This window comes from Hemiscyllium ocellatum, chromosome 32, assembly GCF_020745735.1.
Source record: "Hemiscyllium ocellatum isolate sHemOce1 chromosome 32, sHemOce1.pat.X.cur, whole genome shotgun sequence".
Lineage (NCBI taxonomy): Eukaryota > Metazoa > Chordata > Chondrichthyes > Orectolobiformes > Hemiscylliidae > Hemiscyllium > Hemiscyllium ocellatum.
In genome coordinates, this window is record NC_083432.1 from 35,662,784 (window position 1) to 35,723,731 (window position 60,948).

The 60,948-nt window shown below is 42.1% G+C and overlaps 2 protein-coding genes across 3 annotated transcripts; one reads left to right on the top strand and one right to left on the bottom strand.

Annotated features, from left to right (window-relative positions):
• The first annotated feature begins 6,305 nt into the window (after positions 1–6,305).
• Positions 6,306–10,960, top strand: LOC132830768 (glucose-6-phosphatase catalytic subunit 1-like). Its single transcript, XM_060848607.1, has 5 exons — positions 6,306–6,535; positions 8,716–8,825; positions 8,933–9,020; positions 9,412–9,560; positions 10,446–10,960. The coding sequence occupies exons 1-5, from the start codon at positions 6,306–6,308 to the stop codon at positions 10,958–10,960; spliced, it is 1,092 nt and encodes a 363-aa protein (XP_060704590.1).
• A 6,764-nt stretch (positions 10,961–17,724) lies between these two features.
• LOC132830714 (membrane primary amine oxidase-like) lies at positions 17,725–59,331 on the bottom strand. 2 transcript variants are annotated; one of them, XM_060848537.1, is made up of 4 exons: positions 47,466–49,069; positions 32,035–32,323; positions 24,830–24,959; positions 17,725–23,926 (listed from the first exon to the last, which is right to left on the bottom strand). In XM_060848537.1, exons 1-4 carry the CDS (start codon positions 49,033–49,035, stop codon positions 23,660–23,662), a joined length of 2,256 nt encoding a protein of 751 aa, XP_060704520.1. In that variant the 5' UTR covers positions 49,036–49,069; the 3' UTR covers positions 17,725–23,659. The 2 variants fall into 2 exon arrangements, with proteins under 2 accessions (XP_060704520.1, XP_060704521.1); XM_060848538.1 differs by lacking the exon at positions 47,466–49,069 and adding an exon at positions 57,702–59,331 and having other exon boundaries at positions 17,726–23,926.
• Positions 59,332–60,948: the final 1,617 nt, after the last annotated feature.

Genomic DNA, 60,948 nt, shown 5'->3' on the forward strand with positions numbered 1-60,948 from the left:
GGGACCAGAGGCGCAATCAGGACTGACACCTGCTCCGAGGTTAAATCTGGAAAGGCCAAGTTTCTAAAGAAGGACTCCATCATCTTAGTTCTATTCTCACAGTCCTGTGATTTATACAGTTCAAAATAGAACTTTCTAAAGGTTGTATTGACCCTTTTACGATCACTAGTCAGAGTACCAGCACTTTCCCTGATGGACGTAATAGCTTGAGGAGCATTTTCTTTCCTAGCAAGATACACTAGATATCTGCCAGGCTTGTTGCCATATTCATGTAGTCTTTGCTTTGCAAATAATATTTCCCTCTTTGCTGTTTGGGTAAGTGTGTTATTCAAGGCTGTCCTAAGAGTTGTGATCATTTGTAGCTTAGTTATAGAGGGCTTATCAACATACGCTGTCTCAGCTGCCTTCAAGCGAGCCTCAAGCAGGTGCTGTTGTTCCCCTTTGGTCTTTTCTGGGTCATGGAACATGAGATGATCAAAGATCGCGCATTTGCCTTAATGGTCTCCCACATCGTCGACGGGTTACTGGCTGTACCTGAATTGATTTCCAAAAATGTTTTGAGTTCTTGAGAGAAATATTTTATAAATTTGCTATCCATCATTAAAAAGGAATCTATACGCCAATGTGGGGGGCCTGTTCCCATCATCCTTAGTCTTAACTTCCACATATACTGTGGCATGATCAGAAATTGCTATGGTACCTATTTTGCAGGACAATATGGAATTCAAAAGGGTCGAGGGAGCAAAAAACATAACAATTCTAGTATGACACTTGTATGGGTTAGAGTAGAAAGTAAAGTCTCTGCCCTGGGGATGAAGACACCTCCACACATCTACTAGCCCTAGCTCCTTATTCAGATCCGCCAATTGTCTGGATCTATGAGATATACCCATAGTACTATTGGGTATCCTATTTGTCTCTGAGTCCATAATACAATTAAAATCTCCTCCTATAATTGAATGGTGGGTCCCAAAAGCCATCAACTTGGAGAATGCTTCTGTTACAAGTTTGAAGGGGTGTGCCGGGGGACAATAAAGATTCAAAATCCTATACTTCTCTCCATTTATTAAGGCTTTGATCAGTATATACCGTCCAGATTCAGCTTTTATCTGGCTTAAGATTTCAAAAGGAAGATTCTTCCGAATGAGGATGACTTATCCCCTACTTTCTAAAATAAAAGATGAAAAAAAGACCTGGTCATATCCACCCTGTTGTAATTTTAAATGCTCTTTGTCAAGTAGATGTGTATCTTGTAAAAGAGCTATATCAACCTTTACTTTTTAAAGGTTTGATAGTATCTTCTTCCTTTTGATTGGCAAATGACTCCCCTTGACATTCCAGGTGCACCATCTAAGCAAATGGCTAGCCATGATCATCCAGCCAATCCCGAGACTCCCCAGGAGGAAGAACCCCACCCAAAACACCATGAGTAAAGACCAAGAAGAATTCACAAAAGCAACAATTCTTTAAGACATTTACACCAATACAATTAAAAACTAATCCTATGTTAAAAAAAATACAAAACACATTTGAAAGGAGATTTTCCCCCTTGCTCCTAGGGGGCGTAACTACCTATCAATAACCCCACCATAACCTTTCCTAACTAGTGCCCTGCCCTCGACCCAGGCATTATAAAATGGAGTAGACAAATTGAAGTGTTCTATAAAACCAAAGTTAAAAGTGAATGACTCACCACCACCCCACCCCACCTCCCCCCCCCACACCAACACCTAGATGTGTTTAGCAAACATAATACAAAATATGAATATATAAAACTACAAAGTTACAATCCTGACAATTATTAGGAAACTAAGTCAGATGACTGACGAAGAGAACCCTGCTCTAAAAAAAATGATAGGACAAAACAAACTCCCCCCTCCCACATAAATCAAATTAGCTGCACGGCCTGTAAAAAGATAAATCATATGGTGAATAACAAATAAGCCCCCCTCCCTGCGCGCCCTGAAAAGGTAATAAACAAACAAGGGATGGAGAAGAAAAGAAGGGGTAAACCAGGGGGGTGCAAAGCAAAATCGCTATCAATACGATTTGAATCTTACAGTCTATTTAAGAGAGTCCAAAAACTCTTTAGCCTTCTCCGGTGATCCAAGGTTGTATATGTCCCCTTTGTGGCTGAAGCGCAGCGTTGCTGGGTAACGCAAGGAATATTGGATATATAGGTCTCTTAGGTGCTTCTTCACCTCATCGAATGCCCTTCTCTTGTGGACCACGGCTAGAGAAAAATCCTGAAATAACATAATTCTGGAACTCTTTGTGCATCATGGCCTGGGGATCCTTCCCCAGGACTCTGGAGGCTCCAGGAGCACTTGTTTCTATTTATAGGATTGGAGCTGGAACAGAACCGGGCGGGGGCGCTGGTCCGGCCCAGGCCTGCGTATAGCAACCCAGTGGGCCCACTCTACCCGTACCTGGCCTGATCCGGACTCCAATTTTAATATTTCAGGGAGCCATTGCTCCAAAGAAACTGCAAGCTGGCCTTTCTCTTCCCATTCAGGAAGGCCCAGCAACCGAATATGTTTTCGACGGCCCCGATTATCAAGGTCGTTGATGTGCTCTTCCAATGCCCGGACTCACTGTTCGAGTGCCCAGACCCGGCCCATGGCCGATTCGGTAGCAGCTTCTGAGGTCGCGGCCTTTTGCTCCGCCCCCCAACGCGTTGTTCGAGTTTTTCAATTACTCGGTCGTGTTTCTGTAGCACAACCGAGAACGACTCCCCCCTGGTCCTGGACTCTTCGATAAAAGCGTCGATCTTCTCCTGCAGCTTGTTGATCTCGGAGATCAGGCTCGTCTCTGCAGGCAATTCCCCCCGAGGCAGCCACGGACGTCTCCGCTGCTGCTGGAGGGGATGGGGGAGGGGTCCCTGCCTGTTGTGAACTTCAGGAATTTTTGCCCTTAGTCATTTTAAGAACAGCACCAAACTGTTCAAGTTTGATGCAAAATGACTGAGTATGCTGGGCTAAAGCTTTTTTAAATGAATTAAAAGACGTGGTGAAGGTAGGTGCCCCACTTGGCCCGAGTGTTAGGCAGAGCACTACAGACTCAGACTTGCTGGGTTGCCGCCATCTTGAATCTCCCACTGTATACATTAATGATCTATATGAAGGAACTGAGGGCATTCTAGATTTGTTTGCAGATGATGCAAAGGTAGGTAGAGGGACAGATAGCAGAGAGGCTGCAGAAGGATTTGGACAGGTTAGAAGAGTGGGCAAAGAAATGGCAGATGGAGTATAACGTGGCAAATCATGAGGTCATGCACTTTGGTAGGAATATTTGGCATGGACTATTTTTTAAATGGAGAGAAAATTCAGAAGTCTGGAGTGAAGAGAGACTTGGGAGTTCTAGTCCAGGAATCTCTCAAGGTAAACTTGCAGGTTGAGTCAGTAGTTAGGAAAGCAAATGCAAACATGGCATTTATTTTGAGAGGACTTGAATATAAAAGTAGGGATATATTTCTGAGGCTCTGGTCATCCCATGTTTTGGTGTTGTGCGCAGTTTTAGGCCCCATATCTCATGGAGGATGTATCGGCCCTGGAAGTGTTCAGAGGAGGTTCATGAGAATGGTCCCAGGAATAAAAAGCTTAACATATGAGGAACATTTGAGGACTCTGGGTTTATACTCAATGGTGCTTAGGAGGATGAGGGGGTATCTAATTGAAACCTACAGAATACTGATTGGCCTGGACACAGTGGATATTGGGAAGATGTTTCCATTGGTAGGAAAGACTAGGCTCTGAGGGCACAGCCTTAGATTAAAGGGAAGATCTTTTAGAACGGAGATAAGGAGAAACTTCTTCAGTCAGAGAGTGTTGAATTTATGGAGGCCAGGTCATTGAGTATATTTAAGACTGAGATAGATATGTCCTTGATTGTAAAGGGGATCAAGGGTTATGGGGAGAAAGCAGGAGAATGGGGTTGAGAAACTTATCAGCCATGATTGAATGGTGGAACAGACTCAATGGACTGAATGGCCTAATTTCTGCACCTATGTCTTATGGTCTTATGGATCTAATTTTTGCTCTCAAAATTAAACTTACAAGAACTAATAATTATGAGATGGACATTGTTTCCTTTATTTTTGTTATTTTTTTAAAATAATGTAGCATTGCTGGCTAGACCAGCATGGATTGCCCATTTATAGCTGCCCTTGAGAATGTAATGGTGAGCCACCTCCTTGAACCACTTTTAGTCAATTTGATGTTGGTAGACCCATTGTGATATTCAGAAGGTATTCCAGAGTTTTGACCCACCAACAGTGAAGGAACAGTGGTTTAGTTTCAAATCAGGATGTTGTGTGAGTTAGAAGGGAGCTTGCAGTTGATGGATTTCCTATGCATCTGCTGCTCTTCGCCTCTGGGTGGTAAAAGTTGGAGGTTTGGAAGGTGCTGTTGAAGGAACCTTGGCAAGTTTCCATGTCGCATCTTGTAGTTGAACACAATAGTGTCACTATGCAGCGATGCTGGCGGGAGTGATATTTAAGGTGCTGGATGTGGTGCTAGTCAAACAGTCTGGATGATATTGAACTTCTTGAGAATATTTGGAGCTGCACTTATCCAGACAAGTGAGGAGTCTTCCATCACAATTTGGACTTGTAGATGGTGGATAGGCTTCAGGGAAACAGCTAGTGTGTTACTTGCTGTAGAATTCCTAACCTCTGATTTTAATCATAGAATCATAGAATGGAATCATCGAATTCTTACTGTGCGGATAGAGGCCATTCAGCCCATTAGGTCCCATTGATCCTTCAAACAGCATCCCATGTTATTTCTGCAACCCTGCATTTATCACAGCTAAGCCACCTAGCCTGCACATCCCTGGACACGCTGGAGAAATTTACTCAAGCCATTCCATCTAACCTGCACAGCTTTGTCCAAAATATGACATAAGCATCTCTTATTGATGATTTGTGAGGCAAATGCACAATCCAGTGTGGAACTAAGCCCTGCAGAAACAAGGATAGGTCAGTTTGACCATTGGCTTTACACAGCTGATTTCTTGACAGTGCAGAAGAATGTTAATAATAACTGATCTCCCTTGACTATGGAGAAGAACATCTGAGAAGCAGGAAAGTCAATGTTTCAGGCATAAGCCCTTCATCAGGAATTATGTCTGAAACATCGATTCTCCTGCTCCTTGGATGCTGCCTGACCTGCTGTGCTTTTCCAGCAACTCACTTTTTGACTCTGATCTCCAGCATCTGCAGTCCTCAATTTCTCAAATGGCAAAGAACAGTTGGCTAAAGACTGCAATCCTGGTTGCTAGCAAAAAGTGTCAATGGATTGTGAATGAAAATAGGATCAGACTAGGTTGTAATTTCCCCACATTCCAATAGCTCATTGACTGTCACCATCTCGGCTTATGTGCCTTTGTGAGGCTTGTGAAGTAAAGGCAGAGAACATTAGGTAACACAGGAACCATCCTTTGTGTCAGTAGTCTTCGATAGATTTCTCAAAACTTCAAAATCAGAGGATACAGGATCAGAATTAAATTTGAGAATACATAAAACAAAGAGAAAGACTTTGAGTTTATTTGGGATCACTTGAGCACTCTGGGCATTCTAAGGCGTTTTGCAGTGGATGGCATATTTCAAGTTTGGAGTCAATGTAGAAGTTAACAATGACTATTCATTGTGTAAGCTACAGAGAATGGAGATTGATTGAATGTGGAGATTGAAGGGCTTGTGTAAACACCATGGAATGAAACCTTGTTATTGCAGACTGCTGACCACCAAAAAAATCTTTCTTGTTATTGATTTATCTGATTCATGGTTTTTTGAACTCTTATTGTTGATCACTGTAGAGTTACTGCCAAGATCAAAAGAGAAACTACTAACGAAGTTATCCGTTACTTTGCTGAACACAATGTTGGTCTTTCACATTTGCAGTTAAAGCAAAAATGAGGTTTTCATCAATTCAAAGATGAAAAGAAATCCACAATGAAACAATTGCAACGAATTGTTTGATTCGAAGACACAGAAAATTCACAAGTTATTGTCTAATTTCCAAAAGTAGTTGATGAATCAATAAGTCAGATACCAAAGGAATTTTCAGTGTAAATGTCCAAAACATATTTGCATCAACTTAAAATTATGTAATGTCTCTTATTGACTTTGGGTCAATTTTGTGAGGTCAAAGATCACTCCACGCATGTGTGGGTTTCGCAGGTATTTGTATATAACTGGCACGGCAAAGAGAGGTTTGGGCAATAAGTCGAGAAGAGATAAAAGCAAGAACTGAGGAAAATAAGCTTCGTGTTGGACACCTCAACCATCTTTGAACATGGAGAGAATGGATGCCGTGATAGACCTGCTCCACAGCTCCGGGGTAGAGCTGGTGCAGTATCTACAGATGAACTACAGGGACTCCCAGAGCTGGTTCACCTTTATCTCTTTCGCCGCTGACCTGAGAAACACTTTCTTTGTTTTCTTTCCCATCTGGTTCCATCTGTGTGAAGCCGTGGGTGTCAAACTCATCTGGGTGGCCGTCATTGGAGACTGGCTCAACCTCATCTTCAAATGGTAAGTATTTACTACTAACGCAACCAAATGTCTTAGGAAGAATCTTAGGCTTTGACTGTCAAGCGTCTTAGGATGGGTAGGTCTGGGGTGCATTGTGCATGGGATGCACATCTGATGATGCTGACTCACCCAAATATACATGGAATCCCTACAAGCATAAAGAGGCCATTCCACCCATCCAGTCTGCATCAGCCCTCTGAAGAGATCCAACCCAGACCTGCACTTCCCTCCACAATCCCCCCACCCCATCCAGCTCCCGACCCCATCCTATCCCCATATCCCTAGGTGGGGTTATTTACAATGGCTATCCACTTAACCTGCATATCCCTGGATACTACGGGGAATATTTTTATCCTTATAATATTGCCTGTCAACTGTAAGTCAAATTAAAGGTTAAAATACCTATAATTTCTTTCCATGTTGCAGACTTACCCATTGCTGGTTTAGAATTAAGGCTAGATTACCACATCAATTTATTCATGAAACTTTCCATAGCTTCAGTTTGTGTCATTGTCCCATCTTCCTGCCACACAGGGGTCCATTACCAATTAATATACACCAACACCTCATATGATGGTTACCTATTTACTTCTCCTTTTATGCAGATATGTTTAAGTTCCTGGACCCTGATTGGCATAGATTAAAAGGTTTTTGTTATTCTAAGGTGCTGCGTTTTTACTGTAAACTCACAGTTTACAGATGGCAGTGAGGATCTCTGAGACAGAAATAACAATCCCCAGCTACCTACCTCTACATTGGAGCTCATATATAATAATGTGAAGATGCAGCTGTCACACCTCTGTAAGACAGTGCAGTCCAGATGTGCTGACAGTTACAGGTCCATGTGTGAGCGTAAATGGCAATGAATGATGTGAAAAGTCAACAAAAGCCCTTTCAATGCCAACATGCTGGGAGTACAAGTCTGACGAGTTAGCAAAGTTTAATCCTCTAATCAGGTGGGATATTCAAGTTTATGAGATGTTTCAGTCTGGAAAAGGTAGACAGTCCATTTTCACTTGTATTGCTGGGCATTAACAGGACAGAGTAGGCCTCGGGATGGGATCATCCCAATCATGTGGTAGGTTCCATTTTGAAAGGGGCTGCACATGAGATGAAATCTCTGAAGCACTTCCCCATTTCATATTGCAGGCCTCTTTGCAAATTAACATTCTATGATGCTGATTGCTTTCTTCATTTGAAAAAGGACAGAGTGTGTGTATCCTCATCTCTCCTCCTGCCCATCCAACTCTTCAACTCGGCATTGCTTTCTTGAACTGTCCTACCTGTCCATTTTCTTTCCCACCTATCCACTCCACCCTCCTCTCCAATCTGTCACCATTAGCCCTGTCCTCCATCTACCTATCACCTTTCCAATTACCTTGCCCCAGCCCCACACTCACACTCCTATTTTTCTCTCAGCCCCCCTCCCCTCCCACATTCCTGATGAAGGGCTTATGCCCAAATGGCCGACTCTCCTGCTCCTTGGATGCTGCCTGACCTGCTGTGTTTTTCCAGCATCTGTAGTCCTCACTTTCTCCTAGAGCATGTGTTATCCATCACAATAGCAGAGAGAGAGAGGAGAGTTTGATATCAGGAATTAGCTGAAATACTACTCTGTGCCCCACAAAGGTCCCCTTTAAATTGGCCTTTCTTGAGCAGCTTCGTTTCCTGAAGATGCTTTATAGCATTGCATTGAAGAGCACCAACTGAAAGTGTACACATGTGGCTGCACAATATGAAAAGCTCAGTTCTTTACACCAAATTTCCTGTTGATACTCATGCCTGCACTCATCCATGAGGAACAACCCCTTGGACAACGATAAAAGCAAATCCCAGGGTGAGAATGAACTTTAGACATAACATATTCTTTAGTATGGACAGCATCATAGAGTGGTATCTCCTGAAAGAACATTAAATAGATACAGCACAGGAGAGTATTCAGCCCATTGTCTTTTGCTGACCATTTGGAACAGTCACCTAACACTTCTATTCCACTGTTATTTCCCCATTGTCCAACAACTGATTTGTTTCCATCTATGTATATAATTCTCATTGTAAAGTTATTCTTGAATTAAGTTTCACCACCATCTCTCACAGTGCTTCACAGCTTGTAACAATTTGCCCTGTAAAAAGGTATCCATCATCAACTCATATCTGAAAATGTGTCTCCTCTCTTTCAGGATATTATTTGGCCACAGACCTTACTGGTGGGTTCATGAAACGTCCTACTACAGCAACTCATCATTTCCTGTGTTACAGCAATATCCTATAACTTGTGAAACAGGGCCAGGTACGAGAGACAAGCACACTTTCATATTATAGAGAGTGTAGGTCTTAATAAAACAAAGATTGGATTTCTTCCAGTGTTTCTGTTGACCCCAAGCTTGTCTGTTTCAGGAAGCCCATCGGGTCACGCTATGGGGTCAGCTGGGGTTTGGTATGTGATGGTGACAGCATTTCTGACCAGCACACTTCAGAATAAGCAGCATCGCATTCAGAACTGGTGAGTCACACATTATGGATTTGTTGGTTTTATATCAGCAACCTCAGGCTAGGGTTCGAAACAGTTGCTTTCTACTCAAATATAATTAACTGAATATGAACAGGAGCAGAGATCGACACGTATTATTTGGTTTAATCAAAGTCACCTCTGGTAATAAGTGCATGATCCCCCAAGTGGACCCTGTCCTAAACTAAGGATTATCGATCTGGAAATTGGCTGCTGGGATTTAATTGAGGGTCTGGCATTATAAATCACTGGGCCTGATCTTGCATAATGGGTGGGAGTTTCCAAATTCTCACCATTCCTCATCCACCCAAAATTGGATCAAAGTTAAAATCGGACCTCGCGATAATAGTTAAACATTGGGATGAAGTGTTGCTTACACGAAGCCTCTCTTATGTTCCAGGTGTCTCCGTTCAGTGCTGTGGACAATATTCTGGCTGATGCAGCTCTGTGTCTGTGCATCCAGAGTGTTTGTTGCCGCTCACTTCCCACATCAGGTCTGCCTGGGAGTCACTTCAGGTCAGTGGACACATTACACATAGGTCACAGTTAGAATGGATCTTTGATATTTTCAGCTGTCATGGTATTAGAAATTCAGTTTGATGCACTGCATCATAAATAGTGCAAAGAGTACCATGTAGTGTGCAGTCTATAGCTGTGAGCTTCAGTCCCTTTAAATAAAGACACTTCCAAATACTTGCAGTTGGTGATGATAATATTTTCACGATTGGATTTAATGGATATTGCAGGTCCCCTGCTCACTCCTACGCAGGCTTCCTTTGGCTGACTATGAATGTATTTAGGATCCCTGCCAAGGATTACAACACCCAGATCTATCCTTTGCTACCATCTGAAAATGTTTCTGCCGTACACCCACATCCTCCAACAGTCAGCTGTTGTGAGGCATTGCTTTGTTGCCTGCAGTTCACCAGCAGCACTTAAAGTCAAATTTGCCCTTGTCATTCACTCTATTGGGTTTGCTCGCATTTTGGGCTTGAGTTGAATTGCTCAGCCACAGAATGTAACACCCATAAAAGCTGGGGAAAAGAAGTATTAACCCAACATCATTAAAACAGAATGTGACTTGCTCAATCACCACAAAATAATGGCCTTGGTAGGAGATGGTAGTCATGATTTGAATTGGGGTGTACAAAGTTAAAAATCACACAACACCAGGTTATAACATCAGGTGGATGAAGGAGCACCCCTCCGAAAGCTAGTGCTTCCAATTAAACCTGTTGGACCATAACCTGGTTTTGTGTGATTGTTAACTTGGTGAGAGAGTAATATATAAACTCAGCCTGTCTTTCCTTCCGGCTTATTCATAATATTGAGGCTTTGTACTGATTTGAAGAATTTCACTTAATCTTCTCAGTGCTAACTGTTGTAATCTACTGTCTTCAGGGTTGATTGTGGCTGAAGCGTTTGGTCGGACTGATGTAATCTACAATGTGAAGTTTACGCAGTACCTGAAGATCACTCTGTCCTTGTTCTCCTTCGCTCTGGGCTTCTATCTGGTGCTGAAGGTGCTGGGAGTGGACTTGCTGTGGTCAGTGGAGAAAGCCCAGAGATGGTGCGCCCGAGCAGAATGGGTCCACATCGACAGCACTCCCTTCGCTGGTCTGGTCAGGAACATGGGGGCCTTGTTCGGATTGGGATTAGCTCTCAACTCCCCCATTTATGCTGAGAGCTGCAAAGGGAAGAGGAGCCAGCAGTTCAGCTTCAGACTAAGTTGTATAGTGGCTTCATTACTCATCCTGCATCTGTTTGACTCAGTGAAGCCCCCGACCCAGACGGAATTCCTGTTTTACTTTCTGTCTTTCTGTAAGAGTGCTGCTGTACCTCTGGCTGCTGTGGTATTTGTTCCATACTGTGTGTCACAAATTGTAAACCGAGAGGAGAAGAAAAAGCTTCTATAGATTTTGAAAATGAAACATTAACGCAGGCAATAAGTGTGTTGTCATGGGGTCCTTAAAAAAAACTCAATCCATATTTAACTGCTTCATGTACAATGCACAATAAAAGCTGCACAGTTTTCTGCTTAAAACTCATTTTCACTGTATATTTTCCTGCAAGAGGGAGCAGAAAATGATACCAAACAAAATGTTTGCAGTCATGTGTCAATGCCCATATGACAGGTGGAGATGACTGCTGGCTAAAAACAGTGGATAAGATAAACATTTTTTCTAAAATGTCCCTCCTTCCTCTGGTTTCACAGTGTTGCCAGATTTGTTTTAGATGCTTTTGTTGAGTTACTAGGTCTGGCAAAGGATTGCTGGAGAAACATTTTAAAATTATTGTTATCGTTTGTTATAAAGTGGGAGCAGTAATCTAGAGTCACTTGGAGTTTGTTTCTCAAGCCAATTGTATCACATCTGGGTCATTTTCACTTCCTTGGGCATGTATTTTCTAAAATGAATCTCAGCGATTTACAAAAGGGCCTATACCGGAAGTAGTAACCCTATTATTGAGATTAACATCTGAATCAGTGCTATTTTCTTTTCCCAAATACCTGTTGTAGGGTTTAGAAAGGGTGAGGGATCAAGATACTGATGTGTTTGGGGTGATTTGCTTCACCCTCTGACATTGTAAGTAGCCAGAAATCAAGCTCAGGAAGCTGCTCACAATCGAGCTGCTTGTGTCCAAGCTAAATGGCAAAATGGCTCCTCTTGGCTCCACAAGGAAACTAATGGGTCTCCTTGACAGTGGCTTCAACTCCCTTCTCAACAAACCTTTCCAATTCCCAGCTTTTCTTGCTATTTCTGTGGGTTCCCACTGCTTTGCACTTGCCTGCACCACCTGATGAATCCAGAGAATGACTGCACCTCATTTCGGAGAGAAAGGTTTAGTCCTATGTCATTTATGAATCGTGTTCCTTCTTGTTGCCCAGTGCCTCGATACTGGGATGTTGGCCTGAGAGTTGAACTGAAATAGGAGTGTCTAATCTGCCCGCAAATCTGCAGGATTTTACAGAGGCATCACTACTGTTGCCCTGCAGCACCAAGGTCCCAGGTTCAAGTTCAGCCTTGGACGAGTGTGTGGAGTTTGTACATTCTCCCCGTGTCTGCGTGGTTTTCCTCCGGGTGCTCTCCTTTCCTCCCACAGTCCAAAGATGTGCATGTCAGGTGAATTGGCCATGCTGAATTGCCCATAGTGTTAGGTGCATTAGTCAGAGGGAAATGGGCCTGGGTGGGTTACTCTTCGGAGGGTCGGTGTGGACTTGTTGGGCAGAAGGGCCTGTTTCCACACTGTAGGGAAACTAATCTAATAAAACACCTCTGATGATACAGGAAGGTTGGTAACACTGTGGTCCTTTAGATCATGAGTCTTGTGTCAGATTTGAGGTGTTTGTCATCAAACACCCTGTGCGTCAAACAGCCAAAGGCCATGCATTTTATTGGTATTACCATTTGGTCAGTGGCTTCACAATTTTTATTTTAGAAACTTGGCATATAGCAAGATCTTGAACTGTTGCTTATTTTTAGGATTGCTTCCGTTTGAGGAATGGTACAAAGCATGTGACAAGATTAAAACAAAATTTGAATAAAATGACAACAATTAGTTTTCTTTTCATGGCATAATTTGTATGTTTGATTTTGCTATTTCAATCTGAAAATTTTCCAACAAAGAATTTGTTGAGGCTGCCTACTGAGGAAATAGGAGAAAGTGAGGACTGCAGATGCTGGAGATCAGAGTGTGGCAGATGCTGGAGATTAGAGTGTGGTGCTGGAAAAGCACAGCAGATCAGGCAGCATCTGAGGAGCAGGAGAGTCAACGTTTCAGGCATAAGTTCTACATCAGGAATCTGATGAAGAGAGTATGCACAAAATGTCGACTCTCCTACTGCTTGGATACTGCCTGACCTGCTGTGCTTTTCCAGCACCACACTCTCGACTACTGAGGAATTAAGCTTGCAAATAAATTTGTTCAATTTCTTATAACAGACCAACTATGGGACAATCTAATTTAGGGTAGGAAATCATGTGGAATACATTGGGCCCACTTTGGTTATAACTGCAGCATCATTGCAGAAGGCGGAAACATTGTATAATTATTCCAGGGATAAAAATATAGGCTGCACTAGGATGTGTTGTTTTGCTATTTAGGACAAGCTGAAACCTTTAAAACCACACAAGGTCTACAAATACATTCTGAGCTCAATACAAAGTTAGCTACAAAGTGAGTGTTAACAGGAAAAACAAGAAATGACAGACAGCTGTCAGTTGCACCTGCAGCAAAGTTTTACATTTCAAAATTGACTTCCAAAGTTGCACAGACTCAAAACATACAGACGATGACTGAAACATTTAGCTCTCCATTCTAGAGATCTCTTTTGAAAACAATGCCAATTACTTATGGATGCAAACACGATTATACTCCTTTTGATTTGTAATATATTAGCATACCATGTTCAGTTGGTGATTACCCACTTAAGTGTGCTACAGGTTATAAGGAAGCACCTTACACATGACGAGGGAGTGAAGGGCTCTGAGGAACAGGCTGGAAAGTGGAATTGAGACCGCCAGTCAATCAGTGATAATTTTACTGAATGGTGGAGCAGCCTCAGTTTGCCAAATTTGAGCTATGGGGAAAGGCTGAACAGGCTGGGGCTGTTTTCCCTGGATCTTCGGAGGCTGAGGTGTGACATTATAGAGATTTACAAAATTATGAGGGGCATGGATAGGATAAATAGACAAAGTCTTTTCCCTGGGGTGGGGGAGTCCTGAACTAGAGGGCATAGGTATAGAGTGAGAGGGGAAAGATATAAAAGGGACATAAGAAGCAACTTTTTCACATAGAGGGTGGTACATGTATGGAATGAGCTGCCAGAGGAAGTGGTGGAGGCTGGTACAATTGCAACATTTAAAAGGCATTTGGATGGGTATATGAATAGGAAGGGTTTGGAGGGATAAGGGCCAGGCGCTGGCAGGTGGGACTAGATTGGGTTGGGATATCTAGTCGGAATGGACGGGTTGAACCGAAGGGTCTGTTTCTGTGCTGTACATCTCTATGACTCTATGATTCTAAATGACTTTCCTGCTCCTATTTCATATGATCTTATAAATAAATGTCCAGAAGCAATCCTAAAGATCAGAAAGTTTGATTTGTAGAATAGACAAAAAAAATTGCAAATGCTGAAATCCAACGAGACAAGCAGAAGGCTGGGAGAACACAGCAGGCCAGGCAGCAGCAGGAGGTGTAAAAGTCAACGTTTTGGGTGTAACCCTTCTTCAGGACTGGGTGTTGGTGTAAAGGGAGCTGAAGAGAAAAGGAGTTGGGGGGACAGGGTGCTGGGGTGGGGATAGGTGAAGGCAGGCAGGGGGTACAACTTGGTTGGTCAATGGAAGGAATGAATCCGGAGGGTGGCTGAGAGGATTGGAAGGGGGTTGGCGGAGACGGGAAGTGAATCAGGGGATGGAAAGAAAGGTTCGATGTGGCAATAGAGGAGGCCAAGGATGGTCATGTTGGAAAGGGAGTGGAAAGGCGAATTGAAATGGGCGGTGACTGGGAAGTCCAGTCAGTCCCTGTGGACGTAGCTGCGATGCTCAGTGAACTGCTCCCTAATTTTACGTTCGGTCTCCCCGATGTAGAGAAGACCACATCGGGAGCACCTGATGCAGTAAACTAGGTTGGATGAGAAGCAGGTTAACCTCTGTCTCACCTGGAAGGACTGTTTGGGGCTCCGGATGGAGGTGAGAGGGTTGAAATACCAGCTGGTTTTGCATCTTTTCTAGTTGCAGGCGAAGGCACCTGGTGGTTCGGTGAGGAGGTGGTGGAGAGTGGCACAAACCAAGGATTGGCAAAGGGAACGGTCCATCCCGATCTCCTAATTCTGTTGCCTCCACCGCACATGCTCAGACGAGGAGACATTCCACTCCCAAGCATCTCAGATGTCCACCTATTTTGAACATGGTGCTTTTCCTCCCTCTGTCATCCAGACAGCCCTCCACTGTACCACCTCCATGCTCTAAACCTCCGCCTCTATATACAATAAAGGCAGAGTCTCCTCTGTTTATTGCATCAGGTGCTCCCGATGCGGTCCTCTCTACATCAGAGACACCAAATGTAAACCATGGGAACATTTTGTTGAGCATCTCAGCCAGCCCACAGGTGCCAACCTAACTTCCCAGTCGCTGCTCATTTTAATTCCCCTTCCCACACTCTCTCTCCGACCTGACCATCCTTAGTCTCCTCCATTGCCAAAGCAAATCAGACCACAAATTGGAGGTACCTCCACCTGGGCAGCCTATAGCCCGGAGGACTCAACATTGAGTTACCCAATTTCAAATAACTGCCCTTCCCATCCCTCAACTCCCTTTCCAGCCCCTCCCCCTCCCTTCAATTCCTCTCAGCCACCTACTGGTTTCATCTCTCCCATTGACCAACCAGGTCGTACCCCCTATCTGCCTTCACCTATCTCCACCCCATCACCTTGCTCCCCCACCTCCTTCATCTGCAGCTCCCCCATACCCACCCCCAGTCCTGAAGAAGGGTTACATCTGAAACGTTGACTACTCCACCTCCTGCTGCTGCCTGATTTGTAGAATAATCAATCTGATTTGCTTTGGCAATGGAAGAGACCAAGGATGTTCAGGTTGGAGAGAGAGTGTGGGAAGGGGAATTAAAATGACTGGGAAGTCAGGTTGGTGCCTGTGGGCTGGCTGAGATGCTCAACAAAATATTCCCATAGTTTACATATCTGAAAATCCATAAATTACTAATTCTTGAATTCATGCTCCACTCCCAAGTGGAGTAATGACGGAATCAGCATTTCACATTCAGGATTCTAGATGGCAACAACGCCTCAGGTGAAAAAAAATCATTCACTTCATCAATGTTTTAGCGAGTTTGGGATTGTTGTCCTTGGATAGAAGAAGGCTAAGAGGAGACTTAGTCATTTTTAAAGTCATGAATGGGCTTGTCAGAATAGATAACGAGAATCTGTTCCCACTCATAAAAGGATCAAGAACCAGAAGATGCAGATTTCACTTGATTTGAAAAAGCAACTCCGAGACGAGAAAACAAATTGTCCCAAGCAGTTCGAACCCAAAATGTACTGTTAGGAAATGTGGTTGCATTGAAGAGGACGTTAGATAATTATTTAAATTGAAACAATGAGGAGGGTAATGGACATAGAGCAGGAGAATGGCACTTACATCTAATGCTAATGTGGAAAGCAGGGGCAAATATGATGGGCTGAATTGCCTCCTTCTGCCATATCACTTCTGCTAGTCTGTGATCTTTATATACTCCTCTATTTATAAGCTCAAATAATATGTGCTTTTTAACCATCTTGCTCACTTGTCCGTGCTATATGTTTAGGAATTCTTGTATATGGACAGCAAGATCTTTTGCTCCTGCACGATTTTCAAAATCATGTCATTTATGGTGTCTTTGAATATTAATCCTCCTGATGTTCTTTATTTCACGTTCTCTATAGTAAAGGCCATTGGCTATGTATCTGCCCATTTCAACATCTTGTTCATGTCATCCAGGGGCCTTTGACCATCCTCTTCATGAGGTACTGCACTGTCAACTTCACATTACCTGTAAATTTCATGTTGAGACTTCTTATGCCGAGTCTGGGCCCTTTATAAAGAACTTCATTCTGTAAAACTCTCTGAATCAGTTTTGAAATCGCAAACAGGTTAAACATAGTTATACGGTTTCCAACTTGTTTTGGCTGCAATTCAGGAGGTCATCTGTTCAGTAACATGGGTATGGTCAAAAAGCTCTATTTGATTGGGAGATGGTCATCCAATGGAGTTGATCTTTTCTGCCCTTTGGAAGGACCTGACCAACTGCAGCGATGTAAGCAAGCAGTTCACTGACACCTTCTCAAGGCAACGAGGGGATGGATAATAAACACTGGTCATGCCCATGACACCCATATCAGTTTAAGGAATAAAATTAATCCCTGAGCTGGTTGTTTATTCCCACAGTCTCTGCAGGTTAAAAAAAAATTCTATGAGGAAGAGAGGTTGTTGCTTGCACTGTCTTCTTGGATTGTAATATTAGGAATTATCTTCGGGAAGTTTTCAATACAGGAGCCAGGCTTGCATTGCAGAGATTGGGACACTAAGTAACCTTCTGTATATTAACTTGCTTAAACTGTCAGTAATTCTTACTTAGTACTTTCACAGCAACTATCCCTGGCACTCCAGAGTAGTAAATTTGACATTAGGGCAAGAATCTTTTAAATGTTTAGACATAGATAAGTATAAACATCTCACCATTACGTAAGTAATAGATATCATAATTCATTCACTTTTCTGTCAGTATAAAACAATTATATGTAGATGTATTCGCTAACACAGAACTTGGAGATTAAATGAACTGAAACTGGCTACAATTGAAAAATAAAACAGATATTTGTGATACCCTGTTTACCTGTACACTGTACACTTGTGATACAGTAAGAAATACTCCTTTAGGTTGCTACAGTAGGAGGAGGGTGTTGGAAATATTCCTCTTCTGCTTGTGTCTTGTAACTTTGAACATACATTATGGTCATTTGTCACAGAACAACAAATCTGGCTGATCTCCAAAATACCTTCTCTAAATAGGTGTAATGACATATCAAGCACTTTGCACTGCAATGATAAATAACATTTCTTGAAACACATTGCCTCATCCATCAAATCTTTTACTGAAAAGGAGATGCAACATTGTTACAAGCTCATTATACAGGAAGTTACATTGTTTTCTGTTGACTAATAGTTACATATATAATTGTCAATTTAAAAAATGGAAATAACTGCAAATTACTGCATGAATATACGATTCACTCAAGTGCATCAAATTACTCCTTATTTTAAGATCATTCCGAATAAAAAGGGTTAAATATACTTTTAAAGAGTCAGAAGCAAATTTGGTATTGGCATTTAAAGTCACATTGTCGCACTCTCTCATTAGAGATACACAACTGGTAGTAAATTAAACATAGAAGTTAAAAACGCCTCAGACAAGGGTGAGAAGGCAAGACCTGCACAATAACCACAGTCAGTACAGGAATTGAACCTGCACTTTTGGTGTCATCCTGTTTCATAAACCAACCAGCCATGCAGCCAACAAAGCTAAATGACACACAACTGGCATGCTGAGACTTTACAATAATTACAGTGACCACCTGAATTCCTCAGTTAAAATCTTGCCTATATAATTCAGTGATAGCGTACCACATGGAGTCTAAATAACATTTAACGTGATCTTTATTAAAAGTATGTAAATAATTGAACTACAGAAGTATTGGAGAACAGTGCCACCTTCTGAAGCGAACGATTGCTGCTTTACCATAGAATGAGACAGCCTTAGAAATGTGGTTCAAAGATTAGATTAGATTAGATTAGATTAGATTACTTACAGTGTGGAAACAGGCCCTTCGGCCCAACAAGTCCACACCGACCCGCCGAAGCGCAACCCACCCATACCCCTATATTTACCCCTTACCTAACACTAAAGGCAATTTAGCATAGCCAATTCACCTGACCCGCACATCTTTGGACTGTGGGAGGAAACTGGAGCACCCGGAGGAAACCCACGCAGACACGGGGAGAACGTGCAAACTCCACACAGTCGCCTGAGTCGGGAACTGAACCTGGGTAATTCATTCATCTCGATTTAAAAATTGTTCATTTTTTATTTGCCCATTTCTCCTCACTGATTTAAGATGGGGCACACTCAAGGTTTATATAATCAACAGCTACTCTCAGATTTCTCAATCAAATTAGTGGATAGTGTTGATCAGCTAGAATCCTGGTGGAGCACAATGTTACTGCTGCCCTCAACCAACTTGACATATTTTGAACCAATCTGAATCTCTTATTATGATGTAGGTGTTACTCAACGACAGTTCAAACCTAAGACTTTGAGGTTTATCAAATGTTTCTTTGTATCACTAATGGCACCTTTTGTGTATTTACCAAAAGTTAGTGCTTAATAGTAATCAGCAGCTGATGTGTAATCCCCATATTCATCACATTTTCAGATGGAAATCCAACTCCAAAAAGGCAACAATATAAATTATTTCCATTAATCCCTCTTCAGTTCACAAACAATGAATTTTAATTACATAACCTTTGCAGCTTTAGACTGACTTGGTTATCATGGTGGGGAAGATTTGGGCAACAGGGAACATGTAACTGAGTTGCATCAAGTTTTCCTATTTGAGGTCGATCAAAACACTGCTGACCACGTCATTAATTTCACCAAATCCTATTGTGCTAACACCCCTGTGCTCCTGCCAAGCTATGTCTTGATTTCTAAATTTTTACCCTTATTTTCAAATCTCTCCATGGCTTTGTCCCCTTCCCTCCGCATTCTATTTTAGCCTCAAACTTTCTATCTTCGTTTACCTAACTCTTGTCTCTTGTACATCCTCAGTCTTTAATCACTTCAATAATGGTGATCGTGCCCTTATTTATCTTTGTCCTAAATTCTGCAATACCCTCCTATAACTTGCTCCTTTGCTTTCTGTTTATAAAACATTCCTTAAAATCAACCTTCTTGACCATAGTTGTAGACATCTGACCTAATATCTTCTCATGTGCTTAATGTTATACCTTGTTTTCAAATGTTCGTGCAAAGCACCTTGGGACATTTTATTTCATTACAGAAGCTTTATAAATGTAAGCTGTTATTGCTGCTATATTATAGACAGTGTTTTGCAGTTTTAAAATATGAAAAGATGAAAGCTATATTTCAAGTCCCACATAATTTTTTAAAAACGTGTCAACAAGGAATAAGAGTAGACCATTAAGTCCTTCAAGCTTCCTCTCCCATTTAATAAGACATAGCTGATCCGACTTGAAATCCAATCCCACATTTCGGCATAGCCCCAATAACCTTCCAACCTCTTGGTAATCAAGAATCAAACTACCTCTCCCTTAAAAATGTTTAAAGATGCTGTATCCACTGCCTTTTGTGGGGAGGACAGCCAAAGACTCTCAACTCAGTGAAAAAATGCTGTGATATCTGTGTTTTAAACGGAGTGTCCCTTTTTTTAAAAACGATGACCTTTAGTTTTAGATTCTCTCACAAGAGGAAAAACCCTTTTGACATTCTCCAATCAAGTCCCCTCAGGATCTTCGGTTTCAATTAAGTCACCTCTGACTCTTAATTCCAGAGGCTATTGGCTTAGCCTATTCAGCCTTTCTCATAAGTCAATTGCTCATTCTAGTAAGTTGAGTAATCCAGCTCTGAACTTCTGGTAATGCAGTAACATTCTTCCCTTAGTATGGTGACCAGTGTTGTGTGGTTACAAAATGCCAAAATGATTTCAAATGCCTGATTTGAAATCACTATGAATTTAATTATTTTACAAAATATATGACCCAAACTGGTGATTACAGCAACAGGTATGCCAAAACTCCTGAACACTACACAGTCTGCCATTTCATAATGCTTAACGAGCAACACTTCATCAATCAATTCTGTGAATCTAAAAGGAAATGATTCCTAAACAGAGAAAAGTGAGAACAGTTATTGTATTAAACAAAGGTAACACTGAGGTGATCTGACTTCACTGCCTTTACTTTCACGGGATCAAATGCACTCTTTAGCATAATCATAAGGAGTTGGTCAGGACATCAGCAATGAACATTTAAGGAAGACAGCCACTTAAATCTGTGTTGTTAATCTTTGTAAAATAAATAGTTAAAAAAGAAAATCTTTACACTAAGCTAGTATACAAAGTCCATAGAATGGATCCTGATTTTTAGATTAGATTCCCTACAGTGTGGAAACAGGCCCTTCAGCCCAACAAGTCCACACCAACCCTCCGAAGAGCAACCCACCTACACCCATTCCTTTACATTTACCTCTGACTAATCTACCTAACACTACGGGCAATTTAGCATGGCCAATTCACCTTACCTGCACATCTTTGGACTGTGGGAGGAAACTGGAGCACCCGAGGAAACTCACGCAGACTTGGGGAGAATGTCTATGTGGAGTTTGCACAGTTGCCCAAGGTGGGATTTGAACCCGGGTCCCTGGCACTGTGAGGGAGCAGTGCTAATTACTGAGCCACTGTGATGCAGATGCAACAAGGAAATGAAAACATTTATGTTGATGGTGTCATTTTGTTTCCTCAACAGCAATCTAACCAAACCACTTTACAGAGATTACATTTCCTCGGGAAAAAAATGACTGCTCTTGGTATAGTTTCCATATCACCACCTGATGTAAAATGAGAAACCACAGATCCAGTCTAACCAGTGTAAACCTGCAATACACACCGTTTTAAAATTGACAGATGGCCTTATTGCTTAAGACGGTTACCCTGATGCAGCATTACCAGTAATTTTAAAAGAACACTTTTCACTTGGTAACAGTGGTCACTACCAGGCTTTCCCAGTGACAAAGTTTGTGATTCAAAAGCTTTATTGGTTATGTACCTCTGACGATGACCATGGTTGATACATTTATTTAGTCCTTTATATATAATACATATATATATTTTGCAAAAGTGGCCCATTAATGTCTAGAAGAAATAAAATATTTAGCACATTATTGTTGGGATATGCCAAAGTAATTCAGTTTATAACACTGAAATATGTAGCCCATGGATGTACTTGCTTGCAATGTAAAAAAAGTAAAGTTGTTTATAAAGTAACAATTCTATCTAACAGTGAGATAAGATAAACAAATCTCCATTATGCTTGTCGTAACTAACTTTATGACTTGTTTGGGGAAAAGAAACAAATGGAATCATAGAATCCCTACAGTGTGAAACAGGCCCTTCAGCCCAACAAGTCCACACTGACCCTCCGAAGAGCAACCCACCCAGACCCATTCCCTATACTTACCTCTGACTAGTGCACCGAACCTACACATCCCCAAATATTATGGGCAATTTAGCATGGCTAATTCACCTGACCAGCACATCTTTGGATTGTGGGAGGAAACCGGAGCACCCGGAAGGGAATCCACACAGACACAAGGAGAATGTGCAAACTCCACATGGACAATTGCATGAGGCGGGAATCAAACCTGGGTCCCTGATGCTGTGAGGCAGCAGTGCTAAGCACCGGGGACCCGAGCCACCGTGCTGCCCTTAAATCATTGAATTTAATCCCTCTCACTCCTAAAATATGCTAGAAAATTCAGAAATTCCACATAATAAAAATAACATTTGACTTGTGAATCACTAGAAACCTTTGACTTCATTAAAATCAACTCTCCTTTTGGACTGGAGCTTTCAAAATATTTTAAAAATCCTCAAAGTTCTTTAACAAACTTGGAAATTAAGTTGGTTAAAAATGTTTAATTAGTCATAACTGATGCAGCCAATCTTAACTTTGAGACATTTCAAGCATTGTACCATGGCTTTGACACATCTTTCATTATGTTGTCATGAAGTGTCAGTCTAAGCCCAAACATGTAAAGTTCCCTTACCTGTCACTTGGTCACTTAAATCAACAGTTACAACAAGGCATGAAGAGGTCACTCAACAAGCCAACCAGGTACTAAATGTGCTGTTTTCAACCAGTAGGGAATTAAGGGAGAGTTATTCTCTAGTCACTGAGCTTTGTGCATTAGCTGTACATGCTTAGAATTTGAGTGTGGTAGTTGCTGCAGACTAGCAGGATTTCTTAGGCAAAAGCGACGACTGCAGATGCTGGAAACCAGAGTTTAGATCAGAGTGATGCTGGAAAAGCGCAGTAGGTCAGGCAGCATCCGAGGAGCAGGAAAATTGACGTTTCAGGCAAAAGCCCTTCATCAGGAATGGAGACAGGGAGCCTTCAGGGTGGAGAGATAAATGGGGAGGTCGGTTGGGGGAGGGGAATGGGGAGAAGGTAGCAAAGAGTACAATAGGTCAATGGGGGTGGGAATGGAGGTGATAGGTCAGAGAGGAGGGTGGAGCGGATGGGTAGGAAGGGAGATTGGCAGGTAGGACGGGTCATGAGGATGGTGCTGAGCTGGAAGGTTGGAACTGGGGTAAGGCGGGGGGAGGGGAAATGAGGAAACTGGTGAAGTCCACACTGATACCCTGGGGTTGAAGTGTTCCAAGGCAGAAGATGAGGCGTTCTTCCTCCAGGCGTCGGGAACAGCGGTGGAGGATGCCGAGGACCTGCATGTCCTCGGCAGGATTTCTTGTCCATTAAAGTTTGGTGAATAAAGAAGCTTGGCCAGCACACAAGGTCAGTGTCAAGTGCAGAAATTTGAGCAGCCCATTCTGTACTCTCCTTCATTGTTTGACATTGGATTACTGGGACTACTAACCACCATATAAGAAAACAACAGCTTGTACATAATGTCTATCAACCCCAATGTGATTAGTAGAACTGGAGAAACTGCAAGTGGATCATGAGGGGTCTATTTAAATGATTCATTCACGAAGAAACAATAGAGTTTCATTGAAAGCGATGGTTAGTCATGAGCAAAGTTCCCTCTAAGCTGCACAATTGGATGTGTGCAACATTTCCAGGGTTCCGTACATGACAAACAGCATTGGTACACTGATCACAGCATTGACTTCGGTACCTGATGTTGCTGCTGTACACGGTCCTTGGAGTCCAGTGCAGGCGGAAAGAAAATTAGAGGGAATGATGGTCATGATTAACTTCTCTTTTCAATCTAATTACATCCTGTTAAATTATTAACAGCTACTATTTTCAGTCTGTTCCATAGGTAAAATCTGGGAAATAGGGAATACAGGTAGCATACTCTGGTGTACATGCTACAGGGTTGTTCTCGCATCTTTCTACATCCAGAGCAGAGTCAATGTAGACAGCATCTTCGGCACTAATAGATGGATCAGTCTGAAAGTAGTTTACTGGCTTTAAATAGAAGCCAACACCATTTCCAGCTGTGGCAGTATTTGGAACATCCTCTGAGTGGGGAATGTGGAGAAAGCCGGCTGTAATCCAAGCTACCAGATCCTGTCAATAAACATGAAAAGAAATAGGAGTTTGGTTACAATTTTGGCACAAAACTGATTAAAAGAAATACAAATTGTCTTCATTCCTTTCCTGAAACAATGGGGGTAAAACTGACCACCACTAGCAGAGCAAATAGATGAAAGGTCAGAGTCATAGAGCGGTACAGCATAGAAACAGACTTTCCAGTCCAACTCATCCATGCTGACCAGATATCCTAAATTATTCTAGTCGTTATGACATTGTAGATGGATATTTGGACCATCAGCTTACACTGAATCACCACTGGGGGTCCTTCTTCCTAAGTGGAAGCTTAATTAGTGGCATGTAAAAGCAACAAGACCTAACCAATTCCAGCATCATATATGATTGCATTCTAACACAACACAGTGGTACATGGAGCCTGAGTAAAATCTGTCTTTAGACCAGGGTAATGATGCCAATCATTGTTACTCAAAAGGTACCCTGACTGGACTCAGCAAACCCAGCACATTGTGTTACCGTGGCTTGATGAACTGCACAGGGCAGTTATCTTTCAAATGTCCTGTGGTACACAACAATAGCCTGGAATTATTCTCACACCACTCAGTTTTGATTTGGAGATGCCGGTGTTGGACTGGGTTGTACAAAGTTAAAAATCACACAACACCAAGTTATAGTCCAACAGGTTTAATTGGAAGCACACTAGCTTTCGGAGCGACGCTCCTTCATCAGGTGACATCGCTCCGAAAGCTAGTGTGCTTCCAATTAAACCTGTTGGACTATAACTTGGTGTTGTGTGATTTTTTAAAACTTTGTACACTCTCAGTTTCTTTGGGTAATCACGACTGTAATCCATAGTTGGTAGATCAAGGAAAATTGTATCTCCACAATCAAACAATGTTTTTAATACACATTAAAACAAACCTCATTTTGAATATTTTCATCATCAATAAAGCCAGCAAAATAAACAGCAGGATTCCAAGGGTTATTCTGATTGTAAATGCTGCTGCTTCTTTGTTCCCTTTCTTTGTACTTTGTCACTGCCAACTGGTACCTACATTGATTGAAACAATAATATTAACTCATATTGACTGTGAAATGCACAGATTCAAATACAACAAGTTGCAGTTATGTAAGCTCTTTAAAGAATAAAGTCCCTAGGCACTTCATAGAAGGCTTGCAAAGCACAATTTGATGTAACATAAGATGGCAATAGGCAGAGGACCAAAAGGATGAGGAGAAAGTGAGGTCTGCAGATGCTGGAGATCAGAGCTGAAAACGTGTTGCTGGAAAAGCGCAGGTCAGGCAGCATTCAAGGAACAGGAAATTCGACGTTTCGGCATAAGCCCTTCATCCTGATGAAGGGCTTATGCCCGAAACGTCGAATTTCCTGTTCCTTGGATGCTGCCTGACCTGCTGCGCTTTTCCAGCAACACATTTTCAGACCAAAAGGATGAGTCAAAGAAGTAGGTTTGAGGGAGCACATTAAAAGAGGAAAGAGAGGCAGAGAGGTTATGGAGCTCCAGGCCTTTGGAGGCAGTTGGAGACTAAATACTACAGAAAAGAAGACATCTCTGTAGATATAAAGGTTAATGTGTGAATAAACAGGGCATTTGGATAGCCACTCGTATGGCAAAGGTGAGAGTTAGGGTTTGGCATAGAGAGGATGGTAGATAGGAAGCAGACCAAAGATGAAAGGAGAAAAGACAAGGCAGGGCTTGCATAGAGGAGATGAGTGAACAGTGGATTAGAGACAGCTATACAAAAATGAAAGTCATGATGTGGACGAGCTGGTGTTGGACTGGACAAAGTTAAAAAATCACAACACCAGGTTATAGTCCCATAGGTTTATTTGGAAACATTAGCTTTCGGAGCGCTGTTCCTTCATCAGGTAGCAATGGAACAGGACCATAAGATACAGAATTCTGTGTCTTATGGTTCTGCTCCAAAGCTACCTGATGAAGAAGGAGTCCTCTGAAAGCTAGTGCTTCCAAACAAATCTGTTGAACCACAACCTGGTGTTGTGTGATTTTTATAAATGAAAGTATAAGAGAAGCATATAGGAGAAAGGGGACAGAAAACAAATAGAAAACAGGAGAGAGAAAAGGTGACAGACAGGTGGAAGAACAGTGACCATTTGGTTCTTTGTCAAGGCATAAAATGTCAGTTTACATGATTTTAATGCCATTCCTTATTGTCGAACAAACACAATAGCATTATAGATTAATGATGATATCAAGGGCAATTTAAATCCCTTCAGTAAATAGGAACTTGTATTGATGCATGCATTTATTTTACATTTACCAATTGTGTTTAATTGAGACAAATAAAAAAAGGTCAGGCAGCATCCAAGGGGCAGGAAATTCGACGTTTCGGGCATGAGCCCTTCTTCAGGAATCATTCCTGAAGAAGGGCTCATGCCCAAAACGTCGAATCTCCTGTTCCTTGGATGCTGCCTGACCTGCTGTGCTTTTCCAGCAACACATTTTCAGCTCGGATCTCCAGCGTCGGCAGTCCTCACTTTCTCCACAAATAAAAAAGGTCCCCAGGGTAGTTTACAATTGCACGAAATCAAAGATCACTCACGTAGCTTTAGTAATTTAGTTAGGCAAGGGTACCAAATGGTCAGATAATATTCAGTAGCTGACGTCTTGCAGTTTTCTCAAGACTTATATGATTACAGTTTCAGACGCAAATGCAAAATATTATGTATTTCACCAGATCTTGCCAAATGCTGCAGAATGGTATATTGTTACTTTGATACATTGGCTACAGTGCAGTAGTGACTTGGGATTCAGAATACAGAAAAACTCTTAATTATCTGAATACCAATTATCTGAAGGAGATCCTGAGGTCCAGACAGAAACATTACATCAAAGACGTGTGTCCAAACACTGATCGCACCTTTTGTTTCGTGATTAAAAGTGCTGCCGAGACTAGTCCTAGACTGATGGGAGAGCAGGCACCGTCTATGACTGACCTCCCACTCTCTCTCTCTTCCCACACTTTCCCTGGAGTTCTACACAGGCGTGTACCCTAAATCCCCCTTTCCCAGATAATCTTCCTAACATTTGAAAATGTGTTGCTGGTTAAAGCACAGCAGGTTAGGCAGCATCCAAGGAATAGGAAATTCGACATTTCGGGCATAAGCCCTTCATCAGGAATCTCAAAACGTCGAACTTCCTATTCCTTGGATGCTGCCTAACCTGCTGTGCTTTAACCTGCAACACATTTTCAGCTGTTATCTCCAGCATCTGCAGACCTCATTTTTTACCCGAATCTTCCTAACATTGTCTGGTACAGGGCAGAGGTGGAACCTGTCAAAACGTTGGTGTGTGTGTGTGTACGCGCGCGGGACATGCACGCTATTTGGCGACTGACTCCCCAAAAGGCAGTAGCAGTCTTATTGTTCGGGTCCAGTCCGGCTGCCCCCGAGAGGAGGTAGGGGTGGATAGGGGGGACGCTTGGGGGTGGGGGAGAAGGCGGATGGGGGGGGCGGTGTTAGGGACAGGCAGTGGGCGGTATTGGATAGGGTTTGGGGGGCGGACGGAGTTGGGGCGGGCCAGGAGCCCACGCACGCGCTGTGTTGCTGCCTTATCTCCTGAACAGGGAGTAGACTTTACAGAAAACTCCAAGCCCCAGAGGAAAGGCATTGAATTGATTAACTGAATAATCAATTATCCAAACGAAAAGAGTGCCAGCCCATCTTGCCTGGATAATCAAGGTTCCTCTGTATACATGGACACATGCATATGACAATATGTGGGGTATAGGTAAAGTAGTGTTACTTCGGCAATTATAATTACTTATGCAGGGTAAATGAACTCACACTAGTGTGTAATTGTTTCAACTAAGAGCTGAGTCAACAAGAATGCAAACTATGTGGAGGAAATACATAATTGTTTTTCTATTAGCTAAAATTGTATGCAAGAATGAAATGTGACTGCAAAACAATGGTAGATGTTACAGATAGATAAGGTGCTGTGAGGATGTAGGTTAAGCCAGATATGCTTGCACAAGCAGTAGTTATAAGCATCTGTTTCCCATTTTTACAGAAACACAGGAACAAACCCCAATTAGAAGGTCATAAGGATCAGTATGGTTGGGGAAAGCACAGATGGAGGAAGTAGATAATACCTAACAATGGGCCACAGCAGGATGTGGTCAAAAGGTCTTGTGAGGCCAGAAATAAGCATTTTGTCACAGACAAGGCCGGGTAAGGCAAGAGATAAACAGGAGTAATGGGTGCCGGTCTTAGAGAAGGGGAAGATGCAAACGGGGAGGAGCAATGGGATAAAGAAATAGGAACCAAATTACATAAATATTGTGTATTCGTTGAATTGTGTGTGAGTGTGTGAGTGTGTCCCTGCCTTGTAGACAGTGGACATCGCACCCTCTTGCAAGGGTAAAATAAATGACACTACTGATTCAGATCTCGTCTCAGACTGAAATTATTGAAGTGAATAAGCTTTGTTTCTCAGGATTGGGGACTGTCTGGGATGTTCTTCCATCGCCGGGGGTGGTGGTGGCTGGTGGCTGGGCCCTGGACACTGGGAAGACGCGTCCCATTCCCAATTGAGGAGCGGTCTCGTGTCCCGGTTTGGTTCGCTCCCATGGGCGACTTGTACGAATCCCACAAGAGAGACATCTGAATCAGACAATGAAAGGAGGTCGATAGAAAATATGGCAAAAAGGGGCCAGGCAACTCTGTGCACAGACCAGGGTAAGAAAATTGACATTTAAGTATTGCCTTGGTGGCCGGAATTGAGTTTTAGTAGTTAATAAGGAACTAACGAAGGGACTCAATATGGGCTGTGCCGTGGGTAAGGAAAAAACCTCCGGGAGAACAAAAAAAAGAAAAAAGGTAATGGAAATGGAGGCGGGGTCCCTTACAACATACCTCCAGAAAGTCCATTGGGCAGGATGTTGTGGAATTGAAAAAATAATACTTGTACAAGGGAAAAAGATTATTAAATATTGTTGCTTTGTATGGACTAAGGAATCTATTCTTCATCCCACCGTCTTCTGGCCAAAGTACAGGTCGGACGAAGACTGGGTTTGTAAATATTTGAATTTATATGTCAATGAAAAACAGCCTTACAGTCAGGAGGAATCAGATTATGCTTCAAGTCAGAAGGACTAGTAGCTGAAGGGCTACTGAGGGTACACTTTGTAACCAAATCATGGCCAGACATCCAGAAAAATATTCAAAAGATAGAGGGCTGAAGCAAGGAGCACCCAAAGGTGTTGTTGCGGGAAGCTCAGGAAGTGTTTGTGAGATATGGTGTGTGAGAGAGAGAGAACGGAAAGAGCTGGACAGCTGGTAGAAAGTTTAACGCTTTGTGATTTGGTTTGAATGCACATTTGTTTGTTGGTGATTGAATGTTTGCGCTTTATTCCCTGGAGCTTGAGTTCCAGGACTGTTTTGAATCTGATTTTTATTATGGAAACTTAACATGATTACTTTTAAGGTTAAGGATTCTTTAGTGATTATAAAAACAAAAATGATAACTGCTGTTCTTTTTCCAGGTCATGACTGCCTTACTATCTCTTTTATCCTTACATAAAAGCGAGTTATGGAGGATAGTTCAAGTTTTAGTTCAACATTAGATTGTAGTAAAAACAAAATCCTATGGTTAATATCTGTGACCTTGGATTCGGCCATTGTTCATGCATTAGAAGTTTCTTTTTAACTTGAATAGACAAATTCTTTGAAGGCAGCTCCGATTATTTCACGACCTATAGCATTGTAATTGAGCAATAATTGGTCAGGACTACTTAAGAAAACTAATTTTGGATTTAAACTAAGAGACTAAAACTGGGTAACTATAGTGGATTTCAAAGTTGGGAACTGTATACAGGGAAAACGGGTAGAACTACTGGATAATAAGGTACAACCTTTCACCCCTCCCGATGACCGTAAAGTAGTAAAAATTATAGAGGTAAAGGACTTGAAACAGACCACGGGAATAGAAACTGGGTACGGGGATGCAAATGCCTGGGTTGAATGGGTAAAGTATACTGTAAAAAGTCTGAACGAGAGCAATTGCTAAGCATGTGCCTCTGGTAGGCCAGTGGCCCAGGTGATTCCTGTCTCGCTTCCACCCGAGCGGAAAGGGAAGGGCATGAAACGTATGACAGCCCTGTACCAGGATGAGACGGCATGGAATGATAGGAATCGTACCTCCCTATCTCTGATGTTCCCTCCCTTGGAGAAGAAAGATTTAAAAGCCCCCCCCGCTACGTTTTCAGCCATGGTTGGAAATCACACAGTGTGTGTGCATAGACGAGGTACAAATGGGTCTAGAGATTTGGGGGAGCTGAAATTGTGTACAGAGATCAAGAATGTCACCGAAACGGACAAGGGAGGGAACTACTCAGCACTAAACGTTCTCCGAGCGGATCTATGGTGGTACTGTGGAGGTAAAATATTGAGACCCACGCTACCTCCAGATTGGAGAGGGATATGTGCAATTGTACAATTGGCAATTCCATTTACCCTGGCATTTGAGAAGGAAAAGATAGTAGGGAAAAAGGGAAGGGGTAAGAGATCACTGTTAGACACTTCTTTCACTGACAGGATTTATCTCGATTCTATAGGAGTCCATGGGGGGGGGTACCTGATGAGTTCAAGGCTCGTAACCAGATTGCAGCAGGCTTTGAGTCAGCTCTCTTCTGGTGGGTAACAATTAATAAAAATGTAGATTGGATAAATTACATTTTCTATAATCAACAGTGATTTATAAATTATACAAGAGATGCGGTTCAAGGAATAACAGAACAGCTTGATGCAACAAGTAGGATGGCATAGGAAAACAGAATGGCCCTTGATATAATTTTAGCAGAAAAAGGGTGTGTGTGTTTGTGTGATGTTAGGAAGAAGCTGTTGTACCTTGATTCCTAATAACACTGCACCTGATGGTTCAAATAATCGGGCCTTGAGGGGATTGACTACCTTAGCAGAGGAAATGGCTGAGAATTCAAGAGTAGACACATCTCTCACGGGATGGCTTTAATCATAGTTTGGAAAATGGAAGGTGGTGGTGGTTTCCATCCTTTCTTCCCTGATAGTAGTAGTCGGGGTATTGGTGGCCATTGGCTGTTGTATCATACCCTGTATACGAGGGTATGATACAACATACTGATTGAGACGCCTTAATGAAACAGATGGCCCTAAAAAGGGAATCAGGCAGAGGAACTTTATCAACTAAATAATGAGGGGATGAGTGAGACCAAGATGGACGAAATCTCTGGAATGATGCTTGTGAATTTTGGGGGCGATGCTTACAAGAAAATGCAGAAGGTAACAAATGGTAATTAAAGAAAAAAGGGGAAATTGTGGGATATAGGTAAAGTAGTGTTACTTCTGTAATTATAATTACTTATGCAGGGTAAATGAACTCACACCAGTGTGTAATTGTTTCAACTAAGAGCTGAGTCAACAAGAATGCAAACTATGTGGAGGAAATACATAATTGTTTTTCTATTAGCTAAAATTGTATGCAAGAATGAAACGTGACTGCAAAACAATGGTAGATGTTACAGACAAATAGATAAGGTGCTGTGAGGATGTAGGTTAAGCTAGATATGCTTTCACAAGCAGTAGTTATAAGCATCTGTTTCCCGCTTTTACAGAAACATAGGAACAAACCCCAATTAGAAGGTCATAAGGATCAGTCTGGTTGGGGAAAGCACGGATGGAGGGAGTAGATAATACCTAACAATGGGCCACAGCAGGATATGGTCAAACAGCTGTGAGGCCAGAAATAAGCATTTTGTCACAGACAAGGCTGGATAAGGCAAGAGATAAACAGGAGTAATGGGTGCCGGTCTTAGAGAAGGGGAAGATGCAAACGGGGAGGAGCAATGGGATTTTAAAAAAAGGAATCAAATTACATATAATATCGTGTATTCGTTGAATTCAGTGTGTGTGTGTCCCTGCCTTGTAGACAGTGGACATCACACCCTCTTGCAAGGGTAAAATAAGTGACACTACTGATTCAGATCTTGTCTTGGACTGAAATTATTGAAGTGAGTGAGCTTTGTTTCTCACACAATACAATCCATAACATTTTAGGTACACAACAATATAACAGCAACTATGAGCTAAAGAGGTAAATGCACCATACCTTTGCCAGGAAATAGCTTTTTCTTCTGGAATTTCTTCAGGTACACTGTCAGGATTGAAGCTCACCACTTGAATCCTATAACCACGATAATGGTTCCACTTATTTCTAAGATCTTGATTTACAAAATTCAGATATCTAGGCATTTTTGTCCCAGCTCTGAAAGCAGCCTGGTTTTCTGTCTCTAATATCTGCTTTTTCACAGTGGCTACATATATCTTCTGATCATCTCTCCATGGGACTGATTTGAGCTCATATGCCACATCCTTTGTTTCAATCGAGTTACGTGTTCCTAAAAGCAACAAAAGTAGCTATGAGTGGATGATGATTCAAAATATAAAATGAGAATTTTGTATTAGATTTTAATCTTCCATTTATGCCAACTAAAACCTGAATGGGAATATGCATTTATAATAGTTAGAAAATAAAAATCAATACACCAGTACATCAGGAACTTCCAACAATTAATTGCTAAAAATCTTTTGTTGGCTTTATGTTGCAAAGCTAAACTGAAATACACATCGGTGGCTCAAAGTTAAAAATCACACAACAACAGGTTACAGTCCAACAGGTTTATTTGGAAGCACTAGCTTTCGGAGCACTGCTCCTTCACCAGGTGTTTGTAGAGTATAAAATCGTACCCTGTTCTTATGAGGGTATCCTTGAGTACTGCCAGGTGCCTGTCATGTTTCTCCTCATCTGAACAGATCCCTTTTTTAGATTAGAATCAGTCTGACCATTGTGGCACAGACAGTCTCACACATTAAATGCATTATCTGGGCCGACATGACACCAATTGTTAAAGTTCACTTGAGAATGTAACTTTTAAATGTTCTGCGATTTACATATGAAAGAACTGAAACCAACATGTTCATTCTACAAGATGAGAAACTTAAACAATCCAGGTCTTTTTCAATATATAATTTCAGTTACATCACACTAAAACTTTTGCTATAAATTTTGTGTCTTACAATCTTATACTCCACGAACGCCTGAAGGAGCAGCGCTCCATAAGCTAGTGCTTCCAAATAAACCTGTTAGACTATAACCTGGTGTGTGATTTTTAACTTTGTACATCCCAGTCCAACACCGGCGTCTTCAAATCACGGCATCGATTGCTGTTATTCTACACATTTTGCATTGTTACAATGACAAACTACTCCACTGTTTGCAACGATGCACTATAGTAATCTTAGTGGTTGTTAGTTCTAGTCACTATTATACATGGATACATTTTATAATAAAATCTTGAAAAATGATTTTTGCCTCCATCAAGGTGTTTCCCTGCTTTGGTAATGCTTATGTTGAACCCCACAACATAAGAAACATGCTGTGGGTATCGAAGAATCTGATAGATATTTACTCCAGTTAATGATTTTCTACAAACTTTTTTTTGACTGGGCTAATATTATTTTTAATAGGTCATATCAACAGAGCCTGCATCCAGTACGGTGTGCAGCTACAGTCAGTGAGTTTGGGTGTTATTTGGGGTGTGAGATAAATTGGATGTTCAATGTATTATTTATTCATAGAGTTAGATTATGATTTTAATTGTCTAACCTTTCCTAGAATTAAATTAACAGAAGCAGAGCAGAATTTGCAAATTATTTATGATTTAATTTTACAGTCCTTCAATTTTCCACTGATTTGATTTCTTGAGATGTGGATGTCCTACACAGAGGATTTTTCGCTGGCTTGCAATGTATTTAAACATGTTTAGGACATTCTAAATTTTCTTTCTGCTAATCCGAGTGATTGTATTAAACACCCCCACAACTTCAACCATCAGGTTTCAGACAATAGTCGTTGTTGATTAATTAATGGCATGTCTTGGCATGGGTCTTTGACTCAAATTTGTAGTACTGCATTAAACATTCAGTCCAATAATCTGAATGTTCAATGGGCAGCCATCCTGCAAGTAGACACCACACAGAAATGTTAGTGTATAAGGAGACTATTCAACCTATACTGTGAATGCCAGCTCTCCAAATGAGCATCTCGCCTAGTGCCATATTCGTCATCGCTCCATAACCCTGCACATTGCTCTTCAAATCATCGTTTAAGCCCCTATTAAATGCCTCTGTTGTAAATGCCTGCAGCACATGCTCTGGCAGTGCACTCCAGATTTGAACAACTTATGGCAGGAAAAGAATTTTTCATCATATCACTATAGCTTTTTTTCACTAGTTTCTTTATATCAATGCACCTTTGTTCCCAATCCTTTTACAAGTGGGAACATTTTCTCAGCATTTACTCTGTCCAAACCTTCTATGACGTTGAATCAGATCTCTCCAGCTTTCTCTACTCCATGGAGCACAGTTCACGCTTCACCAATCTACCTTCATGACTGAAATTCCTAAGCCCACAACCTCATTTGGAGTATTGCATACAGTTCTGGTCACTGCATTATAGGAAGGATGTGGAAGCTTTGGAAAGGGATCAGAGTTGATATACAAAGATGTTGCCCGTATGGAGGTAAGGTCTTATGAGGAAAGACTGAGGGACTGGAGATTGCTCCGAAGGTTGAGAGATGACTTAATTGAGACATATCAGATAATCAGAGGGTTAGATAGGGTGGACAGTGACAGCCTTTTCCTCGGATAGGGACAGCTAGTGCAAGGTGACATAGCTATAAATTGAGGGGTGATAGATGTAAGACAGATGTCAGAGGTAGTTTCTTTACTCAGAGAGTAGCAGTGGCATGTTACGCACTGCCTGCAATGGTAATTGACTCGCCAATTTAAGGGCAGTTAAATGGTTATTGGATAAAAATGGAATAGTGTAGGATAGACATCCTTCACATTCTTATTAAAGTGCAACACTCAGAACTGGGTGTAAAACTCCTGCTGCAGCTGAATTAGTGTCTTCTGTAAATTCTTGATTCTGAAACCTGTGCCCCTATTAATAAAGAGCATAAAGCTTTGCATGTTGTATTAACTGCAAGCTCCATCTGTCCTGCAACCTTTATTGATTTGTGCACATTTACACCCAGGTTCCTTAACTGCTATACATACTTCAGAGTTATACCCTTTAAGTAGTACTGCCTCTATGTTCTTCCCATCAAAAATGTATCATCTCATACATCTCCACATTGAAACAAAAACAAGTTATTGGTGAAACTCAGCAGGTCTGGCAGCACATGGGGGGAGAAAGCGGAGTTACCTTTTCAAGCCTGGTGACACTTCATTAGAACACCACATTAAATTTCATCTACCGTCTTTCCACCAACTCTACTAACTTGCCTATGTCCCTTTAAAAGTCTTAAACTACCCTCGTCACAGTGTACTATGCTTCCAGGTTTCATACCATCTGCAGAGTTTGACATTGTGCCCATTATTAATATGTCAGGCAAGGCAAGAGTCTCAACGCTAATTCCACTACCAACTTTCCTCACCTTGAGAAAACAACCATGAAGCATTACTATCTGTTTCTTGTTACAGAGTCAATTTTGTACTATGTTGTTACTCCTTTTTTATTATATAATCTCACATGCATTTTTTTATGCAATGTATTGCAAACCATCTGGATGGTCATGTGCAACACTAATCGCACTACACTAATCAACCCTTTGTTACCTCAATGAACTCCAGAAAATTGGTTAAACTTCATTTGTAAGAAATCCATGATGGCTCTCCTTAAATGAGCCCAAAATTGTTGATGTGGCTGTTAATTTAGTGCCAAATTATTGTATTCAGAAGTTTCCCAATCATAAACAGTAAAGTGACTGGTTTGTAAGTTGCTAAGCTAATCTTTTACCAGATTATTTGAATAAGGTTTTAAGTTGCAATTCTCAAATTCTCTGGCACAACTTCAGAATCTAAGGAAGACTGAAAAATTACTGCCAGTTCCTCTGCAATTTCCATTCTCATGTCCCTCAGTGTCCTTAGATTCATCCCACCCAGTCCTGGTACCTTGTCAACTTTAATTACACCAACCTATCCAATACTTGCCTTACCTTGACTATGCCCGAAATATCTCCTATTTGATGGTGGCCCATTACTCAGTTACAGATTTCCCCAACAACATTTGATCCAGCTCCATTCTTCCCCTCTATGAAGTTGAATTTCACAAAATTCATTATTCTTAATGTGGATAATTCGTTATCATTATATATGGTCCACCTAAAGTGTATAATAATGATCATTATACCCAAGGCATTTTCCCACTGGCATCCTACTTGGCCATCTTACTCCTGAGAACCAGGTCTGGTAGTGCCTCCTTTCTCTTTGGACTGGAAAAATAAGGCTGTAGAAAATTGTCCTGAGGACACTCTAGGAACTCTTGACCCTCTCTTCCCTTTATATGATGACCATCCCAGATTATACTTAAATAAAGCCTCCCATTTAGAACAACTCCATAATTTCGTAACAAAAATGGAAATAACTGGAAAAGCTCAGCAGCTCTGGCAGCATCTGTGGAAAGAAATCAGAGTTAATGTTTCAGATCCAGGTGACCCTTCCTCTGTACCAATTCTGCCAGACCCGCCAAGCTTTTCCAGCAACTTCTATTTTTGTTTGATTTATCGCATTTGCAGTTCTTTCAGTTTTTAAATCTATAATTTTGTACCTCATTGATTTCACAAAATCAGTGAATTGTTATATCGCAGAAGAACACTTGGTTTATCGTGTTCTCATCAACTCTGGAAAAAAAACATGAAGACTTTAAACCATTTTTTGCTGCTTTCTTTTCACCCCTACAAATGACTTCCACTGAAATAATTATCTAATGCCCTCGTGAATGATTGGTTTGAACTTGCCTCTACAACACTTCCAGGCAAAGCATTCCAGACCTGAAGAACACATTACATAAAGTCAGTTCTTCTCACATCACATTTACTGGTTTTGCAAATCCCTTGAAATCTGCTGTCTCATTCTTGTTTTGTAAGTGGGAACAGTTTTCCCTCTGTATACCCTAAACAGGCCTCCCCTGACTTTGAAAAGTTAAACAAATCCCCTCAGACTTCTGAAAGTTCAATAACAGTTCATATACAAGCTGCAAAAACTGGTTAAGACTAGTGTTATCCCTGTCTGACTTGCCATAAAGGGGTTTAAGAGGTACCATGAGAATGTAACTAGTACCATATGGGAAATAAACAGTGATGTTGCTAAACCCCTAAGGTGTATGGGGTATGTCCACAACTGACTTGTATCATACATTCAAATAAATGCCATTGGGTTTGGCTAGTGGCAGTGTTTAGTGCACAGTGTGCGCTGGGTCTCAACTGCACAAGCTGCCAAAACATCCAGATGGTAATGTGATCCATTGTTAATAAAGTATCTGCATTGTTGCAATGCAGATGGAGGCCATTTAGCCCATTGTGCCTGCACCTGCTCTACTAGTCAGTGTCAGTATCAATCTCCTGCCTTCTCCTCACATCCCCGCATACCATTTCTGTCCAAATAATCATCCAATGCCCTCATGAATGCCTCAGTTGAATCTGCCTCCATCGCATTTCCAGGCAGTACATTCCACACCCGAGCAACACATTGTGAAAAATTATTTTCCCCACATCATCCATGCTTCATTTGTACGTCATTTGAAGTCTTTTCCCTCTTGTTCCTTTGCCTTTTATAAACAAGAACATTTTCTACGTATCAAGCTAGTTCAGATTGCTATGATTTTACAATTGTACCCATTATTTTATCTTGTCTTTCAACATTCTTCTGACCAGAGTGCATCACTGCACACTTCTCTGCATTGAACCTTATCTGCCACCTTTCTGACCACTCTTAAGAACTTGTCAATGTCCTTTTGGAATCCCACGCAGCTCTCCTCACAGTTTACAATTCTTCCAAAATTAGTGTCACTTGCAAACTTTGAAATTATCCCCTGCACACTGAGATACAGATCATTAAATTAGGAAAAGCAAGGGGTCCAATACAACCCCTGGGAATCTCCACTAAAAACCTTCCTATACAGGCCAGAAAATATCCATTGACCATTACTCTGTGCTTTCCATGGCTCAGCCAATTTTATATCCATGTTGCTGCCATTCTTTTTATGCTATGACCTTGACATTTCCTCACAAGGCTGTTGTGTAGCATGGGATCAAACATTGCCTGGAGATCCATATATACCATAACAACAGCATTATTCTCATCCACCTTTTTGTTAACTCTACAAAAATCTCCAGCAAATTAGTTAAGGTGATTTTCCTTTTAGAAATCCATGCTGACTCTTCTAATCAACCTACCATTCTTTTCCCCACGAGACTACTAATTCTATCCAGAATGAACACTTCCAGAAACAAAAACAGAAGTTGTTGGAAGAGCTCAGTAGGTCTGGCAGCATCTGTGAAGAGAAATCACAGTAAATGTTTCGGCTCCAGTGACTCTGCCTCTATAATTTCTACTCCCTTCCCTCAAAATGTTTGTACGGAGTTCACCCAGTCCCAATACCTTGTCAACTTCAAGTGCCAACAATCTCAGATTTCTTTCTTATTAGTTTTGACCACTTCTAGTGACAAAGTTTCCTACTGTGTCACCAGAACTATACACAATACTCCAAATGAGGTCTAACGAGTGCCAATCCAGGGTTAGGCATTAAGGGTGCAAATCAAAGCTGATGCTCCAGTGCAGTATTGAGATAGTGCTGCATTGTACATGAGAAACACAACCACCCTTTCAAATAGTTAGAAAAATTCCATGGTTACTGAAACAGATAATCTGCTTGGTCCCCACTGCGGTTGAGGGGAGTCTTGTGTAAATTGTCTACTGCATCCCAACAGTGATTATACTTAAGGCACTGCACTTGTTCTGTGTTTTCCCTTTGAGGTGGCCATTATTTGTTTCTGTTACTGAGAATCGTTTTCAGTTCTAATTTCCTCTACAAATTGTAAAAGGTTATTATATACAGCATAACAGATCAAACTAATTTTGGTTTGTAACTATGAATTGAATACTGTGTTGAAGGGGAAGTCTTGTGGCATTCCAATCCCTGAGCTAGAAATTCAGGGTTTGCCCCCATCTCAAGACTTGGTAGCCAAGGGACATGTCAAAGTCACATGGCCAAGCAAGTTGATTATCAACTTGTAATTATTGCAAGGATTTCCAAAGGTGGGAAAGGTCCCTGGTCAGCTCATGTGGTTGTCAGCAAATACTCGCTAATGAGTAAGATTGTCCACCGAGGAAATTCTGTGTCACTGGTCATGGGTTCTGTGGCTCCCTCTTCGTGGTTTATGAGACTGATCCTAGAGCCACATCTCCACATGTACATTTTAGGGTTGAATTCCTCTAGGTGGACATCTATAAACATGGGAATGCTGTTGCACATCAGCAGATACATGGTCCTTGACAGAAGTGAGATCCAGTTCCAATGGCAAGGAAATCTTGACAACTGGTGATCGAGTCTTTACCTGCTGTCACAGTCATTGATATTACATGGTTATCTTCCCCCTGCTTACCGAGGACTGGTTTTGGATTGTGCTGTTTAGTTCCTCCCATCTAACCTTACTGCAATGCATGGTCCTGCTAGGAGTTGAGAACTCAGCGGAACACAAGCCTCCTCACTATAGCAAGGAGATAGTCTACAGAATGGGAGCTTCAGCCTCACAGCCTCCCTGTGTTAACAGCCTCTATTTACAAGCTCTTGTCATGGGTTTCATTCGACAGTCAGCGTTCTCCTTGCTTCTAGAGTCTGTTCAGGAGATTATTTCATATCTGTTCGTCTAATTAAATCTTTTCTACTACAGTGTGATTTCTCAGGAAGACCATTTCACAAGGTGGTAAACCAAGCAGTCACTGACCAGATATTAAGCCTAAACATTTCCAAAAGAAAGTGAGGACTTATCCTGAGAAGAATCATTTTTTCTAAAGTCAAATCTGAGAGGTCTGAATCCCCTGGTATGTAAACTGAGAAAGGAATAATGTTGCCTGCTGGACATGAGGTGCCTACTTCTTACCACCATTTGCTGCTCCTCTCCATGTTGGGATTTATGGAAAGCATTCTGTGCAGTTTACAGAATATGTGGAGCTTCTGAAGTCTATAAAAGTCAGTGAAATGGGTGCACAGTTCGAAAAGGCGTGGGCTTTCTCAGACACACTGCAACAAGGAGAGTGGTCCTACACCTTCAGATAGGTGTAAGGTGTCACTCTCTTGCACTGTCTCGATTAATCAACTCTAGGATGGCATCCTCTAGGTTAAGTTTCTGGTTTTCTGCGTTGGAGTTGTTTTTTTTGTGGAGGCTACTATCCTGTAAACATGAAGCATGTGAGATGTTGTACTTTGAGTATTGATGAACAACTGTCCATCCTGCAGTTATACTACATGATATTACATGGACATGCCTCATGTGGATGCTCCAACTCCATGCAAAAGTTCAGAGAAACATTGCCGTTTGCATTCATCATGTTGCAGAGATGTTAAGCCATTAAAACATTCATTAAACTTTTTCTACTTGAAATACCTTGACCAACATCTACCCCGCATTCAACATCACTAAAATCTAAAATGCAGTAACAAATCTGATACAAACAAACAGTCAGCATTATTACTGCTTTGAAACGGATATTAATTTATTTCAGGAGTCTGCACATGTGCAGTTAAACGTGGAAAACCAGAAAATCAGTTTAATTCTATGCTTCCCCATAGGATACCTGTGAGGCTTCCACAGGCTATAATATGTAAAAATCACAGCTGTGATGTGAGCTTGTTATTTCCTCACATCTCACTGTGCAATTTCTTAAAAATATTAACTGAGGTGTAACATAGTTTGCAGTGGCCACTAAGTTTAAAATTACTACTGAACAGCCAGTTTCAAAATATTTTTATATCTGTCGAATGACAAAGTTGTCTGGTGGAGTAAAAAAAAATCAGATTTTAAAAATAATTTTAAAATGCTTTTCATGCCTTAATCCCACCCGTAAATCCCTATTTTTCATTTTGTTCTCTGCTTCATTTGAAGTTGAAGTTGGAGTGAATTACTCAGCACATTTTAGTACTTGTTTTGCTACCTGTGAGGATACTTGAATGTAAATGGCTATTTCTCCCGCTTGCTAATATTGTGGCATCCCTTTCCGACAGCCCTTCACTAACTATTGGATTCAAACAGACATTCACAATTGGAAAATCCACAGATCACTTTGATTTTTGTGAACAACATTCATTGAGATCACTTATAGGTGCCTTCACTTAAAATTACCTATCGGAAAGATGTTGTGAAACTTGAAAGGGTTCAGAAAAGATTTACGAGGATGTTGCCAGGGTTAGAGGACTTGAGCTATAGGGAGAGGCTGAACAGGCAAGGACTTTTATCTGGAGCATCGGAGGCTGGGCGGGGGGGGGGGGGGGGGGAGGTGACCTTAAAAGAGGTTTACAAAATCATGAGGGACATGGATAGGGTAAATAGACAAAGTTTTTATCCTGAGGTCGGGGAGTCCAGAACTAGAGGGCATAGGTTTTGGTTGAGAGGGGGAAAGATATAAAAGAGACCTAAAGGGCAACTTTTTCACACAGACGGTGGTACGTGTATGGAATGAGCTGCTAGAGGATGTGGTGGAGTCTGGTACAATTGCAACACTCATGAGGCATTTGGATGGGTATATGATTAGGAAGGGCTTAGAGGGATATGGGCCAGGTGCTGGCAGGTAGGACTAGATTGGGTCGGATATCTAGTCAGCATGGACGGGTTGGACCGAAGGATCTGTTTCCGTGCTTTACATCTCTATGACTCTAAATGCATCTGTTCAATACCATATTGCTGTTTGAAGCGCTTTCTGAGCACAAATTGCCTGCTGCATCTTCGAATTACAACAGTGAGGGCATTCCAAAAGTATTAATTGTTTAAAAATACCATGGAGAATATCTTCTTTTAAAGGTGCTATATAAATGCAATTGTTTACCATGTTTCTAGGTGCTTCAGTGTCAAAAATCCCCTTGATTTTTCTTTGAAAAGGAGAATGCCTTTTCCCTGTAGTGGTGCTGCAATGTCAAAGTGGTCATTTGCAGGGAAGAACCATCCACTTCCTCCATTTACTCAAACCTCTGTCTGAATCCCCAACTGAAAATGCACCAATTCAAATCACTACTGTAGTCATTTCGATGTTCGATGCCACATGCTATAAATCTACTGTGCAACATGTTCAAGTGCTCCATTTAATCTCCAGCAAAGTTTCCGAACCTACATCACTTCAATATAGAACTGTTTAATGACTAGATGCTCAAAACATTTGCTCTGTAAACTTTTGGAAAGAAGCATGGAATGTGATTTGCTCTGGGACACAAAGCATTCTTCCAAAAAAGGACAAGCTTCAGCAAAGCTCAAAATTGTGTCACTATAAAAGGAACAGTGGTTTCTAGTCTAGCAGCAATACTTGGGGTACAAATGCAGCCTTTGGTTTGTTGGGTTAGCCAAGACTCGTCTTTGTGCTTTGCTTCAAGAGTTTTGTCAACTCAAAATTTCTAAGTAAATCTTAAACATCTTTAAATGTAAGGAACACAGCAGGCATAAGACAACAGGTTGAATTCCCCATCCTGGCATAGGCTAGAGGTGGATCAGGTAAGCTGTTAGCAATTAAAATAATTTAACTGAGTTATTATTGATCCCAATAGTAATTAATGTAGCTCCAATGATTTCCTTCCCATCACATTTATCACACAGAATCAGATCCTATAGTACAGGGGTTAATAGCTACATGCAAATAGCTAGAGCACATCAATAATTTCAGATTACAAAGGTGGACGTGATCCATATGAACTTCAGTAAGGTGTTTGACAAGTTTCCTCATGGGAGACTGGTTAACAAGGTTAGATCTCATGGAATACAGTGAGAACTAGCCACTTGGACACAGAACTGGCTTGAAGGTAGAAGACAGAAGATAGTGGTGGAGAGTTGTTTTTTAGACTGGAAGCCTATGACCAGCGGAGTACCATAAGAATCAGTGTTGGGTCCACTACTTTGTTATTTATATAATTGTTTTGGATGTGAATATAGGAGGTATAGTTAGTAAGTTGCAGACGACATCAAAATTGGAGTTATAGTGGACAGTGAAGAAGATTACCTCAGAGTACAATGGGCTTGATCAGATGAGCCAATGGGCCGAAGAGTGGCAAATGGAGTTCACTTTTGATAAGTGTGAGGTGTTGTATTTTGGAAAAACCAATCAGAGCAGGACTGATACACTTAATGGTAAAGTCCTGTGGAGTGCTGGTGAACAAAGAGAGCTTGGAGTGCAGGTTCACAGTTCCTTGAAAGTAGAGTCACAGGTAGATAAGATAGTGAAGGCAGCATTTGGTATGCTTTTCTTTATTGATCAGAGCATTGAGTATAGGAGTTCGGAAATCATATTGCAGCCGTACAGGACCTTGGTTAGGCCACTATCGGAATATTGCATGCAATTCTGGGCTCCTATCGGAAGGATGTTGTGAAACTAGAAAGGGTTCAGAAAAGATTTACAAGGATGTTGCCAGGGTCGGAGGATTTGAGCAATGGGGAGAGGTTGAATTGTATAGGGCTGTTTTCCCTGGTGTGTCGGAGGGTGAGGGGTGACCTTAGAAGTTTATAAAATCATGAGGAGCATGGATAGGATAAATAGACAAAGTCTTTTTCCTGTGGTGGGGGAATCCAGATCTAGAGGACATAGGTTCAGGGTGAGAGGGGAAAGATATAAAAGGGACATAAGAGGCAACTTTTTCACACAGAGGGTGATGCGTGTATGGAATGAGATGCCAGAGGAAGTGGTGGAGGCTGGTACAATTACAGTGTTTAAAAAGGCATCTGAATGTGTAGATGAATAGGAAGTGCTGGATCCTACCCCATGAAAAGGATATAGGTTGAGAGCATGGTGCTGGGAAAGCACAGCAGGTCAGGCAGCATCCGAAGAGCAGGAGAATAGACGTTTCGGGCAAAAGCCCTTCATCAGCTCATTCTTGATAATGTATTACATAGGAAGGTAATAACCTCGACTGGCTTTTTTCCTCTGGGATGGGATTGATCAATCCTATAGACCCTCTTAAGTGTCTTGAGAATTGGACTCTCTCTCCTGAAGTTGAAAGGGGTTAACTAGGCAGTGCTTAAGATCTAGAATAATTCCAAAAACAAAAAAAGGCTACGAATAGATTAGATTTCCTACAGTATGGAAACAGGCCCTTCAGCCCACATCAACCCTCCAAGGAGTAACCCACCCAGACTCATTCCTTTACCCTATAGTTACCCCTGACTAATGCACCTAACACTATGGGCAATTTAGCATAGCCAATTCACCGTTGGATCATGGGAGGAAACCAGTGCATGTGGAGGAAACCCACACAGACACGGGGAGAATGTGCAAACTCCACACTGACAGTCTGCCAGGGGCCGGAATCAAACCTGGGTCCCTTGGCGCTGTGAGGCAGTAGTGCTAACCACTGAGCCACCATGCTGCCTGAAACTATGGAAAATAAAGAACATGAAAGCATGGGAAGGGTTAAAGCATGAAGACCACTGGCAATCTGTGGAAGGCAGGATGTGATAAGAGCATTCCACTATTCTTACACCAAATAGCAGAGTAAGCTTAAGGCTGAAAGGTCACTATGTTGAGATGAGATAACAATTAGGAGAGGTAGTTTTCCTGTTAAGTGTTATTATGACAGGATTGGGACCATAAATATTTGGGACATATTAAAATATCTAATTAACAGTTAGTAGAGTCGGCTTGAGATGGGAGACTATTGTAATAGATGGAATAGCTAAATATCTATCATGACAGGTTAGTCTGGAATGGAAGATCACTGTAGCAGAGGTAATAATAAATATCTAATCATGACATTAGGAAAACATTAAGTAGGGTCTGGAATGGAAGACCATTGGTGCAAAGAGTTAGCAATAAATATCTAATCGTGACATTAGAAAAACATTAAGTAGAATGTACAACTAAAGAGATAATGGGAACTAACATCACTGGTTTATTGTTTAGCTAGAGTGAGGTACTTTGATTAATATAGTTGGACATGCTGATAAGCTAACAGAAATATGATTAAAAAAAAAATTCACGGACCCGGAGGTTCGGGGCCATTCAAGAATCTGCTTTTTCAGTGTCACAGCTTTTTGTTTGAAAATATAAGACCTACATCTTGAAGAACTCTCTCCATGTCTTGGTGATTCTCTATATTTTCTCCTTGACAAAACACACTGACTCTTCATAACTTTCCGCAATCTTTAGTAATCTTGTCATATTTAAAAAGGTCACAGCAGTACACATGCCATTTTCCTCACTTATTGTACAGTATTTTCATGACCAATGGGTACTGCAGTACAGAAATGCCAGAGGGTAATTAAATGATCTGAAGCCAGATTGTCAAGTAAAATTAGAAAAGGCTAGAAAGACTCAACATGTTTGGAAACATCTGTGGAGAGGCTTGTAGAATTATTGTTTCACAGTGGACAGAAAATGTTTCTAATGCAAGTACTGAGGCAGGGAAAGGAGAGAGGAAGAACAAAAGGAAAGGTTACTAACAGGGTGAAAGACAGGACAGATTAAAATGACAAAGGCGATAATAACAAAGCCAAAAGTAGAAGGTATGAGATAAGTAAATGATGAGTCTAGAGAGGTTTCAAAGTGGGGAAATAAACACATAATATCCAACTGCTTTTGTCCAAAAACAACAAAGGACAACACAAAACAGAAATGGGGACAGAGATTATAAATGCAAATTTTGAAATCAATGTTGAGCCTGAAAGGCTGTACATTCAAGGCAGAGATAGATAGATAGATTCTTGGTCAGTTGGGGAAATAAAGGGTCACGGGAATGTGGCCGTGAGGAATGTTGGATTATGGAGATGAAGCAGGTTTGAGGGCTGCATCGCGTACTCTTATTCCCATGAGTTTATGGTCTGAAGTGCCTAATCAATGCATTAGGTGCATCTGATGGAGGTTTACGCTAACCTGAGTTTGAAGCAAGATTGAGTACAGAGAGGTCAGTGACAATGGGAAGAAGTAGAAAAGGTAACTAGATTCTGGGGATCATACTGCTGGCTGAACACAAGGGCCACAAAATAGTCACCTCATCTTCCTTTAGCCTCCCTAGATATTAAGAAAATCACACGGTGAGCCACGTTTCTGAATGTGAATATTCTATTACATAGAGGAGCAATGTTTCGCACCTGGATGATAAGAGTGGGGGTAATAGGGAGGGTATGGTATTCTCTGCAACTAGTGGCCAAATGCCATTGGAAGAGAGGGAGTTGGGGGGGGGGGGGGGGGGGGGGGGGGGGGAGGTGGCAGTGGGGAATATGGTGTGTGCGCTCAATGGCCTGATTTTGTTCTTACATGTTATGGTTCTGTAGGTTTCTCAATATGCTGTCAGATGGCTTTTGTGACATTCCGTTTTGGATAGAGTGTTGTTACCTTAGATCCCTTCCACAGTCTTCATAGTTTTGTCACTAACTTATTCTTGGTAATCACTTCCACTGCTTATTCATCATGATTGGCAGCAAGGGATTCAGCTGCAGGCTCATACCCCTGGTGAAGTATCGTGGGGCACTGAAGGTGTTCCAATGCAGGTTACTGTATTTCTTCTAGAGACACACAATCTCTGTACATTCCATTTGCCACTGCTCCTTGGACAAGAGCCAAAACTCACTGACATTGATAGCTCGTGAAGACAGGAATAACGTTGGAAGGCAGGCTATCTCAATTATCCAAGCTCACAGCATCCAAGGATCCAGGGGGAAAAAAAAGACAGGATTCAATTGCAGCGATTGTTTTTCCTATGACAGGACTAATTTTAATTGAACTGTCGGTGATTATACTGGGGGGAAAGTTTTCACTATTTAAAGTAGTGAGGAAAAAGGAGAACAATAGACTGGACTGCACATGGGCATTCGTAAAAAAAAAAGACAATAAAGAACAAATGATTGTTCAAGTGATGGCTGCAAGGTTCAGCTCCTGACTGGCTGCTACCATGCTGGGGAAAGGGACTTGATACTGAGGCAACTTATTTTTTTAAAAACGTGACTGAGGACTTTCAGCTCCTGGCTGCCCAGATGCATGTCAGAGATATCTCCAAACAATAAGGTCCTTGCCACAGTCTTCAGAGAACTGTAAATATCAAACATGTTAAAACGGTTCTTAGACTTTTAAAGTTACTTTGTAACAAAATTGTTGAAAAAGCTCAGCAGGTTTAGCAGTACGTGCAGAGAAGTCAAGAGTTAATGTTTCAGGCCAAGTGATCCCCTCCTCAGAACTGAATGGAAGTCACTGTTAAACCTTGACAGGTGCAAATTACTGCAGCTGCTGGCAACTAAAAATACCCAAGCTTGCTCATTCTCCATGGATGCTGCCTGAGCCTCTAATCTCCAGCATTTGTTGTTTTCAGTGACTTTGTGACCTTCGCTAAAAATCACACAAAACCAGGTGATAGTGCAACAGGTTTATTTGGAAGCACTAGCTTTCGGAGCGCTGCTCCTTTATAGGTGGTTGTGGAGAATAAGATTGTAAGACACAGAATTTGTGACCTACCTGCTACATCCAGATCCACCTTGAAATGCAAAAAGTGAGTGTGAATATTCCCCAAAACGTTCTCTTCGAGTTTTGCTCCGTACAGAAGACCGCCCTCATAAAAAAATGTGGTCAGGGCATATCCTGAGGGATGGACCTTGGTCTCAATCACACCGTTGTGGTGGAATACGTAATCGAAGATATAATCATAGTTGGCCACGGTGGAGGCTGACCTTATGATCAGCACACAGTCGGCCACTCCCCCGTAAGAGAGAGGTGTGTTCCAGCTGAAATAGTGCCGCCTGAGGGGCAATTGCTTATTCTGTTCAAAGATACAGATGGAGTTCTTGATCCGCCTTGGGTTCTCACTCTCTGAGAAGTGAACAGTGTCTACAAAGGTTGCACTGTACGGACAGTCCACCCCTCTCACCAGTTCATTGACATAGTTGCCAATTCCATAATTGACGTCAAGAAACTTGGTCCTCATTAAGGAGGGCGAGTCACCTCCATACACAGAGTTGAGCTCCTCCACACTCAATTCATAGGCGATTCTTTCTTCCCTGAATTGGATATTGAACAACTGCAGCCCATTGACAGTGCTGTGGCGGAAAGCAAATTGCCAATTGAAATACCTCACATGGTTATAGAGCACAGAGTAACGGCGACCCTGGGGTTCATATTGCAAAGGGGAGACAGATTTATGTTGGACGTGGGATTTCACTGAGGCATAGTCCGGATCGGATGGATCTCGGTGCAGTCGGATTTTCCTCACAGTGCCACGGTCATACTGAGCGACCAATTCCTCAATGCTATCAAAGTACTGGCCATTGTAAAAGACCTGCTTCACCTTCCACTGAGAGGGATTGGTGCTGCTGTGGTCTATGAGCACCTCAAAGCCCAATGGGTGCATGAAGAGGCTGCTCATGTTTCTCAAGAACGGGAACCAGGTTTCCCGGTCCCCCGCTTTGAAACCGCGAGGGGCAGAGTCCAAGTGGAACAGAGTTTCCCAGTCTAAGCCGAAACTTTCCCGAATAACCCGAGAGGCTTTTTCCAATCCCATTCTTGAAATGATGGTTTTATATTCGAAGCCTGTCACAGGTCTGGCCTGAAAACTCAGGTTCTGGTATTTCTGGGAAGAAATGTCTTTGTGGTAGGTTGGATAAGGAAGGGGTCCCACCACATACTCCGTGATATTAGGCTCACTCTGAGCTCCAAATACTACCACCGCTCTGGCTTCTCTCCTCGGCTGGCTTTCCTGCTTAACCAAAAACTTTAAGACCTCACTTTTTGGGGGGAGGTGCAGTTCGATCATGTAGATGTAATTGTCTGATGGAAGGGCTTCACTGCACTTCACCAGTTTCACTGTAATCTTCTGCCTCAGGTACTGCACCACGCTGGTGAGCTCCTCACTGTCCAGATCTTGAAATACCTGACTCTGAAACCTCTGCCCATGCATCTCCTCCAGCACATCTGTAAACTTGGTGTACTTACAAGTTGCCGATTTCGCGAAGCCCACTATTAAGATCCAATTCAGGGCTATAATCGCGACAAGAGCCACCGCCAAAATAGCGATCAAAATCTTCAAATTCATGGCGAACCGGAGAAATAGCTTTTCCCCTGTTCAGGAGCTCAGGAGTAACAACATTCAGATATTTTATAGCTGAAGGGAAAATATTGCTGATTGGTTCCAAGGAATATGACGCCGCAGGATTTGCATTCCATATCCTTCTGTGAAAACTAGAATCTTGAGAGTTTAACCGTTTACTGACCATCAGTCTGTGAGATGCAAATCTACAGGATAATCCCAAGGGTCCTTTGGCGTTATTCAATCAAACTTTGCACTACTGTTAGCAATCAACTAGATCTTTGAGGGGATCATCTTAATTAGGCATTTTACAGCATTGAAATTAGTTTCTGTGCATAGAGTTCTGCAGTCACCTTCATTCGCTCAGCAAAATGTTAGTTTTTGAACCAGCAATCCTATTGGATAATGTACAAACTCCCATCTGTGAGAGCAACTATCGTTTTGTCGCTGATGAAGCCGGAAATGTACATGTTCTGATGAAGGGGATATTATTTATAGAATATAATTCTAAAATTTTTGAAGTTAGAGTTAGAGAATACGGGTGTTGCTTCTTTTGTGAAGGTTTTTCTGTCGAAGAAGAGGTCTGCACGGTGGCACAGTGGTTAGCGCCAGAGACCCGGGTTCAATTCCCGCCTCAGGCGACTGTGTGGAGTTTGCACATTCTCCCAGTGTCTGCGTGGGTTTCCTCCGGGTGCTCCGGTTTCCTCCCACAGTCACAAAGATGTGCAGGTCAGGTGAATTGGCCATGCTAAATTGCCCGTAGTGTTAGGTAAGGGGTAAATGTAGGGGTATGGGTGGGTTGCGCTTCGGCGGGACTTGTTGGCCCGAAGGGCCTGTTTCCACAATGTAAGTAATCTAATCTAATCTAAGGTCAGAACATCAGAACTCGGTCAGGAGTAGGCGCCACCGTTTAATACAATCACAGCCAAGCTCATGTTGGTCTCCCCTCCACTTTGTTGCTCTTCATAACCATTAGTGACTTAAACATCTGTCTATTTCCGCCTTACCTGCTATTCAATAACCTGCTATTCACCACTTTCTGGTTTTCTGAATTGCACAGATCCATGGTACTTTAAAAGTCATTTCTGTGTAAAATCTGCTACCCCTTATCTAAAGCTATAAACTCTCATTGAAGACTGCCCCACAAGAAGAAACATTCTGGCCATGTCTACTTTGTTAATCCCCTTTCACGACATATATACCAAAATTAGGTCTCCTTCCATTTGCCTCAACTCGAGAAAGTACAGGCATAAATTTGTCAATCTCTTTTTAGAAGACAAACCCCTCATCTCTGGAATCAATCTAGTGAACCGCCTCTGAATCAACTTCAATACAATTGTCTCCCTCCTCAAAGGAACAAAAATTATATAATATTTTGGATCACTAATGCCTTGTTCAGATGCAGAAGAGCTTCCCTTCTTATATGCTCTATTCCTTAATATAGTGAATCTTTTGCTACCAGTTTTTAATATTTTGTACTAGCTTTCTTTCTGAATTTTGCCTTTACCACTTTTATTACATTTTCTAGTAATCCTTTCTGATCTTTAAAAGTTTCCCAATCTTCCAGCCTGCTAAGAAAAGCCTGGTCTTTGTAATATAGTATATACAGGTAGATAGGATAGTGAAGGTGGCGTTTAGTAGACTTTCCTTTATTAGTCAGAGCATTGAGTATAGGGGTTGGGAGGTCATGTCGCAGCTGTACAGGACGTTGGTTAGGCCACCTTTTGGAACATTGCGTGCAATTCTGGTCTCCTATAGGAAGGATGTTGTGAAACTTGAAAGGGTTCAGAAAAAGATTCACAAGGATGTTGTTGGGATTGGAGGTATAGGGAGAGGCTGAATAGGCTGGGGCTGTTTTCCCTGGATCGTTGGAGGCTGAAGGGTGATCTTAGTGGGTTATAAAATCATGATGAGCATGAATAGGATAAACAAACAAAATACTTTCCCTGGGGAGGGGGAGTCCAGAACTAGAGGGCACAGCTTCAGGGTGAGAGGGGAAAGATACAAAAAGAGGACCTAAGGGGCAACATTTTCACACAGAGGGTGATGCATGTATGGAATGAGATGCCAGAAAAGTGGTGGAGGCTGGTACAATTACAGCACTTAAAAAGATATCTGGATGGGTATATGAATAGGAAGTCAAGATTAGAGTGGTGCTGGAAAAATGCAGCAGGGTCAGACAGTATCCGAGGAGCAGGAAAACCGATGTTTTGGGCAAAAACCCTTCATCAGGAATGAGGCTGTGAGCCTCTGAGGTGGAGAGATAAATGAGAGGGGAGAAGGTAGCTGAAAGTGCAATAGGTGGATGGAGATGGGGATGGAGATGATAGATCGGAAAGGTGGGAAGGAAGATTGGCAGGTAGGACAGGTCATGAGGATGGTGCTGAGCTGGCAGGTTGGAACTGGGGTAAGGTGGGGGGAGGGGAAATGAGGAAATCAGTGAAGTCCACATTGATGCCCTGGGTTTGAAGTGTCATGAGGCGGAAGATGAGGCGTTCTTCCTCCAGGTGTCAGACGGTGAAGGAGTTGTGGTGGAGGAGGCCCAGGACCTGCATGTCCTCGGCAGAGGGGGAGAGGGAGTTGAAATGTTCGGCCATGGGGCGGTGGGGTTGATTGGTGCGAGTGTCTTGGAGATGTTCCCTAAAGCGCTCTGCGAGAAGGCGTCCAGTCTCCCCAATGTGAAGGAGACCGCATCGGGAGCAACAGATACAATAAATGACATTTTTGGATATGCAGGCGAAACCTTAATGGATGCAGAAGGCTCCTTTGGGGCCTTGAATGGCGGTGAGGGGGGAGATGTGGACGCAGGTTTTGCAACTCCTGCAGTGACCGGGGGAAGGTGCCAGGAGGGGAGGGTGGATTGTTGGAGTGGGGGTGGGGGCGTGGACCTGACCAGGTAGTCATGGAGAGAACACAGTGTTTGTGGAAAAAGGATAGAGGTGAGGAGGGAAATATATCCCTGGTACTGGGGTCTGTTTGTAGGTGGTGGAAATGTCAGCAGACGATGTGGTTTACGCAGAGGTTGGTGGGGTGGAAGGTGAGGCCCAGGAGGGTTCTGTCCTTGTTGCGGTTGGAGGGGTGGGGTTTGAGGACGGAGGTGCGGGACATGGATGAGATGCATTTGGGGTCATCTTCAACCATGTGGGAGGGGAAATTATGATCGTTAAAGAAGGAGGCCAGTTCTGTGGTGGAACGGTCCTTGTGGGAGCAGAGGCGGAGGAACTGGGAATATGGGATGGCATTTTTGCAGGAAACCCAATTCCTCTGCCTCTGTCATATCTGATCCCAGGAGGACTAATTCCACCACAGAACACACCAGATGGCCTCCTTCTTTAAAGATTGTAATTTCCCCTCCCGTGTGGTTGAAGATGCCCTCCAATGCATCTCATTCACATCCCACACCTCCGCCCTCAAACCTCACCCCTCCAACTGCAACAAGGACAGAATCTCCCGGTCCTTACCTTCACCTCACCAACCTCCACATAAACCGCATCAACCGCTGACCCTTCTGACACCTACAAATGGACCCCATCACCAGAGATATATTTCCCTCCCCACCCCCTACCTGCTTTCTGCAAAGCCTATTCCCTCCGTGACTACCTCGTCAGGTCCACGCCCCCCCCAACAACCCACCCTCCCCTAGTGGCACCTTCCCCTGCCACCGAAGGAATTGTAAAACCTGCACCCACCTCTTCCCTTATCTTCGTCCAAAGCCCCAAAGGAGCATTCCACATCCATCAAAGTTTCACCTGCACATTCACAAATGTCATTTATTGTATCTGTTGCTCCTGATGTGACCTCCTTCACAGTGGGGAGACTGGACACCTCCTCGCAGAGCCCTTTAGGGAACATCTCCAGGACACCCACACCAATCAACCCCACTGCCTCGTGGCTGAGTAGTTCAACTCCCCCTCCCACTCTGCCGACTACAAGCACATCCTGGGCTTCCTTCACCGCCACTCCCTCACCACCCGATGCCTGGCGGAAGAACATCTTCCGCCTCAGAACACTTCAATCACAGGGCATCAATGTGGACTTCACAAATTTCCTCATTTCCTCTTCCCCCACCTTACACCAGTTCCAACCTGCCAGCTCAGCATCATCCTCATGACCTGTCCTACCTACCAATCTTCCTTCCGACCTCTCCAAACTATCACCTTCATCCTCACTTCCATCCACCTATTGTACTCTTAGCTACCTTCTCCCCAGCCCCACCCTCCTCCCATTTATGTCTCCACCCTGGAGGTGCCCAGCCTCATTCCTGATAAAGGGCTTTTGCCTGAAATATTGATTTTCCTGCTCCTCAGATGCTTCATGACCTGCTGTGCTTTTCCAGCATCACTCTATTCTGGATTCTGATCTCCAGCATCTGCAGTCCTCACTTTAGAATATACCAATAGGAAGTGTTGAGAGGGATAGGGGTTGAGAGCGTGTTTCTGGAAAAAACATAGCAGGTCAGGCAGCATCCGAGGAGCAGGAGAATCGACGTTTCGGGTGAAAGTCCTTCATCAGTTCATTCCTCATTCTCCTGCTCCTCGGATGCTGCCTGACCTGCTGTGCTTTTCCATCATAACACTCTTGACTCTAATCTTCAGCATCTGCAGTCCTCACTTTCACTTGGAGGGATATGGACCAAGTACTGGCAAATGGAACTAGATAAGCTCAAGATATCTGGTCGGCAAGGACAAGTTGGACCAAAGGGTCTGTTTCCATGCTGTACATCTCTATGACACTTCCTATTCGTATATTCTAAAGTGAGGACTGCAGATGCTGGAGATCAGAGTCAAGAATAGAGTGATAGAGATCTGAGTGAAGAAAGTTTGAATGGACTCTTATTGAACCAGTTTCTGTACCTTGTGTAAAAGAGTCGATGAATGTTCATCCGTTTGCATTAGCATGGTATCCAGTCCTCATCTGCCTAAGTGTTGTATTCCTATCCTTGCTTGCTTTTACCCCACATACTTTCAGATGGTCTTCTAGCTTGTGCAACTTGCTTTGTACATCAGCTGCTGATGGGAAACCAGGATCAAGAGTAAATAAGTACAAGAGATCCAGTCTTTTTAAAGCTACCCATAATAACACTGGCAGCTATCACATAAACAAATCTCTCAGAATTCTCACAGTCAAAGCTGGCAATCCTGTCGATGGGTTTTTCTGTGAAAGTAAAAGGCACTGTATGCCTCTGGTGCAGCCTGAAACAACCTGCCTTCAATACTCAAATTTCATGGAGGCAGTGGATGAACCTTACCAGAAATTCCTCTAATTGCTCAGGAAGATTGACTTGCAGGGAAGACCAAAGAAATGTAGCTGAATGGGGAAGTTCATCCAGAGAATGAGAATAGCTGAATGTGAAGGCAAGGAATGTTTGGATGAGAATCTCCAAGCCTCCAATGTACTGAGCCAAAGTGAGGATGGGGTGTTAAGCAGCTGGACAGAAGCAGCCTTTGTGATCAGGAGGGCAAGGTCAAAAGCTAAGCTCAGGACTGAAAATCTGCCGAATGGAATCTGATGTTTGGGAATGAGAGGAAGAGAGGTGACAACAACAATTCGCACTTGTGACTGAAGATAATTAGTTTGACTCTCCTAGTTCTTGGAAGAAAATTGGACAAATAGTCAAGCAGGTGAATGGCAACTTTGTAGAGTTGTCATTAGTTAACACGTGTCCCATGTCTGCAGTGATTGTAGACTAGAGAAAGGAAGATCAGAATCACTGACAGCTCCCTCAACATTGCACAGATTTTATTTAAAAAAAGTTTCCTGCCATGGGCACAGAACAGTCTTTCTGCATTTTACCCAGCACCTCAGAAAGGTCAAACTCAATTTTCTTTCCAGCTTATTTCCAATTCCCTGTAAATTACATTGATATATTAGATGATATATCAGAGGTACACAATGGACACAAAATCTCACATTATCGAAATGTTACAAAAGTCAGTCAATTTAGATTTATATAAATTGACTTATGAAAGTGTATGGGTGAAAAACTATGCCAGTAATGTAGAAAAATGGAGTTTAATTTTCCTATCACAAGTTGATTTTATTTTATTTACAAAAAAGGCACAGACAAAAATAAGTTGCGATTAACTACCCCTTCACAGCAATGTGAAATTGCTTGTGAGAACAACCATGAAAATACTGATTTTTCTTTTACCTCAAGAATGTAAATGTCTAATGTAGGCGATGATCCTTAAAGCCACAATCAACCAACCAGGCGGACAGTACCTTTCCAACTCATGACAACTGCAAAAGACAAGGGCAGCAGTTACATGGGACACAGCCACCTATGAAGGTCCACCCAAATCTGCTCCCTGTCCTGATGTGGAAGTATATTGCAGTGACTTCAGCATCATTGGATGAAATATCTTGGAATCTTAATGGCATTGTGTCCATTTACAGCAAATGGACTGCAGCAGATCAAGAAATCAGCTCACCAGCACCTTGTTAACAGCAACACGGTATGGACAAGAGATACTGGTCCAGCCAGTGCCACCCATATCCCATGAATGGATTTTAAAAATCAGAAGTGTTCCACATCAAAATATCTTAACCAAATCCTCTGACCAAAAGACAACTGAAGAAATACCTTTCTACTTAGGAAATCAATTTGGCATTCAGAATTTACATTACATTTCTAAGGAGAATTCAAATAGATTAGATTCCTCACAAACAAAGCACATCTCAGTTATTCGGGCATTAAGGAATCTTACTTTAATACCATATAAATGCCATTCTTTGAATTTTATCTTGGCAACAGCAATTAAAACTTATACTTGGATTTCCTATCAAATAAGAGACTGCTATTTCCTACTATCTGAGAGCCACAGACATTGACCTACTTGTTGATTCTTTGATAAACATCTATTTTTCAATTGATATTGTCTCGGTTTTCTGTACTAATAAACTCAAGTATGGCACTTGAGTACCCACTTTCAATGGAGGAGTACATATTTAACTCTGTCTCTTATGCAAGAGAATTACAATCTGGCTGTTAATTTAGATAAAGATTTTTCAAAAGGAAGGTAATAACCTCAACTGGTTTTTTTCCTTTGGGATGGGATTGTTAGACCCTCTTAAGTCATATAGATGTACAGCATGGAAACAGACCCTTCGGTCCAACCCATCCATGCTGACCAGATATCCCAACCCAATCTAATCCCACCTGGCAGCACCTGGGCCATATCCCTCCAAACCTTTCCTATTCATATATCCATCCAAATGTCTCTTAAACGTTGCAATTGTACCAGCCTCCAACACATCCTCTGGCAGCTCATTCCATACATGTGCCACCTTCTGCGTGAAAATATTGCCCTAGTGTCTTGGGAATCTAGCTTTCTCTGCCTGAAGTTGAAAGGCATTAACTGGGTAGTGCTCAAGATCTAGAATACTTCCAAAAACACAAAAAAAATGGCTAGGATTGAAACACACTAACACTTCATAATCTTCCGCAATCTTTAGTAATCTTGTCATATTTAAAAAGGTCATAGCAGCACCCGCATGCCTTTTTCCTAATTTATTATACAGTATTTACATGTTCAATAGGTACTGCAGTACAGAAATGCCAGAGGCTAAAAATACTCAACATGTTTGGAAGCATCTGTGGAGAGGCTTATAGAATTAGTGTTTCACAGTGGACAGAAAATGTTTCTGATGCAAGTACTGAGACAGGGAAATGAGAGAGGAAGAACAACATAAGGGAAGGTTTCTATTAGGGTGAAAGACAGGACAGATTAAAATAACAAAAGCGATAATAACAAAGCCAAAAGTAGAAGGTACGAGATAAGTAAAAACGCAAATGATGAGTCTAGAGAGCTTTCAAAGTGGGAAAGTAGACACCATAATTACCAAGTGCTTTTGTCCAAAAAACAAGAAGAAAGGACAACACAAAACAGAGAAATGGGGACAGAGGTTATGATTGCAAATTTTGAATTCAATGTTGAGCCTGGAAGGCTGTACTTTCAAGGCAGAGATAGATAGATTCTTCGTCCGTGGTGGAATAAAGAGTCACATGGAGGTGACAGGAATGTGGCTGTGAAGAATGTTGGATTATGGGGATGGAGCCAGTTTGAGGGCTGCATCGCCTACTCCTATTCCCATTCACGATCTTATGGCCTGAAGTGCCTAATCAATGAATTAGGTGCATCTGGTGGAGGCTTATGCTGAACTGAGATTGAGCACAGAGAAGTCAGTGATAATGGGATGAAGTACAAAAGGTTAGGTAACTAGATTCTGGGGATCATGTTACTGGTTGAATACAAGGTCCACAAAATAGTCACCTCATCTTCCTTTAGCCTCCCTAGATATTAAGAAAATCACACAGTGAGCCACATTTCTGAATGTGAATATTCTATTACATAGAGGAGGAGTGTTTGGCATCTGGATGGTGATAACAGCTTAGGTTGTGGTTCTGGATATAGGTTTGGTCAGTCAACATTAGAGTGGTGTTGGAAAAGCACAGCAGGTCAGGCAGCATCCGGGGAGCAGGAGGGCTTTTGTTGACTTCCCTGCTCCTTGGATGCTGCCTGACCCGCTGTGCTTTTCCAGCATCAGTCTAATGTTGACTGACCAGGTGATAGTGCAACAGGTTTATTTGGAAGCACTAGCTTTCGGAGCGATGCTCCTTCATCAGGTGGTTGTGGAGAATAAGATTGTAAGACACAGAATTTGTGACCTACCTGCTACATCCAGATCCGCCTTGAAATGCAAGAAATGAGTGTGAATATTCCCCAAAACGTTCTCTTCGAGTTTTGCTCCATACAGAAGACTGCCCTCATAAAAAAATGTAGTCAGGGCATATCCTGAGGGATGGACCTTGGTCTCAATCACACCGTTGTGGTGGAATACGTAATCGAAGATATAATCATAGTTGGCCACGGTGGAGGCTGACCTTATGATCAGCACACAGTCGGCCACTCCCCCGTAAGAGAGAGGTGTGTTCCAGCTGAAATAGTGCCGCCTGAGGGGCAATTGCTTATTCTGTTCAAAAATACAGATGGAGTTCTTGATCCGCCTTGGGTTCTCACTCTCTGAGAAGTGAACAGTGTCTATAAAGGTTGCACTGTACGGACAGTCCACCCCTCTCACCAGTTCATTGACAGATTTGCCAATTCCATAACTGACGTCAAGAAACTTGGTCCTCATTAAGGAGGGCGAGTCACCTCCATACACAGAGTTGAGCTCCTCCACACTCAATTCATAGGCGATTCTTTCTTCCCTGAATTGGATATTGAACAACTGCAGCCCATTGACAGTGCTGTGGCGGAAAGCAAATTGCCAATTGAAATACCTCACATGGTTATAGAGCACAGAGTAACGGCGACCCTGGGGTTCATATTGCAAAGGGGAGACAGATTTATGTTGGACGTGGGGTTTCACTGAGGCATAGTCCGGATCGGATGGATCTCGGTGCAGTCGGATTTTCCTCACAGTGCCACGGTCATACTGAGCGACCAATTCCTCAATGCTATCAAAGTACTGGCCATTGTAAAAGACCTGCTTCACCTTCCACTGAGAGGGATTGGTGCTGCTGTGGTCTATGAGCACCTCAAAGCCCAATGGGTGCATGAAGAGGCCGCTCATGTTTCTGAAGAACGGGAACCAGGTTTCCCGGTCCCCCGCTTTGAAACCGCGAGGGGCAGAGTCCATGTAGATCAGAGTTTCCCAGTCTAAGCCGAAACTTTCCCGAATAACCCGAGAGGCTTTTTCCAATCCCATTCTTGCAATGATGGTTTTATATTCGAAGCCTGTCACAGGTCTGGCCTGAAAACTCAGGTTCTGGTATTTCTGGGAAGAAATGTCTTTGTGGTAGGTTGGATGAGGAAGGGGTCCCACCACATACTCCGTGATATTAGGCTCACTCTGAGCTCCAAATACCACCACCGCTCTGGCTTCTCTCCTCGGCTGGCTTTCCTGCTTATCCAAAAACTTTAAGACCTCACTTTTTGGGGGGAGGTGCAGTTCGATCATGTAGATGTAATTGTCTGATGGAAGGGCTTCACTGCAGTTCACCAGCCTCACTGTAATCTTCTGCCTCAGGTACTGCACCACGCTGGTGAGCTCCTCACTGTCCAGATCTTGAAATACCTGACTCTGAAACCTCTGCCCATGCATCTCCTCCAGCACATCTGTAAACTTGGTGTACTTACAATTTACCGATTTCGCGAAGCCCACTATTAAGATCCAATTCAGGGCTATAATCGCGACAAGAGCCACCGCCAAAATAGCGATCAAAATCTTCAAATTCATGGCGAACCAGGGAAATAGCTTTTCCCCTGTTCAGGAGCTCAGGAGTAACAACATCCAGATGTTTTAAAGCTGAAGGGAAAATATTGCTGATTGGTTCCAAGGAATATGACGCCGCAGGATTTGAATTCCATATCCTTCTGTGAAAACTAGAATCTTGAGAGTTTAACCGTTTACTGACCATCAGTCTGTGAGATGCAAATCTACAGGATAATCCCAAGGGTCCTTTGGCGTTATTCAATCAAACTTTGCACTACTGTTAGTAATCAACTAGATCTTTAAGGGGATCATCTTAATTAGGAAATTTCTACCCTACAGTTTCCACACTACTGTTGTTAGAATACTGAATGGAGTCACAAACCCTTAACATTCTCCTGTACCTGTGTTTTTGTTTTTGACGCTGTTTATCTATTATTTATTTAGCTGTGCTACTTAACTATGTGATCTGTCTGCATTGCTTGCAAGACAAAGCTTTTCACTGTGCATTGGTACACGTGACAATAAATTCAATTTAATTCAATTTTACAGCATTGAAATCAGTTTTTGTGAATAGAGTTCTGCAGTGACCTTTATTCGCTCAGCGAAATGTTAGTTTTTGAACCAGCAATCCTGTTGGACAATGTGCAAAATCCCATCTGTGAGAACAACTATCGTTTTGTCGCTGGCTCTGATGAAACTGGACATGTTCATGTTGTGATGAAAAGGACATTATTTATCGAATATAATCCTATCATTTTTTAACTTTGAGTTTCAAAATAGTCGAATACGGATGTTGCTTTTTTTGTGAAGGTTTTTATGTAGAACAAGAGGTCAGAACATCAGAACTCCTGGCAGGAGTAGGCTCCACCATGCACCAAATAGGATTAGGTATAGTATATTTTCTATTAAAGGTTGTTGTAACTTTGTTCTTAATAAAGTTGGGACTGTTTTCTATTGTTATCATTTTGTATTCATATTAATTTGACAACTTTTGTATTATGGGGCACCAGGACAAATGCATTCATGACATTCTAGTCACAGTTGTCTAAATTGTTTTAAGGAGAAACTAGACATTACTATTTAACCAATTCTCTGTTTAAACTAACATTTGCCTCTAGTCTCACATGCTCATAGTTGTTAACAGTCTCTTATTTAAAATCTCACTGAATATCTTCTAGAATTCTATATATAAGGTCTTTGCCCGAGTCATAGGGGATTAATCCAGTCAACATGCATATTAAAACCACCCATGATGTTATGGTATTTTTCCTACAACCCCCCAGCATTTCCTAGTTTGCACTGTGTTTCACTATGGAACTACTGCTTGGGGTCCTGTGGATTGTTCCGACCAGGGACTTCTTTTCTTTCTTATTTCTACCCAGACTGATTCTACTTATTGATCTCCGGTGCCGACATCACTTCTCACCACTGGACTGGTTCTTTCCAGAACAGTGACTTAATTCAACATTGGTCAGATTTGATTTATTGTTGTCACATGTACCTAAATACAGTGAAAAGTTTTGTTTTGCATCCAGATCATAACATACAAGGACAAATGGATGATAGGGTGTTTAGACAGAGCAAAGCATTTGAAATTAGAGAGGTCCATTCATCAGTATCATAACAGCAGGGATGAAGCAGTTCTTGGTCCTGTTGGTGCGTGTATTTTCTGATTGATGGGAGAGGTTGGATGAGAGTGTA

Coding starts and splice junctions, on each gene's coding strand:
- LOC132830714 (XM_060848537.1), bottom strand. CDS start 49,035: ATGAATTTGAAGATTTTGATCGCTATTTTGGCGGTGGCTCTTGTCGCG. Junction 24,960..32,034: donor AAAGCTATTTCCTGGCAAAG/GTATGGTGCATT, acceptor CAATCAATGTAG/GTACCAGTTGGCAGTGACAA. Junction 23,927..24,829: donor ATGAAAATATTCAAAATGAG/GTTTGTTTTAAT, acceptor GTTTATTGACAG/GATCTGGTAGCTTGGATTAC.
- LOC132830768 (XM_060848607.1), top strand. CDS start 6,306: ATGGATGCCGTGATAGACCTGCTCCACAGCTCCGGGGTAGAGCTGGTG. Junction 6,536..8,715: donor CTCAACCTCATCTTCAAATG/GTAAGTATTTAC, acceptor CCTCTCTTTCAG/GATATTATTTGGCCACAGAC. Junction 8,826..8,932: donor AACTTGTGAAACAGGGCCAG/GTACGAGAGACA, acceptor TGTCTGTTTCAG/GAAGCCCATCGGGTCACGCT.